The 72,089-nt window shown below is 36.7% G+C and overlaps 3 protein-coding genes and 2 non-coding genes across 5 annotated transcripts; all 5 read right to left on the reverse strand.

Moving 5' to 3' along the window:
• Positions 1 to 7,624: 7,624 nt before the first annotated feature.
• On the reverse strand, positions 7,625 to 9,690 carry LOC121757086 (probable signal peptidase complex subunit 1). The gene is made up of 2 exons (XM_042152571.1): positions 9,593 to 9,690; positions 7,625 to 8,290 (listed from the first exon to the last, which is right to left on the reverse strand). Exons 1-2 carry the CDS (start codon positions 9,659 to 9,661, stop codon positions 8,012 to 8,014), a joined length of 348 nt encoding a protein of 115 aa, XP_042008505.1. The 5' UTR covers positions 9,662 to 9,690; the 3' UTR covers positions 7,625 to 8,011.
• A 12,132-nt stretch (positions 9,691 to 21,822) lies between these two features.
• On the reverse strand, positions 21,823 to 24,015 carry LOC121756820 (60S ribosomal protein L17-2). The gene is made up of 7 exons (XM_042152219.1): positions 23,921 to 24,015; positions 23,809 to 23,845; positions 23,677 to 23,717; positions 22,439 to 22,669; positions 22,259 to 22,361; positions 22,113 to 22,180; positions 21,823 to 22,003 (listed from the first exon to the last, which is right to left on the reverse strand). Exons 1-7 carry the CDS (start codon positions 23,921 to 23,923, stop codon positions 21,962 to 21,964), a joined length of 525 nt encoding a protein of 174 aa, XP_042008153.1. The 5' UTR covers positions 23,924 to 24,015; the 3' UTR covers positions 21,823 to 21,961.
• LOC121759801 lies at positions 22,858 to 22,990 on the reverse strand. Its single transcript, XR_006041745.1, has one exon. It is a non-coding gene; the product is annotated as a small nucleolar RNA snoR74 (small nucleolar RNA).
• On the reverse strand, positions 23,076 to 23,209 carry LOC121759802. Its single transcript, XR_006041746.1, has one exon. It is a non-coding gene; the product is annotated as a small nucleolar RNA snoR74 (small nucleolar RNA).
• Positions 24,016 to 38,918: 14,903 nt separating the features above from the next.
• On the reverse strand, positions 38,919 to 47,189 carry LOC121759581 (endoplasmic reticulum metallopeptidase 1-like). Its single transcript, XM_042155220.1, has 21 exons — positions 46,892 to 47,189; positions 46,079 to 46,164; positions 45,817 to 45,918; positions 45,220 to 45,326; positions 45,048 to 45,148; positions 44,450 to 44,537; positions 44,219 to 44,307; positions 43,687 to 43,826; positions 43,419 to 43,584; positions 43,167 to 43,302; positions 42,953 to 43,049; positions 42,612 to 42,741; positions 42,132 to 42,191; positions 41,882 to 42,000; positions 41,589 to 41,713; positions 41,121 to 41,345; positions 40,347 to 40,507; positions 39,725 to 39,888; positions 39,544 to 39,626; positions 39,375 to 39,460; positions 38,919 to 39,230 (listed from the first exon to the last, which is right to left on the reverse strand). Exons 1-21 carry the CDS (start codon positions 47,105 to 47,107, stop codon positions 39,087 to 39,089), a joined length of 2,625 nt encoding a protein of 874 aa, XP_042011154.1. The 5' UTR covers positions 47,108 to 47,189; the 3' UTR covers positions 38,919 to 39,086.
• Between the last annotated feature and the right edge of the window lie 24,900 nt (positions 47,190 to 72,089).

A 72,089-nucleotide genomic window follows, 5' to 3' on the forward strand; every position in this document is an offset into this window, starting at 1 on the left:
CCTTAGGTTAAAAGTTGATTGTAGAGTTAATTATATACAAGCAATTCTATCCGTGCAACATGCTCGAAATATGCTTTTCAGTATACCAATCCTAACAGTGGTTACATTGGAGTATACATTGTAGAGGCTATCATCTAATGCACTTAAAATAAAATTTTTACATAGATAATCCTCTTTTCTCCAAGCTTCATAGTCCGCCATGACTTCGAGCCTAGTCTCTTGGTGGCTTGGCGCGGGCGGCTCGTTTTCCGTGAGGAAGTTGGCGACTTCCAATGTTGTCAAGTAGAACAACATCTTTTGGTACCACCGCTTGAAGTCAGATCCTCCAAACTTTGGTGGCTTCTCGGCAGGTGGCATCATTCTTGGTGCCAAAGGTGCCGCACTTGGTCCATGGAAGGAACCAATTCTGTTGCCCCCGAAGAAGCCAACAACATGGTTGGGCATAGAGCCCCCACCATTCATGTTGGGCATAGAGTCCGCCATGATCGTACTATCCCTGAAGGGACTAGCACCCGCATGAGACCCGAAGGCCCCAGCATTCGTGTGAGACCTGAAGGCCCCAACACTCGATCCATTAAAGGATCCGAAGGAACCACTAAAAGTGGAACCAACCGATCCACTCGAGGTGGATCCACCAGTGTGTCCAAGGGGGTTAACGAACTCCCAAGGGGTTGTTGATGAAGATGGGTAGCGCCCTGGAGTGGGCATCATCGTCGGAATCGACGAAGTGTTGACCGGTCCAGTGGTCGCCATGTTGGAGGAAATGGCGGCGGCGGAGGTGGCAGCAGCGGTGTTGGATTCAGTCGACATCTCCAGCAAAAGGTGTTTTAAGTTTTGAAAGTTTTAGTTCAGTTTATAGGTCCAAATTCCTTCAAATGCAAGTTATCTCGTCTTGCGATTGTTGGTTTCTGGGATTACAAGAGATAACAACAGGGCGTAATACAACCCAAAAGAAGGAATACAGAATGGAAAACTGAAACTGAATTACAATGAAAGAATCGAAACAAAGAACCGTGAACAGTGTTTAGCCGAGTCGAGGAGGCCTCTTCCCGCAAGACGAGATACGCCTCGGTAGTGCTCTCGGTTTGGCGTGTCATCCCCAAAGGTAAAACGGCTACGTCTCTGGTGAAGCAGCACCGCAATCAACAGAGCGGCAAACTGAATGGAGGATAGGACAGAGCTTTCGACAGATAAAACAATGCAGAGAGAGGGAGAGAGCTTATGCTTGTGAATGGTGTAATGTGTGTCTAATGCAGTGGAATGGCTAGCCTATTTATAGGCCAAGCCACCATGCAGTGTCAACCAAGCCATGAAGGCTCATCATGGCAGATTCGTAACCGTCGGCGGTTACAAGCGTGTGGCAGGAGTGTGCCATTCGCGTGTGGAGCGTGCGGCAGCCAAGTCCAAGTCCAAGTCCACGATCGGGACCGGGACCGGACCCCAGGCCCGCGACCGCGACCACGGGCTCGGGCTCGGGCTCGAGCGGGCGGGCGGGCGGCGGCGCGCGTGTGGGCGCGTGTGGGCTCTTTCACCCATCTTGGTCCACTATAATTATTAAGTAACATAAAGTCACTTAATTTAAACACATTAAAAGATGTGTCACTTCTCCTATGTGGGATAATTAACACTAGTTAATTATTCCTTAAGCTCAAACTCCAAGTTTTAATTAAAAGCTAATTATGTCCAACTTTAATCCACTATTTCTCACTCACCGGAAATCGGATTCGAGAAAGTGAATATACTACATTTATCTACGTAAAATGTAGATCGACGCTATATCATTTAATTTCACAAAATTAAATGTCTCTTCATTTTTATTATTTGGTCAAAATCCATTGACCGGACATATTTAATCCATGATTTTTACATGTATTGCATTATTATATTTTTATTCTCTCCTTACCTATGTAATTATCTATTTTATTTTCTTGATATTAGATTGTTTAATACTGCCTTAATGATTTTGATTTCCCATATTATGCTCTATTATTTTTTAATTGCTTTGATTTTATACTTTTTTAATCATTTTATGTGATATTATTTGTAGTAAAACTCATACTTTAAATACTTTAATTAAATGCTCTGAACTTTTTATAGTATTATACTCTATTATTTTTATAATTTTATATATCTTATTTTTATCATTTTATATATCATAATCATTTGTTGTGCAACTTCGTACCCCCGAACTAAAAATCCTGGATTTGTCACTGCTTAGATATGACCTCAAATTGCACTGATTGTGATTAGTAACAACCTATCTTCCATGGATATTCATTCTAGTCCTAGTAAGATGGAGGAGAGCCCATTGTCCTACATGCCAAGAAGAAGCTTTAGTGGATCAAAATTAATCGTTCTATCTCACGAACAAGAACAGTTTTTTTCCTTTTTTTGCTACACCCAACTAGGAAACTGATCTCTCTGTGATTTAGCTTATTTTCAATCTATTTTCTAGTAATAACTATTTCAATTTTCTAACTGCTCACTTCTACGTGACTGTGCCTCTTCTAATGGATATATGTAGCAGTAGAACCAAAACAAAGTCATTTTTTTGTTTTCGGCAAATATTTTTGGAAAAATAATACTCCCTCCGTCTACAATTTAAAGAATCCTTATGCATTTTAGTTTGTCCACAATTTATAGAACCATTTACTTTATTCCACTTTTAGTATGCAGACCCCACATCCCACCAACTTTTTACACTCACAATCTAATATAAAACTAATACTTTAAATGAGTCTCTTGTATATTATTATCTCTCTTACTTTTACATTCTTTCCATTTTAATTATTTTTTCCAAATTAGGTCCCGAAAACAAGTCAATCACATGAGATAGATGGAATACTTTATTTTGTGATAATACTACAATATTATATATATGATCTTGTTCGTTTGAATATATAAAAGTGAATAAATCAAACATTTTTTCATCCTAAAATATTTGTAGTAATTACTCCATCTGTCTCATAGAAATATGCCATATTTCTTTTTTTGTTCATCCCATAGAAATAGTCCATATTCATTTATGGTAACTTTTTTCTCCTTCTCTTTTACTTCCCCGTCTCATTCAAGATGTCCATATTTTTTAATGGCACGGGCTTTTAGGAGAGAATATTTTAATTAGGAGAGAGGAGAGAAGAATTTATTTTTAAATATGAAAAGTGAACATCTTGAATGAGACTGGGGGAGTACAAGAGAAGGAGAAAAAGGTTGTTAAAGTTCACCAAGAAAAAGGCCAACCCAAATAATCACCTGTGAGATAACATCACAATTCAACCGCATGATGTGCAATACCAACAATGTTACACTAAGATTCAAATTGGATGGAAACAACTGTACCTTGTGGGTGAGACTCATAAGAATAGCCATTGGAGGTCGACGGGCATACTCCAACATCATCAAAAAACCGGCCCTATCGGAACCCGATGATGAAAAATTAAGTGGGAGGAAACAAACCTGCTTGTTTTATTTTTTTAATTTTTTTTACAAAAACGGTGTTGTTTTTGGTTTAATAAAAGTCCGGCGTGTACACATAGATTTACCAGTGTGTCATGTGTCAAATTTTGCTACCAAGGTCGGATCGGATTTGGAAAATCTATCTGTCAATATATAAAGGGACAGTTTTTTGGGAGGCCATGCGGCATCATTTTGGGCGGGAAAACTATTTATTGGGAAAACAAAAAGGAAAATATTATTGGATAAAAATTGGCCCAATGAAATGTAGAAAAAATGACTTCTCCGAGAAGTTTAAGACATTTATATAGACACAACATTAATTGAATTTGCATTTTTGTAGACTGATTTTCTGATTTTTGATTGTAGAATAGCAGGGTGCTTGGAATCCGGCGACAGCTCCGACGAGAGGGTGTCAAGCTGAGGGTGGAAAGGCGGCGGCTGGCAGAGAGGACACGAGGAATCCGGAATGAGAGAGATGGGAGAAAAGTTGAGAAGACGAAAAAAAGAGGAAGGAGAGAGAGAAGTACGGCGGCGGCGGCAGATTCATTCAAAGATTCGACCTTTACCCACTGGAGAATAAGAAAAAGGAGAGGAAGAGAGAAAAGTGCCGGGGTCGGGAAATGAGGGAGCTGACGGGTAAGGCAGCCAGAAGCCGGTGTTCAGCATGACGGTGAGCTCGGCGGCGGCTGAGGCACAACTGGGTGTTGAAGGGGCACAAGCTGGAGGTGCCCGGCGGCGGACAAGAGGACAAGAGGAGGTGCCCGGCGGCGGCGGGAAGCTGGTTTTCAGCGGGTTCCACCGATTAGAGGGGGAGAGAAGGAAATGAGGGAATGGAGGAAGGCGTTGGCGTTGCTCGCCGGCGAGGCGGCGGCGGCGAGGTGGGTGAGAAGAGATGTAGAGGCGTTCCTTTAGAAGAAAATTGCTTCATTGTATGTGTACGCAATATTAGTTTGGGCTTTAGTGTATTAAATTTTAGAATTTGGGCTTATAATAATACCAAATTTATAATTGATTTTTTTTAAATTAGATAGAATTTTTATTGAGTTTTATATATTTCTAATATGTTCCATGTAATTGTATACTCCCTCCGTCCTAAGATAAGTGAGCAAAAACCTTTTCGTCATGAGATTTAAGGAAATGAAGTTTTGTTAGTAAAGTGGAAGTGTATAAAGTAAGAGAGTTAATAAAGTAGAGAGAAAAAGTAAGAGATAGAATACTCAAAAAGGAAATGGCTCAATTATCTTGGGACGTCCCAAAAAGGAATGTGAATCGCTTACCTTGGGACGGAGGGAGTACATTTTCTGAATTAATTATTTTTATTTAAGTATATAATTTAAGTAAATATGTTGAATTTATGTATATTCTTAATTAAATTATTTATATAGATTTAATTTATAGAAGGGAAAGAAGTTGAAAGAGGTATAAAATATTAACGGCATTAATGTGTGCTAGAAGATGAGCTTAGAATTTACTTAATTATGAAATATCTGAATAAAACCAAGTATTAATTTTCATGTTTAAAATTATTTATATTAATAAATAAATTTATATATATATTTCATATTTAAGATAGTATAATTCATAAATACAAATTTACAGAGGAAAAGAAGTTGAAAGAGGTATAAAATATTAATGGCATTAATGGGTGCTAGAATATAGGGCTTCGAATTTAATTAATTATGAAAGATCCTCAATTATAGATTTTTTGAAGAGCCAGAATAGTGCTTCAATGGTGGAAAGAGTACAACTTACAAGAGTAGAAAGAGAGACATTAATGTGAAGGGAATTGGGAAATGTAAGAAGTGAAGTGTTGTGAGGAATTGGAATACGGAGTATGTAGAATTGGGAATAAGAAAAACTAATAAGGAATAGAAAGAATTGAAAAGTTTTCGATATTTATTTTGTGTACATTAATGTTCAATCTGCCAATTTTGTTAGTTTGGTGATTATGCATTTTGTATTAATCCATAACTCATTTTTTATGGTCGGCTTTTTTATATTGATTTTATAATAGGATATATGTGAAGTGAGTTAGTGGACTGTGAGACCTAAAGTGAAATGTAACTCTTATTGTAGGAAGAACCGAAATGACAAAATATAGCTTTTATTATGGAATGGAGGGAGTACTATTTATTTTGATGTAGTTTGATTACAATGGCAAATTTTAAACAAAAATTCAATATAATATACAGTTATTTAAAAATATTTTAAGATTCAATCAAATTAGAAGCTAAAGTACTTATAAATTCAAAATACCAATATCAAATATATAATTTACTACTCCTATTAAATTTTTAAAACAATTGGGTAATTCGGGTATATCCAATCGGGTATCGGGTCCAAAAATTCCACACCCAAATCTGATCCCGAAACCCGAAAAATCGGGTATCCAATTAATCGAGTTTTTTGGTTTGGATATCGTGTATTGGATACCCGATATCGATTTTGACAACCCTAATTCAAATTATACTCCCACCATCCCAAGATAAGAGAAGCACTTATTTTGGGCATGAGATTTAAGAAATTGATATTTAAATAATTATAGTAGAGAGAGAGTAAAGTATGAGAGAGAGAAAAGTAGAGAAGTAAAGAGAGAATAAAGTAGGTGGAGAATAAAGTAAGAGAAACTTTTTGTTAAAAATGAAAATGACACACTTATGGTGGGACATCCTAAAAAGGAATATGACTCGCTTATCTTGGGACGAGGAGAGTGTGATTTTTTCCTCTTTGATCTTTGAGTGAACTACATCAAAAGTCTCTAACGTTTATTTTGTGTCACTGCAGGCCCCTAACAAAAAAAAATATCGCCATACAACCCTAACCTTAAACATAATCACATATCATATATTTGTAGCAATTTTTCGGACCAAAATGCCCAAATGCCTTCAGGGGCATTTTAGTCAATTTTCCCAAAACCTGTACATCTACACTGCAGACCTCCACTGCCTTGCAAACCTACCCTCTGTAATGTCATGTCATATTTGAGACCTTGATGATTAAATTTATTTTATTCTAAACAAAATTTTCGACCTACTAATCTATCAAATCTACTCAATTATTTTTCATATATTTACTTCTAAAATTAAAAATTTATGTATATTAAAAAGTGAAATAAAATCATTAAGCTTAAAAAGGTTAGAACAAAATTATTGAAAATTAGAGATAAATTTGATAATTTTAAACGTTGAGATGAATCTGATGAAACAACTAAAAACAAGATAGATTCGATACAATTTGAAGTCAATAAATTTGGTCAAAACTTTGCTCAAAAAGTGTTTTATGGGGTATTTTATTATTTTGTATAAATGCAAATTCTCACCATTATTTTGTGAATTTACACTCATGCTTCAATTGTTCATAAAATAAGATATAGTATTAATTACTTTCCCCAATCGCAAACTCTGATATTTTGTGAATTTTGCAATGTCATATATACTATCGATTATTCTTAAATACAATAAATGCTACACAATTTTGCAATCATGGATCCAACTTTATTCTTAAATACAATAAATATTGCACAATATGTCCAATCGCCAACCATCACTGAAATGACCGGAATGCCCTTTTAGGGCTTAAGGGCAATATAGTCAGAAAAAACACGATATGTGATTATGTTTAAGGTTAGGGTAGTCTGGCGATATTTTTTTTTATTAGGGGCCTGCAGTGACACAAATGGAAACGTTAGGGACTTTTGAGGTAGTTCACTCTTGATCTTTAGTCACATAGAATCCTTTATTTATTTATCTTATTCTAACTATCATGTACTCTTTGGTCGTTAGTCGCACGTCTCCTTTTTTAAATGTTTATGACGGTATGTATACTTATTGTAATTAACACATATTCTTAACTATAAACTTCATTCTTTTCATCCTTTTTTTATAATTTGCTTCGCTTAGAATTTATCTTCACTATTTCAAAATCTTATGTGTTGTGCATAGCACGGGTGATAACGCTAGTTACACAAAATGCACAAGTTTTGTGATTTAATTGACTATTTTTGAAGGTGTGAAAAAACATTAAGTGGAAAACGTTTGTGATTTTAGCTATTACCCTAACAAGATATTGTTGGATTAATGGAACTACACAAAGCTTCCCAACTAGGGTATACAAGGATGAAGTTATAATTGATGAGGTTCAAGATACTTAATAAAGTGGTCAGAGAATATGAATGTGATGATGATTTGTATAAAAAAAAGTTATCAAAGTATTCCTTGAGACAGCCTCAACAAAACAATATAGCAATATTGAATGCAAGAAATCACATTCATGGATTTTGTGTCGTGGGAGATTTGCTGCATCAAGATGAATTACTACAGATTTCAAAGTATGTATCCAGCATAACTATGCTAGCCTTTTAACACTCTCACCCCACCAAAATGTTCAATTGAGAGCATATGTTCAATAAGTATATTCTAACTGACATGTCCTTGGCACATATGGTTTATAATTGTATGATTCTATAACAACGAAAAATATTCTTTTGCAGCAATAGTGCGCGGAAATGAGTAATACCCTTCACCATGGAACAAACTGAATGTACTAATTGAGAAACCTACTTCTTTGATGTCTTCTTCTTTGGGCCAGAAATAGCAGGATGTGGCTTCGGGTGCTTCTCGGCCTCACTTGGGTCTAACCAATTGAGGGAGTGACGATTGAAGAACGGCCAATTGGGAACGATAAGCAGAGATGTCAACACCACACCGGCTCCATAGATCAGCATCATCATCTGAAATGACCGCAACACATAGCCTGTGATAAATGCCACCACTGCAAAACATACCAACAACAGCTGCATCAGGTGCTCTGCTAGCTTCTGTCCTTGCCAATCCATCTGCACACCGGTCAATGATACACAAGTTAATTACCTTAACATGCCAAGATCCATTAATGCCACAACTATAAGAGTCTATCGCAGGAATCGGCCTGAATAGCACACGAGATGGACAGTGCATGATTTCCAATGAATTAAGAATAGACTGCTGTCTAAAAGGACTGCTGTCTAAAAGGGCACTGAATATTCACTTCCGAACTGATAGTTGAAGTTCTTCATGAATTTGAGATATATGATCGAGTTTCTTGAGTAAATAATCAAATAAAAGTCCAACTTTCAACAAGATATCGAATTCCATATTAAATGCATCGGCAGAAACAAGACGGCCATTTTATCCTTCATAACCAAAACATTGCTAACCAGCCCAAATTCACAGCGGACTAACTAACACAGTCTGTTTTCCATGATATACTGTAATAAGCTACGGTACAAAAGATGCCAATGATGATTAGATATTTCCATTATTAAACATTCAAATTCTGCAGTTTGCAGTGTTCAATGGACATGAGGAGCCATCTGAAAAGAAGACTACAAGTGATAAAGCAGTAACATTTTTGCTGGGCATAGATAAGACAAAATTGCATCAACCAAGCTGCCACACTCAAGCCTCTAGTAATTCATAGATGTTGGTTGGAGAAGCATAACTGCAAATTGTTGTAGGACTAGAACTACTAAGCAAAGTATTAATTCCAAACATAGAGATTCAATGAGTAGATAATGAAAAAACATATTCTGATTTCCCCAGTATCAGCCATTCTCAAAGAGTAGAAAACAAAAACAACATCATTTTCATACCAAGGAAATCATATTCAGAAAATTAAATCAGAACACATCATTCAAATCCTACTATTAACTAAATTAAGCATTCATCTTCCAATTTCACTCCACCACTAGAACAGGAAACATCCGAAAACCATGAGCAACTACAATATATACGGGAGATCAAAGCATTTTTCAGCAAATTCTTTCAACCAACCTTCCTGCCAAAATTTGCAGGCAATCAATAGTCAATTTAAAAAGGAAATAAGGGAAGCAAATGAATACTAAATGTCTCAGAGAAGATCAAAGCATTTTTCAGAAACTACTACTGTCCTGAATTTCTCAGCATTCCATCAATTTAAACACACAGAAACATGATATCACGTTTCAGAAACTGATCTATTACCGCAACTTGAATGGAGTATTTAAGAATCCAAATTCTAAACGATCCAAATAGAAAACCTAGATTTCATCATCGGGATAAGTATGAAGATGGCGACAGAACAAGTAATGCATATGATTCGAATCGAACACAATGCTCACCGGAGAAATGACGGCTGTAGAGTAAAGAAACGATTTTGACTCTTGAATTGCGGTATTGATGGATTTCATATGAGGGCCTTCATTATCGCCCTTTTTACTTTAACCCTTTTTCAACAAAAGTTCACCAATCTATATATATATATATAAAATAAAAGTTGAGTTTTGGGGGCATTTTGGAAAATTAAAAATTTTGGTTTGGGATTATAATGTGCCATTATATATATTTAAATGAATATTAAAACTATATGATTAAAGGATCTCTAAATGTGTGATTAAGGTTAAAAACGTGTGACTAAAGGGTCTCTACATTAATTTTGCAGTTACATTATATGAAAGGTCAAAAAAGTTTTGCAGTACCAATTATTTGTGTAATAAAGGAGTGCTCATTTCAGTTGGAAGAAGCTCGGCTAGAAAGGAGTTCGGTAAGCTCGGCTTACCGAGCTGGAACTAGAGCTGGAACTAGCCGAGAAGAAGAAGAAGGCAGAAGTCGGTAAGCTCATCGGTAAGGAAGCTCGGTATGGAAGCTCGGTATGGAAGCTCGGTAAGGAAGCTCGGCGTTGAGCTGGAATGGGCCGAGAAGGAAGAGTTCGGTTGTAAGCCGAGAAGGAGTTCGGTCTTGAACCGAGGAAGGAGTTCGGTCTTGAACCGAGAAGGTAGAAGCAACCTAGCCGAACTAGCCGTTGGAGCGGCAGTTAGTTAGCTGAGATGTAGCGGTTATTCTTCTTGCTTTCTTGATTCTTCTTGTAGTTAGTTAGTAGCAGTTGCTACTTGATTATAGAGCTTTAAATAGCTCACCGTGTATGTAGTTTAGAGTAGAGTTTAATCAATAAAGAGTTTTCCAGTTTTCTCTCCAAGATTATCATCTTCAATACTCAAAGTGTGAGTGTGTGTGTTTTCTGCATTGTGTGATCTCATACAACAGTGAGTGTGTGTGTGATCTTATTGAGTGTGTGAAAGCCTTGTGTGTGCCAATCGTAACAAGTGGCGCCGTCTGTGGGAAAGGGATATTGAAACTGATTTGCAGAGGATCAAACGGTTTCAGAGATGGCAGCAAGGCTTGATGCAGAAAAGTTCACAGGCAAGAATGATTATGGCCTGTGGAAGATGAAGATGAAGGCGGTTTTAATTCAACAAGGCTTGGCGGCAGTTCTTGCAAAACCAGAGGAGAAAGGAAAGGCTCCAGTGCTTGATGAAAAAGCTCAGGCAAAGATGGAGGAGATGCAGCTCAAGGCACATTCTGCAGTGATTCTGTGCCTTGGAGATAAGGTCTTGAGGGAAGTTCAAGAAGCCAAGACTGCGGTGGAGATCTTGGACAAGTTAGATGAAGTTTACTTGGCCAAATCCTTGGCTAACCGGCTGTATCTCAAGAAGAGGCTGTATGCCTATAGTTTTTCTGGAGATAGGTCCATCATTGAGCAGCTAGAGGAGTTCAACAAGATCATTGATGACCTGGGATCTGTTGATGTCAAGATCTCAGATGAGGATAAGGCCATTCTCACATTGAATGCCTTACCTAGCTCGTATGACCAGCTAAGTGATGCAATTATCTATGGAAGAGATAAACCTATCACCTATGCAGAAGTCTATTCAGCCTTGATGGCCAAAGAACTCCAGAAGACAGCCAACAGAGGCTCTGCAAGCTCCAATGTTCAAGCTGCAGAGGCCTTGAATGTGAAGAAGTTCAAGAAGCAGAACTTCAAGAAGAAGTTTGAGGGCCCTAAACCCTCAAGTTCAGATGCTCAGAAGGAAACCAGAGCTTGCTATTGGTGCAAGAAACCTGGACATTTGAAGAAAGATTGTCATGCATGGAAGAGAAAGATGGCCTCTGAGGGACACAATCAATCTGATTGTGTGGAGAGTGCTGATCCCCCGGCTCAACTCATGAATATCAGTGATAGTGGGGTCAGCCATAGGTGGATAATGGACTCGGGGTGCAGCTTCCATATGTGCCCCAATAGAAGCTGGTTTCATGATCTTCAAGAAGCATCGGGTACGGTTGTTCTTGGTAATAACCACATCTGTCAGATCAAAGGAATAGGGAAGGTAAAGCTAAGCCTACAAGATGGCTCTATAAAGATCCTAACTGGGGTGAGGTATATTCCAGAAGTGAAGAGGAACCTCATTTCATTGGGAATGCTGGAACAGAAAGGGTTCACCATATTGATGAGTCAAGGAAAATTGTTTGTGAAATCTGGAGATGCAGTGATGATGGAGGCTGACAGAGAGCATATTCTCTATTATCTGAAGGCTAAGGCTGTTGATGGAGAAAGCAATGCAGTGTCAGATGATTCCATAATGCTATGGCACAAGAGATTGGGCCACCCAGCCGAAGGAAGCTTGAAAGAACTCATCAAGAAGGGTCTGATCTCTGGAGATTTCAACAAGATGGACCCCTGTGAGCAATGTATACTTGGAAAGGCTAAGAAGGCACCCTATCCTACAGGTATTCACTCTTCTACAGCCCCTTTAGACTACATACATAGTGATCTTTGGGGGCCTTCACCGGTGTGTTCAATTGGTGGAGGAAAGTATTATCTAGCTATCATTGATGACTATACAAGGAAGTTGTGGGTATATATTCTTAAAGAAAAATCTGAAACACTCACAAAGTTCAAGATATGGTGTAAGGAGGTTGAGCTAGAGAAGGGTAGAAGTGTTAAATGCTTAAGGACAGACAATGGCCTAGAGTTCTTGTCTGCTGAGTTTGATCTGTTTTGTAAAGAGAAGGGTATGAAGAGGCACCGGACTGTTCCTGGTAATCCTCAGCAAAATGGTGTTGTGGAGAGGATGAATAGGACAATCCTAGAGAGGGTGAGGTGCCTACTTCTTGGGTCTGGTTTGAGCAGCAGATTCTGGGGTGAGGCTGTGTATACAGCAGCCTATCTCATCAATAAATGCCCATCTACTGCCCTGAAATCTGAAACTCCTGATTACATGTGGTATGGAGCTCACAGTGACTACTCAAAATACAAGGTGTTTGGGTGTGCAGCCTATGCTCATGCTAGGCAAAGTAAGCTTGAAGCTAGGGCTCTGAAATGTATCTTGCTGGGGTATCAGAGAGGTGTTAAGGGGTATAGGCTCTGGTGTATTGAGCCCGGTAAGCAGAAGGTCTTGGTGAGTAGGGATGTGGTGTTCTTGGAGGATCAGATGCCATTCCTGAAAGATAAGCCGGACTCCAATGAAGATGAGGGTGATTTCTTCAAGGTGGAGCCTGTGGGGGTTGGCCTAGGAGCAGGTGGAGTTATTGACTCAGGGAGTGAGTCTGATTCAGATAAAGAAGAGGCTCCAACTCAGGGCAACCAGGCTGGTGAGTCTATATCAGACTCTATCAGGGACTATCAGCTTGCAAGGGACAGAGTTAGAAGAGAAACAAGGCCACCAACAAAGTTCTCTGATGTTGTGTATTATGCTCTGTGTGCAGCTGAAGGTATTGATGGTGCAGATCCACTCACATATAAAGAAGCCATGCAGAGTAAAGATAGAGAAAGATGGATTGAAGCCATGAATGAGGAAATAGAGTCTTTACTCAAGAACAAAACATGGATTTTGGTGGACAAATCCAAGCTGAATACAGATGGAAAGGAGAGGAAGCTGATCAGTTGCAAGTGGTTGTTTAAAAAGAAGGTAGAAACCACTGATAAAGACAGAATCAGGTTCAAGGCAAGGCTGGTGGCTAGAGGCTTTACACAGCAGGAGGGAATCGATTTCAATGAAGTGTTTGCACCTGTTGTGAAGCACACTTCGATTAGGATTCTATTGGCTGTGGTGAATCAGCTTGACTGGGAGCTACAACAGCTTGATGTGAAGACAGCCTTCCTCAATGGAGATCTAGAGGAAACTATCTTCATGGAACAGCCAGAGGGCTATGTGAAGATTGGAGAAGAAGGCAAGGTGTGCCTGTTACAGAAAAGTCTTTATGGACTTAAGCAAAGTCCTAGACAGTGGAATAAGAAGTTTGACGCACAGATGAAGAAGATTGGCTTCTCCAAGTCAGAATATGATGATTGCATCTACATCAAGAAGGCAGGCAGGACTCCCGTTGCCTACCTATTACTCTATGTGGATGATATGCTACTTGCAGGGCCTTCTATGACAGAAATTCAGAAAGTTAAACAAGATCTGAAGTCAAGCTTTGAAATGAAGGATCTAGGAGAGTCAAGGAAGATCCTAGGCATACATATTCAGAGAGATAGAGGCTGCAAGAAGCTGTGGATGCTGCAAACTGACTATATTGAAAAGGTTTTGCAGAGATTCAAAATGGAAAATGCAAAAGCTGCATCAACTCCTCTGTCCCAGAGTTTTAAGCTATCAAAGGAACAAGCCCCTAAAACTAAGCAAGAGGATGATGAGATGAAGGCTATCCCTTATGCTAGTGTGGTTGGAAGTGTTATGTACACTATGATTTGTACAAGACCAGATTTGGCTCATGCTATCTCAGTGACTAGCAGATACATGGCAGACCCGGGGAAGGAGCATTGGAATGCTCTTAAGTGGATATTGAGGTACATGAAGTCAACTAAGGACTGGGGGATTGTGTTCAATGGCTGGGAAGGTGAATCTGAGGAGGTTGTGCAGGGCTATTGTGATGCAGACTATGCTGCAAACCTGGACAACAGAAAGTCCCAAACAGGTTATCTTTTCACCATGTTTGGAACTGTAATCAGCTGGAAGTCAGGGTTGCAAAGTGTTGTTGCTCTCTCAACAACAGAATCAGAGTATATAGCTCTCACTGCAGCCGTACAGGAGAGTTTTTGGATTCAGGGAGTGATTTCTGATTTTGGTTTTGACCAAAAGACAATGGTGATTCATTGTGACAGCAGCTCAGCTATGTGCTTGGCTAAACATCCGGGTTTTCATGAAAGGAGCAAGCACATAGACATAAAGTTGCATTTCATTAGAGATGAGATTGAAAAGGGGAGAGTGAAGGTGATTAAGATTAACACCTTGCACAATCCGGCTGACATGCTAACAAAGTCTCTAGGTAGAGACAAGTTTGATCATTGCAAGAAATTGATCAATGTTTGTGCAAGAACTGAGATGAGCCCTCAGGTGGAGAATTGTAATAAAGGAGTGCTCATTTCAGTTGGAAGAAGCTCGGCTAGAAAGGAGTTCGGTAAGCTCGGCTTACCGAGCTGGAACTAGAGCTGGAACTAGCCGAGAAGAAGAAGAAGGCAGAAGTCGGTAAGCTCATCGGTAAGGAAGCTCGGTATGGAAGCTCGGTATGGAAGCTCGGTAAGGAAGCTCGGCGTTGAGCTGGAATGGGCCGAGAAGGAAGAGTTCGGTTGTAAGCCGAGAAGGAGTTCGGTCTTGAACCGAGGAAGGAGTTCGGTCTTGAACCGAGAAGGTAGAAGCAACCTAGCCGAACTAGCCGTTGGAGCGGCAGTTAGTTAGCTGAGATGTAGCGGTTATTCTTCTTGCTTTCTTGATTCTTCTTGTAGTTAGTTAGTAGCAGTTGCTACTTGATTATAGAGCTTTAAATAGCTCACCGTGTATGTAGTTTAGAGTAGAGTTTAATCAATAAAGAGTTTTCCAGTTTTCTCTCCAAGATTATCATCTTCAATACTCAAAGTGTGAGTGTGTGTGTTTTCTGCATTGTGTGATCTCATACAACAGTGAGTGTGTGTGTGATCTTATTGAGTGTGTGAAAGCCTTGTGTGTGCCAATCGTAACAATTTGTTTAAATTACTCCATAATAAATGGCATTAGGATAACTGCAAATAATCGTCTCTCGATTAATGATTTTTAATTTAATATGTAGATTGTATTCTCTATGTTTATGATTTGATATATTTTTTATATTGAAGATCTTCATATTTGTTTGTAATATCATGTAACCTATATGTAGCAACATGGATTGCCGCAAGAAAACGAAAGAAGAGATTAGAAGAGGAAAAGAGCAATATGTAAGTTCAACTGACATCATATCTTAACATTTTTTTTCTAACAAATCTGCACCACAATTGGAAACCACAACATGTTTGAACAAAATAGTACCTTTCAGGTGGAAGCGCTGCTACTTCAGTTAGTGGCAGTGTTGGAGCAATAGAATTAACGCTGGTCTTCATTTGATGATCGTTTTGAAAAAATAGAATTAACATCGGTCTTGAAGTTTGCAGTGACAAAGGATTTGAAATTTGTAGAACAATATGAAAAGAGTATTTAGTGTATAGGTGGTGATGATGGTGGTGGCTAGAATTAATGTTTGTAAGTACTCCATATATACATTTTCATGTTTGTTGATACTAAAGTCCAAGATATTTCTATATTTTTTGTAAATAGTTTGGCCAATTAGAAAAATTACAATCCCTTTCCTTCAATTTCTTACGCGTTGATACGTTTTTCTATTGCTATTACTTAATTTCATATGGTAAGTATATTAGAGTGCGAATAGTATTGCTAATAATTTGTGAATTATTACTCTCGAGTGTATTGTCATTTGTTATAATTTTTTGACCGAAATCTATTTTTAGTATTGGTTACTAATATTTTAAATATTTCATGTAAATATCTAGAAAATATATTTTTATGTTATTTTATATGAAAGTCTTTCCTGACATTATGGCATTTACCATATCCGAGAGTTACAAAAAATGATTCTCTTTGAAATACTGGTCTATATACGCGAGTTACAAAAAAATGGATACTTATGGAAATGGATGCAACCAAATCGGCCACACAATCTTATTCATTAAATGCACAAAATGATAGCCATGTTGAGGTTGATGAAAGTTTTTTTAGCTGTAAATTACCGTTATAATATTAAATTGTCTTATTGAATTTTAATATTGTATTTGTAATTATTAAATGAAAATAATATACAATGACATTCATGTAAATATAAAATGTTATTGTCTTTGCTCACCTTAATTTTTTAAAATATATATGTAACTATTAGTTGCATTAGCATATCAATACACTTTGTATAGTAAAATTTAAATTCTATTAATGTATTGATAAGTAAATGTAAATGTTTATTATTCATAAAACAAACATAAGTATATTAATTTAGACTAACATCATATTAATAGTAATATGTGCGTATTTGTTTTTGCCAAATTTACGGATTAATTTAGACTTAACCTATATATAAAGGGAGAGTTTTGGGGTATTTATGGAATTATCATTTAAGCTTAAATATATAATTTAAATACTACACTCTAGACATTTAAGAATAAAAACTTTCTCACAAAGGTGCGTAGTGTGCCGCTACAAGCGGCCAAATTTAATTTAAAAAAAAATGTGTTTTGTCTCTTCACTTCCACTTGAATAATTTGAAAAGTCACAAGATATAAAGGATATTTATTATTAATTTAATTTACAATAAATAATACTATACCATTGAGTTACTATCAAATCTTCTATAAATACCAATTCTATTAATCAAAATAATACTATTTCAGTAGAGATTCTTCTGTCCGTCAAATCATGTGGAGTATTATCTTTCTCTCCCAGCTATTTAATCTAATTTCTGTTTTTAATTTTATTCTATTCATTATATTATTACAAACAATTAAAAAATATACGTGGGCAACTATTTTGCAAAATCTTCACTTATTTTTGCAGGTACACTTTTGCCTTGAAAAAGCTTCAAAAGTAACAATTCTACACCAAGATATGAATCCACAAGCTGTTGGTTTGAAAAAATAGATATTATCATATGGGAAGACATAGTTTAGTTGGAGATTTGCGGCTATTCGGTTTTACCTTACTTAACTCGTAGAATTATCACATCACCGATTACTCAATATACATGAAATTATAAACAATTCAAGATATTGACAGACTGGTTTACCTCTCTTGCTTTCAAGAACTACATTACTGCTTTAATACTTGCTTTCAAGAGACAAAAACAGTTTCATAGTCTGGCCAGACAAACAATCTCACTCACTTTCTCAACAACCCAACAATCACATCATGTTTCCACAGTGCGACGAAAGTGTGGCCACACTATTCGCCCACGAGACCGGCCGACTAGCAAGGACGGCTCCCGTTCCCACCAGTGTACACAGCCTGATAAGGTTTGCGGCCCTACTCAGACCCGAATTCGTTTCACACAGCCATATTTATGAGATTATTGCTTCAATGGCCTTCCATTTCATTTTCCAAAATTTATTATACATTTATTCGTTACTCATTTCATACAAATACAATGGCGGAAATTATTGTCATTCATTTTCCAAAATTTGATAACATTTACGTAACACTTAGTTTTAAATTTTTGGGAAATTAAAAGGTTTTAAAATTTGTAATAATAGGTGAAGAAAGTGAAAAAGTTTTGTGGAGTTATCTTCTATTTTTTGGACTATAGATATATGACATTTGGAAATTTATCCACTCACATTTTTTTCATCACGTTTTTCACTCCCTCCATATTTTCCAATACTCTTCATACTGTTTAACATGAAGTTATGATATTCTTTTTATTTTTTTTCTATTATTAAAGTTTGTTTTAAAGTGATTAACAAAGTAATGTTGAACTGGGACGGAGGGAGGATTTTATTTATATTTGACTCATTTGTTGGTCATGATGATTATATTTTAACGTTAAGGGTTTAGGATTTAGGTTTCAAGGTTTGGGTTTTTAGCGTATTATGGTCACTATATTGCAATGTAATGAAGTTCGACTATGATAAAGTATAGTACTAATTTAAATGGATACAAAATACAAAAAAGATTATACACAATTTTGTGACAATATTATATTACACACAATTTTTATACTTCAAAATACAATTTTAAAACCGTTTTGAGGTTTGAAAAGCTGTCGTCCAATTTTAAAACTTGCAATATCACCAATTTGTTTTCGGAATCAAAACTTGATCTTGTATTAATCAATTAACAATTTTAAACCGTATGATAAAAAAAATATTTAGTCGTGCATCGCACGTGGGTTAAAACTAGTTTAATTAATTTTAGAGAATTTCATAATTTGATCATTGACGATTAAACTTTAAATATTCGCTATTTGTTATTAGCAGCTCAAACGCCATTCGACCATTCACAATTTGGACTCTCTTGGAATTATTATGTAGGGGGTGATCGATTGCTAACTCACTCTCTAATTGCTAACTACAACTAAATTAAGACCATATGATTTTAGAAATCTATTGGCTTAAAATTTGCCACGTGTAATTTTCATTTTTATTAATTAAATCGTAAAAGATAAAAAAAACTATCAAATTAGGGTTTTGGATAAAAATGTCAATATAGTGTTTTGAAAATATCAACACAATGCTTTGAGAATGTCAACATATTGCTTTAAGATTGACATTCTATATGTATTATATTGACATATTTTATATACTATATTGACCTTTGTTACGAAAAAATTGAAAACTTTCAAAAAAAAAATTTTAATTTTGACATCGGAACATATGCAAGTGAGATCTCGTTAGAATCCTTATGAAATTGTCTTTAATTTGATATATATTGTGCGAAAAAATAATTTAAATCAAGAAAGTTATACGCGTTTTAAAGTTATGTGATATTTTTTAAAACTTAGTTACAACTATTTTGTTGGAAATTGACCTTAATACCCATTGACGTTTTTTGTTGATCGTATTGACATTTCAAGGCTAATGATCTAGGCCCTAGATTTGAATATCTAATGGCTATTATTTAATTATGGTTAACAATTAAGTATTGAGTTGACACTATACACTCCCCTATTGTGTAGTATGTATTACATTTGTCCCATGTTATTTGCACTTTTCATTTTAGGCCGTAAAATAGTTATGAGTAATTAGGGTAATTAAATTAGTATTTTAAATATAATAAAGGAATATTTAATTAATTTTAATATTTTAATAAAATACTTTAATTCTTACTTAAAAATTGACATAGAGCAAATAGTTAGGGGCGAGCCGAATTAGAAAAGTGTGAGTAGCGTGTGACGGAAGGAGTGTTAAATCTTTTGGTTTAAACGACATCTTTCCAAAATACTAACTTAAATTCAGCAAATGAGATTATTAATATAAAATGGTAAATTTTGTCTGTGATTGATGCTTACTATACTAATATCTGCTTTAGCATTTTGTAATCTTGTTTCGTAAAAGTATAATCAAATTTCTACATGACTGGAATATAGACTGAAAAATATGATTGGCATACCAAAATTTGGAGTGGAACTCAAAATTAAATACCTGAGTTCAGAATAATCACGTTTCAAAAATAATTGAGCTAACATTATTACACTTGAATCCATCATGGGCATAGAAATCATTTTATTACAGCGTATCTATTCCATCATATTACTCCCTATGTTTCCTCATAATATGAAAAATCTAGATAATTTTACCACAGCCATTTCGCATGTTCACTACTCCATACTACCATATACTTTATGATACTATAAATTTGTGCACGTACTTAGGAGAACTGGTTTAGCTTCATGAAATCATTAATCATCCATCACATTAATTTCTCAAATTCTGATAATTTTAGTAAGGGCTGCAAATCTTGAAACCAAGCATTTGTAGTTTTAAGTGTGTTTATCTAGAAAAAGTTGGGTTGTAAATTTTTCTTATATCTTGAAGGGTTCGCGAAGCCGGCCTAATCGTGGCACGTTGAACCCGACTTGAATTTTACAAGATATAAGAAAAACTAGTCATAGATAATTACAACCCAGCTTTTTCTAGATAAACATGCTTAAAACTACAAATGCTTGGTTTAAAGCAAAGGTAGTCATGGCTGTATAAAATGCATGTTTATATAGTATATGTAATGAGTTTATATATGAATAGAAAAAATAACTAATTTGTGTCAATGATAGATTAAATGGAGGTACAAAATATTTTAATATCCTGCATAAATTTTGTGCAAAATTGACAACTTAAACATTGGGGTGAATTTTGTAGTCTAGTTTTCCTAAAATCATACACTAAACTCAAATACTCTCTCCGTCCCAAAAAAAATGTGCATTTGAAACGGTATGGGAATTAAGAAAAAAATTGGTAAAGTGAGAGAGAGGAGGAGAATTGTATAATAAAGTAAGAGAGAGGATGAGAATGGTAGTTAAAGTAGTGTTAGTGGATAGTGGGACCTACATTATTAAATTTATATAACTTTCCAAAAATGGAATGCACATATTTTTGTGAGATGGACGAAAATGGAAAGTGCATATATTTTTCTGGACGGAAGGAGTACATTTTAGTGTAAATGTCATTAAATATGATTTCACTCAAATCATTTATACTAAACTCAAACTTAAAAAATATTAAAAACAAAAATGATTTAAGTTTATTTTAAATGTATTTTTTGCTCAAACCATCTCCAATGACATACTAAAACCTAAAATGGAATAATTAGCTCCAATGGTACTCAAAAACTAATCTCATTTTTGGGTTTTGAGGAAAAATACCTATCTTTAGGTTACACTAAACCAAAACCAAAAACTTTTTCAAATTTTGTGAGTAAAAAAATTCATAATATAGAGAATATTTTTTTAAGTTTGAGTTTAGTGTAAATGGTTTGAGTAAAATCATATTTGATTTGACATTTATACTAAAATGTGTATGAATTTAGTGTTAAATGGTTGGAGATGCTCTGAAAAGTGTGTGATCAAATACTAACTAATTTATAGTAATAACTAATAATTGATATCAATTTTGTATGTTAAAAATATCAACACAAAGACATAAATTTATCAATATTCTTGTGTTGATAAACCTATGTCTTTGTGTTGATATTTAAATTTACATGTTGTATTGATATAATTGTGTCTTTGTATTGATAATTATAATAAACAAAATTGAAAGTTATTAGTTATTACTGTAAATTAGTTATCACACTAACGCAACCCTGCTCTGAAAAACTAAAAATAGGTTTAGTTTTAGAAAAGACTAAATCACCAATGATACACTAAAACATATAATAAGATAGATAATTAACTTCAATAGAACTCCAAATCCAATCATATTTTTTATTTTTGAGTAACAAATACATGTCTTTATCTTTAAAGAGTAGAATTATATTTCATGTATTTTCATTAATAATAAAATGAGTTTAAATTTAATAAAAATGGTTAAAAAATACTCTAATAGAGCTAATTACGTATTCAAATATAATTTAGGTTTTAATGTACCATTAAAGATGGTACCATGCATGAATTTTAGTGATAAAATGACAACACGAAAACATAAGTGGGAAAAAAGAATTAGTGAAACGATTCAAATGAGTAGCTAGGGTAAGGAGTTCAAGAAGAATTCCTACTATTTAGGATCCATAACCCATAACCAAACAAACAAAAATGTCCATTAATCTCCACAATCCAAATCATAGGTTGATTAACAAAACTTAGTTCGAAACAAAGTAGACAAAAAATTAAGTTTCAAAACTATAATATAATAGGATCAGAATAAAGTCTAGATCTCAAGCCTTCCTAGGTTTGCTAGTTGCCAACTGCGACTCAGCCTGTGAAGTAACAAGAAATAACATTATTGGGTCAGGACTTAATCTAATATAGGAACTATACAACATTGTTTAGCTAATTGGTTCTTTGAATTAAAGATAAGATTGTTACCTCCTTTTTCACGGATTCTTCCTTCTCTGACAGAATCAACTCAATATGGCATGGTGAGGACATGTAGGCTGAGAATAATGTCATATTAGGATATCCACAAAGTTACATTTATGAAAGGAAAAGCTGAGAATGATATGCAAACATACGGTTAATCCTTCCATGGGCACGGTATGTGCGACGCCTTTGCTTCTGAGCCTGGTTAACCTGAATGTGAGAAATGAATAGTGCATCCACATCCAAACCTTTCACCTGTTTATAAATAAATCATTAGACATATGAAATAGAATAATGGATAACATCGTGTAACCAAGGAGAAGCATGTGTACCTCAGCATTGCTTTCAGCGTTCTTAAGTAAATCCAAGATAAACTTGGCAGATTTCACAGGCCAACGACCCTGACCATTAGAGTGCCTGTTCTTGGCTTGAGCAGTTCGCCCAACACCACCACAGAAACGAGTGAAGGGAATGGCCTGTTTGTGGGCAAGCACATCTTCCAAGTATCTCTTGGCCTTCACCAGAGGTAGCTTTCTGATGGCATGCGCTGTTTCTCTAGTGTTCTGGAAGCATAAAATTAAGAAACTTAGTTCATGATTAATCTCAAGACAACATGACAGAAAAATACCATTCAATTCTGCACCATAAAACAGGATCACATGGATGGCAATTGGGTATGCAAAATAGAATCCTAAAACACAACATAACTAGCAAGAATACATTACTTGGTCAAATTTATTTCAATTATATTATATGTAGCATTGTTTACTGAACCATCAAATCATAGAAAATATCAAGTGGTTCACCCAATAACATTGCACAACTTATATCCCTGAAATTTACGAGAGGCCTATTCACAAATGGCAACAGGTCACTGCTTTTTACATCAGGTTGAACATATACCAGCTAAAAAGCTCAAACCCCACAACACTATATGAATTACTTAAAATTATCAAATGAAAGAATTATGGATGTAGCATTGTTTACTGAACCATCAAATCATTAGAAAATATCAAGTGGTTCACCCAATAACATTGCACAACTTTTATGCCTGGTGTTTACGAGAGATCAATTCACAAATGGCAATAGATCCCTGCTTTTATCATCAGGTTGTCACTATAAGGTCCTAGAAAAACCCAGTTATTAAGAAACTATTCTAAACAGTGAAAAGACATTATTTGCAAATATCTCGAACTTAACAAAATCTATATGCACAGTGCCATTAAGTAAATACAATCTGACAGGTACTAATTTTTGGTGCCTAAATACAAATTATGAGAAAATTGGTTGTTTACAATCAACTTAAAAAATTGTGTCTAAAATTAAATTTTTTTGGCACCCCATAACAGACATGGATTTAATGCTTCATATTCAACTTAAATAAAAAAAATCTAAATCTGTTATAATCCAGTATTCAATAACATAGAGTTCTGTTTCTTTACAAGGAAAATGATACATACAAGAAAAAATGAGCAACAACAACCAATTAATTGAAATGAAGGTAATTAGATGTTAATCACTAACACAGACTGAGTCGAATAACAAACACGAATAAAATAGACAGATTTACCTTGAAATGAACTCGGAGATCGGATCCCCTAGCTTTGCATGCTGAAACAAAAATACAACCGTAGAAAAATCACAAACAAGTAGAGAGAAGAAACAGAGCTGAATAAATCATCATAAAACAACATAAGCCTACATTTAGTGATGTTATCCGGCTCTCTCGAGTACTTGACCTGTAGTTCAGAAATCGATAAACAATACTAGAACACAACTGGAATTGGATAAATTGAAATGAGGAGAGGAGATACCATTGTTGCTACGGCGGGATCTTGAGCGGAAGATGGAAGTGGAGGAAGAGAGAGAAAAGATTTTATAGTAAAACGGAACCCTAGCTATGAATGGGTAATGGGCTGGGCTAGCGGAGTTTAATTTGTGGCCCTTTTGCTATTGGGCTACCAACTTAAGAGCATCTCCAATAAGACTGGACGTCAAATAGCTCTCACATAGCCTTCACACTGCCACATCATCAGCACTACAATTCTCCTGCCACATCAGCTTGCCACATCAACTGGACATCAAATAGCCCTCACATAGCCTTCACACTACCTATCCACATCACTAATAACAATTATATAATTTAATTTACACTCGTATCAGCATACGGAATTTAATTTACGAGACAAATATGGAAAATTCGAATAATAATATTAAAATTTCAAAAAGTACAATAATTTTAAAAAAATACATTTAAAAAAATTACATTTAAAAAAATTACATAAATTTACATAAAAACTAACGCCTTGCAATCCTCCGCGCCCACAACTCTTCAACTAAATCCTTTTGGAGTCGAATATGAGCCTCCGTCTGACGCATGTCGGCATGTGCTTGGAGGAGGGCTTCTTCATCGTGAGGTACCCCACCTCGTACGTTGGCGGTGGCGATGTCGTGGCTTGGACCGGCCTCATTATCGTCGTTGGCCCAATCAGTCAGTTGTACACCTTCATCTTCGACAATCATGTTGTGCATAATAATACAGGCGTACATTATATCAGCAATGCAGTCGACATTCCACAAACGCGTTGGTCCCTTAACTGCAACCCATCGAGCCTGAAGCACACCAAATGCGCGCTCCACGTCCTTTCGCGCCGACTCCTGCCGCGTCGCAAAGTAGGCCTTCTTCGCATCTGATGCGCACCGGATCGTCTTCACAAAGACGGGCCACCTAGGGTATATCCCATCCGCCAAGTAGTAGCCCATATCATGCTGGTTGCCGTTGGCGACAAAACTAATGGCCGGACCGACGCCCTGGCACTGCTCGTTGAAAAGGGGCGACGAGTTGAGGACGTTTAGGTCGTTGTTCGAACCGGCTATCCCAAAATACGCATGCCAAATCCACAACCGGTAATCAGCTACGGCCTCGAGGATCATCGTGGGATTTTTTCCCTTGTAGCCGGTCGTGTAAAACCCCTTCCAGGCAGCGGGACAGTTCTTCCACTCCCAATGCATACAATCTATGCTGCCTAACATTCCCGGGAACCCATGCTGATCCCCGTGCATCCGCAGCAGATTCCGGCAATCTTCGGGGGTAGGCTTTCGGAGATACTGATCACCGAATACTTCGATCACGCCTTGACAGAAATACTTCATACATTCGATGGCAGTCGTCTCACCGATGTGGAGGTATTCGTCCCACATGTCTGTCGCGGTGCCGTAGGCCAACTGCCTGATTGCCGCAGTGCACTTTTGAATAGGGGTGTGGCCGGGTCTGCCAGCCGCATCGTGCCTGAAGCGGAAATACAGATATCGCTGCTCCAAAGCGTTAACAATACGCATAAACAAGTCCCGCCTCATCCTAAAACGACGCCTGAAATGGTTGGCGTTAAAACGCGGCTCCTCTGCGAAGTAATCTGTGAACAAGCGCTGATGTGCAGCTTCATGATCACGATCAACCACTTGTCGACGGTGGACAACTGGTCGTGGGCGAGGTGCCACCGGCTGCAAATAACTCTGCATCCATCGATCAACCTCACGGCTCGTATAGGCATCTAGCTCTTCGTTCATCATACGCTCGTACTCATCCGCATCCCCACCACTACCACCGGCATTACTCATTTCTTAAATTGATCTTGTAAAGAAAGTAAGGTAGAGAGAGAGTACTCGTTAAAACAAGTGGTGCGAATGAAAATGACGTTCAAAGCGCGTATATATAGTGTTTTCAAAAGAAAAAAAATAAAAAATAAAATCTGACGCCGGTTTGACGCCGATCCGGGACCCATAATGGCGCCGTGAGGATCGGCGTCGGAACCGGCGTCATCGCGCGAATCGGCATGGCCACGCCGATTTTGACGCCGATTTCACCGACGCCGGTTCCAATGGTTCGGCGTCAGAACCGGCGTCGGCGAAAAATCGGCGTCGCGATTTTGACGCCGGCATTGGAGATGCTCTAAGTGTTTACTGGTACCATTTAAAATACAGGAATCTATACTAATTTAAAGTGCCAGTTTGATGAAAGGACATTTTTATCCTTTTTGGCGGGAAATTGTAAAGCTATTTTGTTTGCCCTTTTGGTCATTTTGAGAAATGACAACCATTGGATAGAAAAAAGGCAACCCTATAGAGCAATAGTGGCTTCTCAAATAGTCCAACAAAATGCAAACTTCTTGAAGAAGATTTGAAACACTTTTAAACACCAAACCTTGAAATCAAAGATTAAATCTTTAGAAAATAAAACAAAGAGAAAAATGGAAAAACAAAATCTGCTCACCATACCTATCGGAAAAATGATGTACGGCGGGGGAGGGGTGTCTGCAGTGGCGGCGCCCGACGGTGCGAGGTGCGAAGGAGGCCGAGGCCGCCGCCTGTGCAAGCACAGTGGCGGCAGCGACAGAGCCGAGGGAGAGAAAGAAGGAGTGGGAGAGGAAGGAGGTGATGGAGTGGAAGTTGGGCGGCGGGGGTAGATCGGCGGCAGAGGCGGATCTGCAGCGGCAGCGGCGGTACGGTGAAGGGGGAGAGAAACCGACCGAGAGATAGAGAGAGTGCAGACTGCTGCTGTCCGGATACGGCCGGACTGCCGGGAGGAGGACGGCGCAGCCGCCGCCTATGCATACACAGTGGCGGAGGCGGCAGACCGGGAGAGAGAGAGAGAGAGGGGGGCGGCGGCGCGAGGCTGGAGAGAAGAGAGAAGAGAGAAAGAGGGAGAGAAGGGAGGGAGAGAGAGACGATAGGGGGAAGGGGACGCTGCCGGAGACGGCGGCGACAAGGCAGGGAGGAAGGGAGAGTCTTTTTTTTTTGGTGAACGAGGGAGGAAGAAGAAGACCTAGGGTATTTGAATGTGGGTTTCTTTATTTGGACTCATGATTCAATTATTTGGGCTATGCAAATATAAATTCGAGTCCAACTACTTCTAAATAAATTGGGGCTGCAGTGCATGGTGAATGTGAGGCCCGATTTCGAATTTAATTATTTCTGGGCTTAAATCAAAATGGTTAAGTAAGATAAAATGATTTGTTATGATCCATGTTGCTATATTTTTGTAGAATAATCTATCAATCATAATCTAAAGTGCCAGTTGAATGAAAAGACTTATTTGCCATTTTTGGCAGGAAATTGTGAAGCTATTTTGTTTGCCCTTTTGGTCATTTTGATTTAGTAGGCTTTTAGTACTTCTTATAAAACTATGTAATCAATTTATAGTATCTTTCTTGATTAAATACAGTTTTTAATTTGCATTTTTTATTTATTGGACTTTGTATAATATATATTTTTTAAATACTTTTTTTAATAAATAATTAAGTCTATATATATAGTTAGAATTGAGTTGACTTTGATTTACTTATATTTCTATCTTTTAGACTTTCCAAAATTTTGAAATATGTATACATTAAATTTAAATTTGGCTAAACCAAAATAATTATAAAAAGTGAAGTTAAATTAATGTTATTATTAAACAATGAACAATATTGCATCACAAGAACATTTTTATTAATACGAACACATGCTATGTGTTAGTTTCGTGATGTTAGATCGTATACGTGATGTTTCTTCTACTCAAGAGGGAAAATAAAATTTTGAAGTCTTTTTTACTAAGTAATTTAATTCATAGTATATAGTTAGAATTGAGTTAACTTTGATTACTCATATTTCTCCTTTTAGAATTTTCAAAATATTGGAATATGTAACTATATTATCTCATATTGAAATAAAATTTGGCTAAACCAAATAATAATTAATAAAATACCAAATAATAATGATAAAAAAAGTGAAACTAAATTAATATCAATATCAAACCAAGAACAATATTGCATCACACTTAACATTTTTATTAATACGAACGCATACTATACGTTATTTTCTTTATATTAGATCGTAAATTTGGTGTTACTTCAACTCAAGAGGGACGATAAAATTTTCAAGTATTTTTTAATTTTTCTTAGTTTATTTTTTCATGTTTAGATATATTTTCCTGTATTGAATTTAAATTTGGCAAAAACGAATATATTAATTGTGAAAAACATTTATTTTTGTATTTGTTTGCTCATGTTGGCCTATTTCTTAAAAGTCATTTTTTTAGTCATTGACAATTATGTGTTGCAATTTCAAGAGTAACGAGTCCATGAATGATTAAAGGTTTTAGTCTATACTGAGGGGTAATTACACCATACATACAAAATGTTTCACTAATGTTTAAATTTGTAAAAAAGTTTTAAATTAGCATATATCAGAAATAAAGTTTGATTATTGTTTTTAAATTTCAATATTTTGAGTTATTCAGTTGGATTAGTATGAAATATAAATTATACTTTTATAGTATTCCCTTTGTCCTAACTAAGTTGAGTCAAAACTTTTGGGCACGACGGTTAAGAAATTGTGTTAAAAAGTAGAAGAGAAATAAAGTAAGAAAGATAAAGAGAAAGTAAAGTAGATGATGGAATTAAATAAAAGTGACTGGATGCTTTTTTAGTCAAAAAAAAGGAAACGACTCAACTTAGTTGGAACATCCCAAAAAGAAAACTTAGTTAGGACGGAGGGAGTAGCATATTGTGATTGAGACAAGTTAGTGAAATGTGAAGTTCACTTACTAAAATAAAAGAGTAAAATGAGATCATTATATATGGATGAAGCGAAAAGGAAATAAAATTATAATTCTTCGCTGACAAAGGAAGTATGTATATATTGTGCAGCCCTTACCACAAATTTTTTCTGAGTCGTAGAGGTCTCAAGATTTTAGTTTGTGGAGATGAAGATGATAATAGAAGCGATGCTACTGTTAATGTTGTTTACAAAGAAGTTTTTCAAAACTTATGAACTATTGGTTGGTTTGTTGTTGTTTTGTAATTTTTCTCTTTAATCTCTACTCAAATAACATGTTTTTTTATTTGTGTATCTTATTCTAACTAACTCATACTCTTTGATCATTAGTCATACATCTCATATTTGTCATTTATTTTACTCCACTTATATCATAAATTAAAAGTGTATAAAATTGATTGCCGAATATGAAATATTTCATTTATAGTTGATGAGTAAATTCTTCATTTATTATAAATGTTTTATTTATAATCACATTTATGTTTTTGTAAATCTTTATATTGTTTTTAATTCTTAGTTTCTATATTTCATTAAAATTTATATTCATTATTTAAAAATTATATGCCCCGTGCATAGCACGGGTGTAAATACTAGTTAATTAATGAAACACAGATTTATATGGGGTTACCATCACAATCTGATTATTTTCATTTTGTTTATTTTTATGTGTTTTCAATTAGCATTTATGAATTCTGCTTATTTTAATAATTTTATTTGACTTTAATTAATTTGAAATGTTTTTATATGTTTTTTTCATCTAATTTAAATCCTCCAAACACCGTTTATTCATATTGTGATTGATTTGGTATTTTATAATAAAAATCATATTTAAATTTGTTGATCTTAGTTTATATAACAGTAAAAATAAAAATAGCATACAAAAAAAGAAGAAAATAATTGATTTGCGTTTCAATCATTAATTTATGTGTTTTAGGCACAATAACATTTGTTGTGGTATAGTACTCCCATATATGGCTTGATTACTATTTACTAATGAAAGTAGTGGAGTAGTACTATTTATAGGGGTAATAGCTGCTAATATTACTAACTTGGGATAACTTATATTTTTCCTTGTTAAATTCAAAAAAAAATAATTAAATTGTAAAGTTTTGTGAAATTTTCCTACCGGAATATTTTGGTCGAACAACATTCCTACGTTCCAATTTTTTTATGATTAAATGAACATAATTTAAAGGCCGCGCTCGGGTTCGAGTCCTCCGTGGTGCGGCCTTTGAATTTATGTTCATTTAATCATAATTTTTTTTTAATCTTGTGTGGCATTCCATTACATATATAAAAGGGGAGTTTATAGAAAAATAACAAAAAGGTCATTATAAATATTATAATAAAATTAATTGCAAAGGACTTTGATAAAAATATGCATGCAAAAAACCTTAAAATTAGATTAAATATACAACCATAAATTAAAGTTTTTTGTGATGCAAATAGTTAGTTATCTTTATATCATAACAATTGGGAAAACATTTGACTTTCCTCATTAAGACATAGCAGTATTTTATAGCAATTATATGCACGACCCATTGTATTTCCTTCAAAATTATATTATGAAATTATTATGAAAAGTAAGAATATAAAAATAATCATTCATTAAATATAACCTATAAACAGTGACTAAAATATTTTTTATATCTAATGCAAAAACTACAAACACAACAATATATAATCAAGAACACGTGTACTTCAATAGTGAAACAACGTTAATAAGAAATATGTGTCTCATTTATTTTTTTGGTATATCGATTAATTAATTGAAATGGAAAATGATATAATTGTACAAAATCTAAAACTAAGAAAATGTATAAGAATTTAAAAAAACATAAAACTCAATCAATTTGACATTTAAATAACGCAAATACATACTCCGATATATTTTGACTATACTACTTTTAGATCTCTATTACAACTTTAAAAAGATCATGAAAAATCATGATCCCTAACTCATATATAGTGTACCCGTGCGATGCACGGTACATTGTATTTTCCTTCAAAATGTGTATATAATATTAAATTATTCTGAACAAAAATGTGAAACTGTACGTAAAACACAATAATTTAAAATAATAAATAATAAATAAAACTACATATGTTTATATTAATAGACAAAAAAAAATCTTCACCTACAACAAATACAAACATGATAATCTAATGAATAGAGTGAATAGTGATGGAAAATTTGAGTTGAAAGAGTGTATTTGTTGTTGCCAAACAATATACGATATTAATAGACCAAAACAAAAAAAATCCTTAACCACAAGTTAAAACAATTATTTTGAAAAAACAGAAAATTACATAAAATTGAGACATAGTTTCGCTGTAAATCGAATGAAACATTATATGTGAGTGAGTGGATTTAGCACTTAAATGCAATAAATTTTTATAGTCCAAATAATAGTAACGTGTACATGAAGATATATTTAATTTATTTTAAATATACTATATGTAGAACAACTATAATACAATAACCTATCTAATTTAATACTGAAACACCATAAATATAAAATAATTAATTAATAACTTATAGTAATACTCAAAACATCTAAATCTTGATCACATAATAATTATCCACTAATAGAGATAGAAATTATAAATTATCGAGTTTCATTTCATTGCAATATAGTGATCCTATACACTAAAAACCCAAACCTCGAAACCTAAATCCTAAACCCTTAACTTTAAAATATACTCATCATGACCAACAAATGAGCCAAATATCAATAAAATTCTCCGTCCTTCCCAGTTCAATTTTACTTTGTTGATCATTTATTCTATTTTGAGGGTTTTAGATCTGTATTCGATATCTTACACTGGGTCGGCCTACTTGATAATCCTTACTGATAGTGGAGGTTTTTTACTTGAATCTTGTCTGTAAATATGTTTATATGCTCACATCAAGAAAGTGCTTTACAATAGGACTATGGTGATAGTAAATTTATTTAAAAGATTTCTTCAGTTACATAACTTGTGTAATTATTTATTTTGGAAATTATGAAAGAGAACGGTTGGAATTGAGAAGGTCAAGATGCCGTTTAAATGTAAAAAAATCTGTGTGAATTAATTTTGAGGGTTTTAGATCTGTATTCGATATCTTACACTGGGTCGGCCTACTTGATAATCCTTACTGATAGTGGAGGTTTTTTACTTGAATCTTGTCTGTAAATCTGTTTATATGCTCACATCAAGAAAGTGCTTTACAATAGGACTATGGTGATAGTAAATTTATTTAAAAGATTTCTTCAGTTACATAACTTGTGTAATTATTTATTTTGAAAATTATGAAAGAGAACGGTTGGAATTGAGAAGGTCGAGATGCCGTTTAAATGTAAAAAAATCTGTGTGAATTAATTGTACATTTCATATGCTACTAAATTGGAGATTTTCAGCTTTTGACTTGTCATTTTAATCATTGAGGAAGTGAAAAGTTTTGTAGGGTTCTTATGATAAGTGTCGAATCTACAATATTTTCCCACATCGTACAACAAATAGAAAATAAAAATAAAATGACGGTTCAACACTCACCGCGAATCAACAATCTTAATCTAGATGAGTTGAGAATTAGATTGTGTAGTAACCTTGTCAGGGTCAACGATAACTCCAATAATATCTACAAAAATAGAAGTCGGGATAATGTTAATAATCAAATAATAATAATAATGTTAAGGTTTAGATTACAATGGTATCAAGCTTTTTTCCTATGGCAAGATCACTATATTAGGAATATAATAATCATACAAAAAAATGCATACAATAGATTCATATGAATGCACTACTATTGGTAAAGGGTAATAATAACCATACCAGAAAAAAAAATCTTATTTTTTCATGGAATTCGTGATGCAACGTGAGCAAGTGAGAAAGTAAATTATAAGCTAGCCAATACTTCTACATATTTATAGATAAAAAAGTATACATTGAATTGATGGAATTATAGCATCATTGTATCCTTAAATTTACGTTGAAAATTAATTTATATATACGTATTAACTTTTACGTTACAACAATAGGTGAATGCCATTTTTATTACTTTTAAATGGGCATGCAAGAAGAGCCGTATAGGAATGCCATTTAAATTCAATTTATGTTTTTTATATTGTATGAATGTAACCGTATGAATGGGCATCACTATTGATTTGATTCATGGCACTCAAATTACTAATTTAAATATTGACCGTTTTTAATGCAAGCTATTACTAATTAACCTATTATACTCATGTAGACTCGAATTACTAATTAACGGTCAATTTTTCATGATGGGCAGTTACAATATTAAATAGATGAATTATATAATAACCTTTGCATAAATTCCGGGTAATGCATTAATAATTATCCTAATAAAATTTTAGTCGTTACGTTACTATTACTATCTTAATTTTATAATGATTGTGGAGTCGTGTATTAGTGGAGAATCATTTCAACAATAATATGAGGTTTGCTTCAGGCTTTGTAATAATATTGTTACAATATTTCTTAATGGCATTAACATTTCTCAGCTACCTAAATTGCCCTCAAAAACCATCTCCTATTTACCAACCCTTAACGTTAAAATATACTCATCATGACCAACAAATGAGCCAAATATAAATAAAATCCTCCCTCCGTCCCAATTCAATTTTACTTTGTTAATCACTTTAAAACAAACTTTAATAATAGAAAAAAATAAAAAAGAATATCATAACTTCATGTTAAACAAGAAGAGTAATGGAAAATATGGAGGGAGTGAAAAACGTGATGAAAAAAAATATGTAAGTGGATAAATTACCAAATGTCATATATTTATAGTCCAAAAAATAGAAGATAACTCCTCAAAACTTTTTCACTTTCTTCACCAATTATTAAAAATTTTAAAACCTTTTAATTTCTCAAAAATTAAAAACTAAGCGTTACGTAAATGTTATCAAATTTTGGAAAATGAATGACAATAATTTCCGCCATTGTATTTGTATGAAATGAGTAACGAATAAATGTATAATAAATTTTGGAAAATGAAATGGAAGGCCATTGAAGCAATAATCTCAGAATTTACTTTACAACCTTTCGGTTAATCCGCATACTCATACAACAAAAGGTCGTTATTCCTCATACTTATAAATACCAATCAATGGCAATATTAAATCTCCGTAAATATAATATCATGGGGATGTTGAAACCTCAATCAAAATTCAGTAAAAACCAAAACTTTTCATTTTGTCCACTAATGATTAGAATTAAATAAAACTTTTTAATTTCCTCAATATTAAAACCCCACAAATTGGCAATTTTAAATTTTATATCAATACGTTATTAACTACGGTTAAATTTTACTGGATTGTATTTTATATTTTATTATTAATCAAAGTAATGAAATATGAAAAGACGCTAAAAATGAGAAAGAAAATTAACTGATTGAATTAAATAAATTTGTATTATATTATTAATTTTCTCGCAAACTCCATGCTTCATGTTGCGCAAGCAATAGACGTGGAAAGCAATGGATCATTATTAGCAGGTTTTCAAATTCCATGCTTCAATTTAATTGTTTTATGAAATTCAAGTTTTTTTCACTAGCCAATGAAATTCTAATATGCCTAAGAAAAATTGCATATAAGAAAAATTGTAACTTCATAATGTTGCTCTTGAAAGCAAGTATGAAAGCAGTAATGTAGTTCTTGAAAGCAAGAATGAAAGCAAGAGAGGTAAACCAGTCTGTCAATATCTTGAATTGTTTATAATTTCATACATATTGAGTAATCGGTGATGCGATAATTCTACGAGTTAAGTAAGGTAAAACTGAATAGCCGCAAATCTCCAACTAAACTATGTCTTCCCATATGATAATATCTATTTTTTCAAACCAACAGGTTGTGGATTCATATCTTGGTGCAGAATTGTTACTTTTGAAGCTTTCTCAAGGCAAAAGTATACCTGCAAAAATAAGTGAAGATTTTACAAAATAGTTGCCCACATATATTTTTTAATTGTTGCAATAATATAATGAATAGAATAAAATACAGTAATAAAAAGGAAAGATAAGAAACTAAAATAAGATAAACATCAAAAGTAAAATAACATAATTAAAAACACAAATTAGATTAAATAGCTGGGAGAGAAAGATAATACTCCACATGATTTGACGGACAGAAGCATCTTTACTGAAATAGTTTTTTTTTATTAATAGAATTGGTATTTATAGAAGATTTGATAGTAACTCAATGGTATAGTATTATTTATTGTAAATTAAATTAATAATAAATATCCTTTATATCTTGTGACCTTTCAAATTATTCAAGTGGAAGTGAAGAGACAAAGCACATTGTTTTTAAATTTGACCGCTTGATTTTTTCGCACGCTTTGTTAGATTAGATAATTTAGTATGGAAACATATGCATGATTATAATGTAATGTTAGTAATGGATCATAGTATCGAAACATTTCCAACCATAAATCGAACACAACAATATTCAAGAAAATACATAAAAGAAAATTAAACACCACATAATATTAAATTAATTGAAACCATCATTTTCCAACAATACTACTAAATAGATTGATTTTTCTTAGAGTGTATCATGTACGTAACTTGTTTTATATAAATAAAACCTTTTCATTTTTCTAATTATTACACAAATGCATAAAAACCTTTTCATTTCTCTAGTTACTACATAAATAATGGCGTGAGTTGTGGAAGGAGATCATGGGAACCTTTTCATTTCTCTAATTACTACACAAATAAATAAAAAATGTGAGAAAGTTTTTATTCTTAAATGTCTAGATTGTAGTATTTAAATTATATATTTAAGCTTAAATGATAATTCCATAAATACCCCAAAACTCCCCCTTTATATATGTATAGAAAACAAATTAAGGGCAATATAAATAAGAGAGAAAAAACAAGTCTCCAATCACAAATAGATAAAAAAAAACAAAAAACAAATTAAGGGTGCAATATAAATATTATTAATAGATTAACACAAAGAAAATAGGATCATGTCCAAGTTTATAAAGAGACTGTTAGATTCCGACCAATCTAGTGTGGTAAGCTCAAAAGATTTTAGTGAGGGATATGAGTAGAGTTATTTCATTATTCACAACCAAGTCATTCCCTTCCATTATATAAAGTTACAAACCAAACCATGTTTTAACATGAGAACTGCATAGGATAACTCAACCAACATAGTAGATAATAAGCAATGGAAAGCTACATCAAAATTACATAATACTATGCATTAGAGTTAGAGCTAACCTTCATCATTATGTATAGATTATCAATATTGCTGCATGCCCGGCTTGAACAATTGTAGCCTTAGTTGTAAAGTCACCAAACATCGTCAATGTAATAGATCCTAATACCTGCAAGATAATATAAGAGACTCTTAGCATAATGATTCAAAACCCCAGTATGATGATACGTTGGAGAATTCCTAATACCTAATGGAGGAAAAAGAGTGTTAATTTTCATTTAGTCAGAATCTCATAGAGGTTCTGGAGGTGGAGAAAGCCATTTTTTTTTACATTTGTAGTCATGAGAGGGAAATTGTTTTATGATGTGTGATGATTCAATAAGTGAGAAAATTTATGGAGAAAAAAATTGCTAGCCATAAAAGAAATTAATGGTTCGATTGTGTAGGAAGTAGAAAAGCCTGGGAACGTATGAAGAAATTAATTGGCAAAGGTAACGTTGATCAATGCAATTAGCAATAACAAAAGGTGATCAATGCGCAGCTATTTAATTTTCAAATAATTGACTAATAAAAGTAGTATGAAAATGGAGTGGTGGGATAAAGGACCCTTGGCTGCCCTTATCCGTGAAAGTTTCCATTTTCAAATTTTGGCTATTAATTACTTTATAATATATAATTAAGATATTTTTTTAACTTATCTAAACGTAAAAGTAATTTATTTATATCTTTGAATAAAATTTCAATATCGGGAATATAAGTAGCCTGCTATATGAACAAATATTTAATGTAAGATTTAAAGTGATGATAATTATATTTATAGTACTTATTTGCAAATAGTAGCCATATTTATCATTTATAAAAAGTAACGACAATTCAAATATTCCTAATTAAATGATATGGCTAAATATCAATATGGCGTTTTTTTTAAAAACTGCCGGCTAATCTAATGATAATGTCATTAAAGCTAAATAACAACAATAAAAACCGTACAAATTATAATTTCATTTAAATATTTATAATGGCACATTATTATCCCAAACCAAAATTTTAAATTCCCAAAATGCCCCCAAAACTCAACTTTTATATATGTATAGATATACAACCATAAATTAAAGTTTTTTGTGATGCAAATAGTTAGTTATCTTTAATATAGGGGTCATTTCTTTATTTTCCTTTCACACCATCCTCCACTTATTTGCCATATTAAAGAATTACTATAAATTATATTAACACTAATACAATTAATAATATCAAATGACCGTGTAAAGAAGATCAAAGGCAAAACGATCAATAAAAAATCTTTTGGGATGCAAACCATTAATTAACTTAAATATTGGTGATAAATTTTTGTAACCAATAGTCCCAAGGTATTTGTGGTCATCTCTTCATTTTCCCTCGCACCATCCTCCACTTATTTAAAGGGCATAGAGAAAATGAGAACTGAAAACAAGCTCATATCATTGTAAGTATTCTCTTCTCTTTTTTATTTTTGAAATTAACATGTGACTGTGTTGTTTATCTTTCACCAAATTTCATTGATGTTGATTTTGCATGGGAATTCATATGATCATCTTTTCTTTTTCTATAACTAAATCATGGTTTGTAGCATGGATTAGGTAATTATATATTTTGTTGATTTCGTGTAGAAATATCAACAACAAAAAGGGAAGATCATCGCTCTCGACCATAGAGGTAATTTTCAATGGTTGGTATGTCACTTGTCTTTTCTTATGAACCGCTTGTGGTGGAATGCAATAGTTTTTGAATTGCTTTCATGTGTTTACTATTGAATATATTTAACAATTTCATTATAGTGTTGCTTGATTTCAAAAGATAAAATATTAAATTTGAAAAGAAAAGGATGTGTATAAGTAATATATAGGCTTTAATTCAATTTTAAATTTATTATACAAACAATGTTATGTAGTGTCTTATTTTATTCGTCAAACTGCTAATTTCTTAATATTGTTTTTTTTTAAGACTAGATTATTGTTGCATACATAATTATTTATATTATTTTATGCTATGTATTCATTTTTAAAAATTTAGACTAATATAAAATAAATTAATGATAGGTGCATAGCACACTAGTTAAACTAGTACTTATAACTTTTCAGTTAAAGGTAATGGTTGTTAATATTACTAACTCATGGCATTTTCCGATTTTACCTGTTATTTTCAAACATAGTTAATGCTGAAAGGTATGACTGATAGATAAAATAGCATTTTATCGGCAATTAAAAACGCAATGAAATTAAATTTCCACAAAATTTGTTTTTTTTTTAATTATTGGACCTATAATTATTACATACATTGTCACTAGAAAATACAATGATTTATGGATTAGAGCGCCCGGAATGCGTATCTTTGACAAGGCAAAGACTAAGTTGAAAATTTTGTTGATCATCAACTCCGAATAGGTTCTCTTTGCAAATCTGGATTTGACTTTCGCCCACATTTCAACGTACATAGCGTACGCTTAGATCCTACTCACCAAACCTTAAGTCGAGAGACTCGGAGTCTTTTTTTAACGATGGGCTTACAAAGTTGTTTGAGTTTCTACTCGATGAATCAACTAAAACCTTGTGGATTTGCTTCTTTATATCATCTTGAATTGTACAAGTTGGAGTCTTTTTCATTTGCTATTAATTACGTCACATTTCTTCAAGGCTTTTATTGAATGCTTTTTCTCCAAGGCGGTGGGGATAAGGAGACGAAGGAACTCAAGTGGATGGGGTAGGGGAGTGACAATGGAAATAATAGAGAGAGTGTGAGAGAATACAATCGGAGATTTCAGAAAGATTGCATATTTTAAGGGTAATAGCCTTCAACTTAGTACATTTTCCAATTTTTCTTCCCGTAAACTTCAAAAATAGTCAATTACATCACCAACTTTTTAGTTTTGTGTAATTTTCTCATATCGGGTTTTTCAACGTATCCACACAGATTTATTAGCATGTAAATTCAGAAAAAAATGCATAAAACTTAAAAGTTTGTGATAATATTAGCTGCTTTTACCCCTGAGATAATGCCGGAAAATAGATTTTAACCAGCTCAACCAAAAAAATTGTTTATTCAACCAATCAATTACGACCACTAGAAAAATAGTACTTGTAAGAGAGTACGTAATAGACAGACTACCCAAGTAATTGATGTACACAGAGTAGTTATTTTGAGTGCGGTATGAGAAATTAGCTGAAGAAGAACCGAGTTAGACAGTATAGGAAGACAAGAAACTTGTGAAGGCAGTCACATCCATCCAACTTGGAAAAAGGCCTTTCAATTCTTTGGTTTGCTCGGTTATATGCAGGTCCAACACAGCGACATCGATCCTCAAAGGTTCCGTCGTGTTGGCCTGCAGCATGGGCGGATCCAAATTATAAGTGTCGCAGTTGCATGAAGGTTTTAGAAACTAAGTTAAAATTTGTCTAAACTTGAGTAGCAGCAGCTATAATCCAAGGTTGCACTTTGAAATGAATAATGGCAGTGAGATGATTACCTCCAACCAAAATGTCCAGTTCTCATGGCCTGTGCCGCTCAGTCTGCAAGCATATGATGGTGGCCCATTGCCAATTCTAAGGGGAGCTGTCAAAAGTTCGAAAATATTTTAGCTCACGACTGGGCAAAATGAAGTTGGGTTGGGATTGGACAAAGGAATTCAAATCAACCTGGAACTATATTATCTGCAAATGACCAATTTGACAAGGGTCCTGTAATGTTGAGGACTGCGACCCACACCTCTTTCAAGGAACTGCATGAGGGATTCAACTTAAGAAGATTCCAGGAAGCAAGACATCCAACAAACGGCTCTATCAAATTCATATCAGTGGAGGATTCTAGAAAGTATACCCTAACGAAAACTCCAAGTTGACTCTTCGAGATCCCTTGGTGGAGATGCTAGGGGATATATGAGAAGTCAGAAGTGGAAATTTTGAGTATTCTTTCATGATTTCTGCAGTCGTTTTGGGAAACTTCAGGCTTCTTGAGAACAAAGCATTTATGGGTAAAATTCCCTGTAAAAAAAGATAATTTGGATTTATACACTACTGAGAAACTGGGTATATTGGGACAGTAAAGTATCATGTCACTTTTTTGGCAATTCTATGTCAATAATATGCAATGAAGATAATCAACCATTGCTTATTACTGTTCCCCTAGGGTGGCAGCACTGTGCAAGGCTTAAGGGTGGAAAGCAGTATGAGCCTAATGCTTAATTGATGCTGAATGCGTAACTTGTATGGCCCGACCAAGTATGGATATGGAGAGCAAACGGTAGTGTATGTTTCGATGAGGTGAAATCCATGATAGTAATAACAGAAATTCAACAACCAAAAGATTCATACAGGAAAGGACCTACTCCTGTCATGGAAACTCATAAAGTGTGAATCATTTTCTTATTCCTGTAAATATCTTCATAAAACATCATGACAATTCACTGGGGTCAAAAAGACGTAAACATCGAATATATTACCGTCCATCTCTGAGTATTTGACTCAGGGACTGTGTCAAAACTTAATTCTTTGTCCCCATACAGTTCCTTTACCACGTCAGGAGCATGATGGAAAACAAACATCAGGGAATTGGAGTCAACTACGGCGAAATCAAAACTAACTTCCGATACTTGATCTGCATCTGTCAAAGAGAATAGCAGTCACAAATTTGATGTCATATTGCATAGAAGTAGAGTTGTTGCAGAGAGCAGCCAATAATTAACCACTTGAAAAGGGGAATGGGAATGGGAATGGGAATGGGAATGGGAATGGGAATGTTAGCCTACACGCCCATCATGGCGACATCCCTGAGCACCTAGCATATATTTATTTTGAAAGATGACATCCAATACATTGTACACTAGGCACTCATGGAGGTGCACAAGATTGTGTACACTATCATTCCTCTATAAATAAAATTATGAGTAGCTATTTTCACTTTTGTCTACAGGTTTCCCATTCTTCAGTCAGTGACCAGACATATAGTCCAATAGTACATTAGCATCAACTAAATATGCTCATATTTCAAGAAATTTTACACAATCTTCATGAATTTTATCAGAATTTCTATCTGAATCAGCTGGCTTTCACATGATGGGCAGAGAGCTTATTAGCTATACAGTGTGCACATATATAAATCTTTGAAGCGAGTGATAATAACTTAAGACCAAATCATGCGTCTGATAATAAGTAGATGTCCAAAGTGATAAAAGTATATGAAGTTAATAAAAGAACATGTGTTGATCCAAATGTACCTATTGTCTGAACTGTATGCTGAAAAACAACCCTTTTTGGTGCATCATTGCTATATGGAAAGAATTGTGATGATAAAGCCATCGCAATAACACTTCCATGCAGCAAAACTTGGATGATTCGTGGTTTTGCCAACCATTTCCCCACAACAGGTATACAAGGGCCAAGACACCAACCTGTTACTAATCCAACTACAGCTGCAACTATTGCATCAGGAACAAAATATCCTGCAATTAATTGGTAATATGTGAGAGGATTACAGGTAATTGTTTAAAATCGTACATGGGTTTTTGGAATTTCAAGGTTAATTATGTAAGGATTGCAATCATGAATGCAAAGGATATATCAGTAAAAATTGCAACATAATGCTCCCTCAATAAAACGCAGCCGACTCGAGGATCCAAAAAAGTACAATACATTACAAGACTCTTGATTTTCAAGTCTGCGAAGTACAAAAGCTGTATACCAACCATAAGGAGGTGGATGAGAGCCTGTCATGCCCATTTTTTCGATGACAAATACAGCAAGAAATCCACCAAAGTATACGGAATACATTATGCAAGGTACCAAAGGGATCACATATGATGCTGCTGACCTGACAGACAGATCATCTTGGTGAAATATACTGATATGGTGGCCAAAATAAAGTTATCATGGATAAGAAACTAGACCGTGAAACACTAAATAACAGTACATTAAGTATGTCAATAATACAATGACAAAAAGAATGTAGAATAGAACAAAGAGTTGTTTACACTAGCACCTGAGAGATTGATGACCAAATGTCTTGATTGATAGGCGATAAAAGATCCAAGCTGGAAGCATAGAAACTGATAAAAAGAAAGTGATAAAACCCCCACTCAACCCCGATGCAAGGCTTGCCTGTTTTCACAATTCATGAGCTACGTAAGTCATCAGAAACTAATGCTGTTAGGATAGAATAACAATCTGCACCATCAATCCAACCATATACATAATCCAAAACTGAGTAGGACGAGGAACAGTTTACCCACCAAAGTCAATAGGTTATAGAACCCAAATGCTCCCCAAAACCTTGCTTCATCAGCCAATTCCTGCAAAATATAGGAAAGTTAAATTTCTACAATTCAACATCAAGAATTCAAACAAATTAACATGATTATATACATTATTCAAGTAAGTAAGATTTAGTGGAGAATCTAGTGTAAGGCCCAAGCCAACATTTTCCTTTTCAGTGAAAAGTGTTGAATTGAGAAGATTAGGGACTTCCTTACGCACTTAAATATATACTTGAAAACTACTCAGACAACTTATTAGGTCTTATAGCTCATTCCATTGGTTGCAAAAGAGAAACTTGTAAGGAAGGTTGTATCCTATAGATTTGGATCAGTGTAGGTCATAACCAGGAAGGATACAAGACAGAATCATCTCTAAAGTTTATAGAACAGTATACCAGAAGGAAAAAATTAATCGTCCCCCAAGATGAAAATAAAACTTCAATCAAAAGCACACACCTCCCTTGATAATGCAAGAGTCAAAACATCTTGAGAGAGAGGAATTTCCCTCCAAATAATTGTGGGAGCCAAAAGACCGACAATTGAGCATGGTACAAACATTAGAAATGCCAAAAATGGATTAGCAAACCTACAAAAGGCCAAAAGAACACAAGGAAAAATTAGCATTCCTCACAACAATGAAACTAAACATAACAGCTGATAGAGAAAGAAACAATATCATGTTTTTTCCTCCTAATACTGAAAGAGCAACAATTCAGAATATATAAAAGAAAGATAGGTTAACATATTGTCTTAGCGAGAACCATCAGAGAAAGCAAAATTAAAAAGTAAACACATACCAGTTCATGGAATGTCCAGAAAATAGTAACCGCAGGACAGATAAAGAGATGGGGAGAAGTATGGCGAATGTGATCCCACAGGCATGGCATAATAATCCTGCATAGTTGTAAGTGAATAATCTATAGAATAAAACTTAAAAAGTAATAGAAATTTAACAGGACAGTGAGACTAAAGGACAAGAACATAAATCATAGATTGAAGTCACATTATTACCTTTTAGAAAGTCACAGTAGGAATTAAAAGAAGTGTATAAACTCCCAGTTGGCAAGCGCAATAGCAGGGGCATAAGCAGGAATATAGCAAACGGAATAGTGTGGTATACCAGCGCTTGCCTTCTTGAGTAGAGGACCTGCATAAGATTCATTCATCAAGAACAAAGCCCTTGAATTTGTTTTTCCACTAGATATTCTCATTTGACTAAAAATATACAGGCCAAATAATTCACTGAAATAGATTGTAGCATACCAAGAAGCGTGCAAAGTAATCAAAATAAATAGGTCTTCCACCCTTGGGTTGGCTGGTAGAATCTCTCAAGGACTTTCTTTCTTGGGCAGTTAATAAGTTAGAAGAATTGGCGAAAGCTTTCATTAAACTAAACAGATTGTCCCCACGTGCTTGCATGCTTCCTGGTCTAATCAACAGAAAAAGATATGCAATTTAGGCAGATTAAAAAAAAAGTAATGTTACAAAACCAAAATCGGCAATCTCCACCAAAATACCAATTGATGCATACAATAGTCTATCCACTGTATCATATGAGGTGTGGTAATAATAACCCCCAAGCAAGAAGATAATATCCAAGCCAGGAATGTCACCGTAATCAGTGGCAAACATTCTGTAGTCTGTGTCACCAGGAACAGCACCAAAAACATCCTGCGAGTCCATTTAAAAAGTTATCACAATGATGAGAAAAATTATTTAATTACAGCTGAATAAATAAAACTTAGTCTAAGGAGATGAGCTACAGAGAGCGAAACCGAGAGATGCTAGTGGGCCAATAAAACTAAACTAGTGTGCTACGGCCACCAAGAAAAAATGCATGGCAAATTCAGAATGCCATACATGAGTGCAATCAAGACCAAACATATCACCACATGGTAAAGGAGACAGTTTATATCTCTGCTAGAGTGCTTTCTATCTTCATTACAAATACCATTCACCCTTAAAAATAAAAATTATAAGCAGCAATCATCTATAATCTTTTAGAGAAAATAACTAGGTCATATTTAAGCCTTCTACTGATAAATGAAGAAGGAAAGTAAAACCTGAGCTGCACTATTTGCCATGGGATATATAGCTGACTGAGCATAAACAGAAGAAGGCCAAGATCCCGGTCCAGACTGGCATACTAAATCTGTTCATTGAGAAATATAAACATATCAACAAAGATACTAGCCCATGAAAAGATTTAATGGCATGAAAGGAAAGAATTTGTAGGCATGATACTTCAGAAAATTCTTATTTTGAATCCAGACGAAGAGCAAAAAGAATGATACCAAAGCCTCCTGTCCCAGACGCCTCAATGTCGATAAAGGCTCCAATTGTATCACGCCACCTATGTGTTGTCATGAACCCATGTGAACCCTGAAATGTAAAACCAGCTATGCGTCATGATTATGGTCGAACTCACAATTAGTTCATCACTGGAACAGTATTATTATTTAATACCACTAGTTTGATATCAAGATCCCATAAATGTACATCTGACCCAGAAAGCACAAGCAAATTAGCAATTACTGCATCAAGTTTATGCATGCCTTAATTAATTGGAGATAAGATTGAAAGGGAAACAGTTACTCTTTTTTTTGCATAAGAATGTCATGTTGCCCAAAATAATAAACAAAAGACCAATATATGTTTTTAGTTCACTTCCTTTAAGATATTAATGAATAGATATTAGTATAACAATTCAATGAAAAATGAAGCTCTTAAATATGTGCTCAACCATTATATAACTTCCTCTTAAAATGAATAATGGCTATGTAAGTTACAATAAAATAACTAGTAATTGTACTATAATTCCCAAACCACCAAATTGTCAAAGTTGAAAGTACAAGGAAAAGTATCAGATATTGTTAAAATTTGAACTCTCACCAGCATAAATAATTCTTCAGCACCATTGAATAAGAATATTATTGGTCGAGGAGGTGTCCATCCAGAATCAATACCCAGCCTTGCTAATTCAAGCAGTGATGCTGTGAAAACAAACGAAATTTAAGCCAAAACTGCAAGTATCATCTAAAAATTATTTTATGCTACAACCCACCTACACATGAGCCACAGTCTCCAGCTCCAGGAGAACCAGGCGGAGTATCAAAATGACCGTTCAATAAAACTGACGGGTCACTTTCCTGAGAATCAACTGATGAAATCCTGTAAAGTGATCCAAGTGATGTTCACTTTCCAAGATATTTAACATAATAACTAGTTAATCAAAGAACATATTCCCAAATACATCATATCCTAACAGCACACAAACAGAAATCATTTCTTTATTAGCCTCAGTGAGATTAGAGTTGTAACTTAATCCCATGTTTTTATTCAATTTGATCAAATTTCTTCAAATAAATATATGAGTAAGAGTGTAATTTGGTTTGAATACTTTGTGGATACAAGTACAAACTACAGATATCATCATAGTCAATTTGAATAGTACTTGAGCATTCAATTATCAGTTTACATGTTTATATATAGTGTCTCAAATATCATTAGAATCGCAACACAGCAGCATTTCTGATACTGATGTGAAAGAGCTAACTGAATATTCTCTCCACTTAATCCACAAATTATGATTCTACAGTTCAATATTTAACCGAGATCTATCAAAAAGTCATAGAAAATACAAATAAACTACGAGAAGTACCTCATTACAATATTTGTATGATTTCTATAAGTTAGTGATAAACTATTTCCTAGAAACATCATATTGAAGGACCCATTAACAACTGTTTCTTCTATCTCTATCCTGCAAAACAAAACACAAACTCTTGCAGTTAATAAGGCACCAAATTTTTTTAGGTTTTCCTGCTACATATGCAGAAAGAAAGATGAAACGTGACATATATGTATTAAATATATGGAAATGTTTGTATTGTAAATTTCAATATATATACATATATCTCAACCTAATATTTGAGCCAGCTCGTTCTTTTAACAGTTCTAACTGCTTCTTAATATACTCTGCTGCCTGTTGCAGGCCTGGAGTTCCCACCTACATTAGGCAATCATTATACAATCAAACAGTTCCATATGTAGTATATTGACAAGCAAACTATAGAATAAGTTAAATCACACACGTGAATCTTTAGTTAGCTTGTGTCTCCAGAGAGCCCCCATCCCCCATCCCCCATCCCCAACCCCACCCCACCCAAAAAAGCAAAACATAGCAAGTAAAGCTTTCAGCAGCATTAACTTAGATTAAATATGATAAAAAAATAATAAAGTGCAACAAAAAAAATGAGAAAGTTAACAATCCGCTCGAAGCTCAACAAATCTAATTCGCCGCTCAATCTCCTAAACACATACTTAACCATATCCTAAACCAGTTGAGCCTACAGCAGCATCGAATTCCACTAAACTCAATCAACAACTAATACTGTAAAGTAATGCTCTAGGAACAAAATAATTTACATATTTTCAGAAATACAGATCCAATATAGTATTTGAGAAATAGAGAACGTAAACAATCCACTACTCGAAGCTCGCGGCGGCCAATCTCCTAAACTACTTTACTATATGACTATTTCACAAACCAGTAAATCCAACAGCAGCATCGAATTCGACTAAACTCAATCAACGATTAAAACTGTAACCGAATCACACTAGTGAACTTTCATTCAGTCCGTGTTCCATGAATAAACCGATTTTCAAAATTTTCAAACAAAAAATTAGAAAAACGGAGACCGTTAACAATCCGGTGGAAGCTCAACAAAGCTAACCTGACGGCCGCCGATCTCCTCGGCCAGCACGCGCACGTGCTCAATCGCCCTGGCCTCGGAAAACCGATCGAGCGGTGCGTCGGCGGCGAGAGGCGCGACGAACTTCATGTGAATGGCGGAGTAAGCGAAGTAAGACGACACCCCGTACAGAATCATCAGCGCGAATAGGACTTTGAATCCAGCGACGTCGCCGGCGCTCAGCCTCATAAACGACATCGTTTCGGCGCCGATTGCCGGAGCTGAAGAGGTTGAAGCAGTTGTAGTGAAGAGTTTTTGGGTCAAACCGCTGATATGTTGCTTCCGGAACAATTACTCTTTCGCCAAAAAAAATATTCTTTAATTACTTTTATGTACTTTTCGACCCACTGTGGCCCAACTATTTGCAAATAATTGACTAATCGTAACATTACGTCATCATCACATCTTAAGTTTAAATACTCCAATTTATTGTAAACTAATTATCATTGTTTAAGTTTGATCAATACTAGTTACCGGCTTTTAGTTAATTGACACTCGAACTATATGAAATTATTATGTAAGTTGAATAAATTTTTTGAAACACAAGTTGAGTATGATTATCGCGAACTTCACATTGCTTCGTGTGAGAAATAAGTAGGGATATGGTCTGCTAAATTTAGAGAATTAGGATTATTATGACAAAAATTTTAACAAAATAAGCCCACAATTTGAGTAAGGTTGATCCAAAATTTGATAGGATGGTATTTGACAATTGATTCTACATTTCAACAATAATCTTCACAAAATGAATACCGCAATGCGTACTTAAATGTATTAGATTTTATACATAGTTACATTGTATTGTGCCTACGTTAATAACTTCTACTTATTATTTTGACTTGTTATTAGGTAAGGATTTTTCGTAACCCTATCTCGAGCCTGACATCTTGGTAGTAGTAGTAATTATTGACTAGAAGTGTTTGATTGCATTAAATCGTATTATGATCAAGGTCGGATTGTTAACATTCCCCCAAGGAGTTTAATATAACGTCAACTCTGATCAGTTGAAATGTATTCAATCACAATAAGTAATTGTCTTGAAGTAGAAAACTCTTGGTAAAATAAGTTACTTAAATTTAAAAAACTTGTTTAACTAATTAATGATAATTGGATGACAAAATTACGAGAAAATAATTAATAAAAAGATAAGCCAGAGATCGAGCCCATTTATTCCTAACTTAGTTCGATTATTTTATGATTAATAAAAAAGAGAGACTTTATGAGAAAAATATCATGTGAAAATACACTGCAAATAAAATAATTCCGCAAAAAATCTATGGCTTTAATTTGTTGTTGAGATGTTCATAGATTTTGGATTCGCGGGTTCTTAGATTAAATAGTAGTATTAATATATAATCTAGGATTAAGTTATGAGATTAATTTAGTTGGAAGGGGTTGACTATGAGAGGGATGTCAATCGGGCTAACCCGTTCGGGTTCGGGCAACCCACTCGGGTTGCCAGGATATTTGGGTGCGGGCTATTCGGGTTATAAATTTCCAGGTCATAAATTTTCAACCTTAACCCGTCGGGTTTCGGGCTAACCCACCGGGCTCTTCGGGCCTAAAACTTTCAAAGATAATCTCTTGTATCGTAATTTTCCTCTATAAAATGATTTTAAATTTTAGATATTTTTTCTTCTTAGTTTTAGAATCATATAAATCTTCAAATTTACATAGTTTTTTCTTCACTAATAGTTAGAGAGAAGTTTCATCTCGATCAACTACAACCTAAACAAAGATAAATTAAAATTAAATCAATCAATTTGAATTAAAGCTTGTGTTAGTGCCATTATTTTGGCATTGCTCATAATTAATTCTTTATGAAAATTAAAGATCATATCTTACATAAATCATTATTAAAATAATAAATATATTGAGATTTTGATGGGTTAGTTCTTAATTTTGTCTTGAGTGGCTTGGGTGGTGGTAAGATAGTAGTGGCAGATGATGGGACGATGGAATAATGAATCGAGGTGGAATTTGAAAGTTGATAGTGTGGGATCGAGTGAAAAAGTGTAGAATGAGGATTGAAGAAGACTAATGGTTGTGCCACATTAAATTCAAAAATACAAAAAACTCCTTAAACTTAATTTTTTAATTAAAAGTTGCAACCCATCGGGCCGACTGACAAACACATATTTTGCATGTTTTTTAGGGCTAGATTTGACTCGTTTTATATGTCAATCATGCAAATTATGTTCTTAAAATGCATATGTTATACATGTTGGTATTTTTGACATGTTTGTTGAAAAAGGCAGAAAAAAGGTGCAAAAAGTCCAAGGTGCAGCAACCTCGGTTCAAGCTGAGTTTCCAGGCAGTGTTTAAGTCCTATCAGTGATTAATGCATATCATTCTCTTCGTCTTCGAAAGAGCTTCGCGTAGGTACCTTGCACGTCTCAATCTGAGTTCGGTGGAGAAAGTTATGACTATTCTACGAATATTGTGCAGTGCACTCAAAGCTCACGAAAATTAGGCGAAAATTCAAGAAAGGAAGAAATTACTGCCCAAATCTCTCCTATTAATTGAAGGATTCGAAAATAATATCTTTTATCCTTTTTTTCTAGCCTATAAATACCCCATAACCTAATTCATAATCTTGATCTTAGAGCCTCCAATCTTTATCCCTCTCTACGCCTTCTTCCATATCATATTCCACATATAATTCTTTCATCTTCCATTGGAGCGGAGCTCTACAGATCCAGGCAAGAGAAGACTGAAGATTGAAGATTCAACTTGGGTTCCATCAATTTCTTTCAAGTCTCGTACTTTTATTTGTTGTTTTTACTTGTCTATGAGTAGTAAACATCATTTGTGGAATTTTTGGTGAAGATATTCAATTGTTTTTCCTTGTTAACTCTTGCCGTTATTTGATTTATCCTTGTGTCTTCTATATTCAATTGATTAGCTACCTCTTGAATACATGTTAGAGTTGATTGTAGTACTCGGGAGACGAAATAATTGACTTGGAAAGGGGATAATTCACACTTTAATTCAATAGAACTCGGGAGAGTTGAGGTTTCACTTGAGGTCTTTTGGCCTTAACAATCTTTTGGGAGTTGGATGTTAGTAATTTAAAGGGGACTTTGATTTCAACATCTAATCTACGGATTTCTCACATCGGGGGGGGGGGGGGGGGGGGGGGTTAATATAATAGAGTGACCAACTTAATAACTCTAGGGACCGTAATTCAAGGAAGTCGATTGGATAATAGCTCCTGACTGTGTTTTTAGATCCTAAAATTCTACATTCTTTCGGCTGTTTTGTATTATTTATTTTTATGTTTTTTGTTATTTGTTTATTTATTTCTGTCTAGTTTAATAAATCAAACCAAAACCTTCGCGTCTCTAGATAGTATATGATGCCTAGTATATAATAGTCAGTTGCAATCTTATTCTCCGTGTTCGATATCCCGGTACTGACCTGTAGCTACACTAGATCTACCCTGTATGCTTGCAGGTATTTTTAGTGCTACTAAATAGTGCATCACCGACCCACAACCCGTTTGGGCCAACCCGTTTAGCCCGCCAACCCATTCAGGCTAACCCTTTTAGTCCGTTTTGTATTCGGGTTACAACCCATTCAGCTATGCCTTTTAGTTCGTTTTGTATTCGGGTTACAAAATTACAGCCCTAACCTACTAATTTTACCGGGCTATTCGGGTCAACCCACGGGTTTCGCGTTGGATTAACATCCCTAGCTATGACTAATTATCACATAAGTATACATTTAGGATTGAATTGTGGAATACTACCTCATGACAAAACTCACTACATAATCACAAGATACAATCATGCAAATTGAACATCCCCTATTCATTCATGCATTGTTAATTTCAACAGCTTATTTTATGAAATTGTGCAATGTTTGATGTTTTAGATGTAGGGATTTTATCATTTATCACTTTGTCGGGTTTTCTATACAATTGTAAACTCGTGGAAATTTACCATTGTAAATTAGGTTGTTTTTTCTTCATTTTGTACTTGGTATATTCCCTTGTATGTTTGGGAATTTTCTACTGTACTTGTACAAATATAATGAGAATAAAAAAGACGAAGACGTACAATATAGTATAATCAGAGCCTAAATTATTGTGAGTTAGGGAGTTCAAAAAAAATATTCGCACAATTATAATGTCATTGATATATAATCAATACAATAAAAAAAAACTGATTCATAGAAAACTGATTCATCTGCATGTAATAGTAACACTCATTATATTATAAATAAGGGTAATTGAGTAACTCATATAGTATAACAACAATAAATTGAGATGGTAATATATGTATCTCTGTTAAGGATATTCTCCTTAACGCGATGGCGGAAGATAGATTAGAAGTCCCGGGAGGCGAAATCCCGTCGACAACTAGGGTTTGCAGAAAAACGATAAAGAAAACAAGAAAGACGATAAACGATTATTTCATTGATTGCGATAGAAGAATACAATATCTCCTATTTATAAGACTACTCTGACTTAGGGAATAAGAAATAAAGATACTAAGAATATATGGAAAGATATGACAAATCACTAATTAACTAAATAATAGGGTAGAGGGAATATTCAATGAGATATCTCGTATCAACTCCCCCGCGGTTAAAATCCACCTTGTCCTCAAGGTGGGAACCACGACACAATGAGGAGAGTCCAAAACAACAGCTTTGGCGAGACCTCCCCTCCTGGATCAAACGTGCACGGTCGGTGCCGATAATGGAAACAACTTTGCTTGCTAGACTGGCACCCTGATTCAATTATGCCGGTGAACATAATATTTATATGGGATCTTGAGCTCTTAATATTTGTTGCTCCAATAATTCTATTAGATAGGCTCTTAACGTGAATACAGATATCCGCATAGCTGACAACATTCTCCTCAAACAACGTCTCTGTATCATATTTTATCTCCAATTCACTATGTGTTGGAACAATAATTCCATCACCAATCTTGTCATCATATGCCTCAACGAGCACTTGAGGCATCCTATTTTCGTTCACAAGGATCTCTTTACAGGGCTCGTCGTCTAGAACATCAAGAGTAACACCATCATTGCGAGTAGCATTGTTAGAAACATCGTTAATGACTTCGGGAATATCCTCACTCAATACCATTGTGGGAGTATTATCAATGTTCTTCGCTGCTATATTTTCATCATCATTGTTCTCGTTGTAATCATTTACGGCAGCAAGTTGGGCAGGAGAGGGCGATCGAACCAAGAGGTTGGTTATATCGTTAAGATATCGCGGCTGCCCCGAATCAATAAGCTCCCTGGACTGTTGAGGCAGGTGCGTTGAACCGGATCGTGGTTGGGCAATGGCAGGCAGCGACGTCGTGCAGGGGCTCAGTGATCGGTTGAACTGCGGTGGCTGGTACGTTGGCTGCACTTCCGGCGGATGGTAATTCGGCTGCCATTGTTGATAACCAGCGTGGAAGGTCTGCGTGCAGCTGTAGCTGGGTGGGTCCCAGCCTGTTGGACGTCGCATCTGGACCGGCTGCATGTGGGGCTGGTGTTGTTGCCACCGCCAATCCTGTATCGCCGGTTGTTGCGGTTGCCGCCATTGCAAAGCATCGGGTGGATCAGGTTCGGGTTTCAACGGAGGGAGTGTTGCTGCTACCCTGCGCTCATGCTCAACCAATCGGGACTCGAGTCGGGCGAACCTAGCGATAATATGCTCCAACTTTGCAGCTATTGAATTCAATTGCAAGTCTTCGGATACTTGCGATACCTCCGACCATGAACGGAGATTGACTTCGGCCATGAGTTCGAGAATGAAAGCACCAATTTGTTAAGGATATTCTCCTTAACGCGATGGCGGAAGATAGATTAGAAGTCCCGGGAGGCGAAATCCCGTCGACAACTAGGGTTTAAACGAAGTACTAAAATAAAAAAAGAAAGAAGCGTAAATTCATATATTCATTCATTGATGGAAGAGAATCACAATAGCCCTATTTATAATACTAATACTAACTTAATGAGCAAGAAAATAGATATCATAAAGATACGGTAAATCAAAATAACTAATTAATAAAGATATGAGGATCTTCAAATGGATATGCACGTATCAACTCCCCCACGGTTAAAATCCACCTTGTCCTCAAGGTGGAAACCACGACAAATCGAAGAATGTGGCCAACAAAAGCTCTGGCGAGGTATCCCCTCCTGGATCAAATGTATAGTGGTAGGAAACATATAGATCATGCTGCAACCGGTCACCAACGCCATTTTTTTGGAACTTGTGGTTCTCTTTTAAACCACATTTTGCCATTATCACCACCATTATTTTCAGAAGTGGTCTCTTCTGCAATATCAACTTCTCTTCTTCTTCTTGAGCAACCCATCCAGAAACCCGGCGGTCTTCCTTGGATCCAGAAAAGAGTTTTTCCTCCTCGTCCATGAGATGCATTACAAAAACATCACAAGACTTCTTTGGTGTTTTGTCAGTTTTGGCGCATGTTTCAACCACCGCCTCTGCATCATCCTGAGGCTCACCAATAACCTTTGTAACAAGATATTCTTCTTCTTCTTCTTCTTCTTCTTCTTCTTCATTCAATACAAAGTAGGCTGGTGGCGGAATTGCAGTATCAGCGGCCATCGACACTATGGTTGAGTGGCAAAGACTCGTCGGATGGAGCAGAGGCTGCAGCACAGCAACTGGCTGTCCGTGGCAGTTTTGGCTTTCTGTTGTCGCTTTCGGGGAAATTGTCGAGGCTATAAATGTCGGGGTTGAGCTCGGGACGTTTTGTTGTGGCATATCAAACCAAAAAGAAGATTCACGGAGCTGTGGTTGCTGCGGAACAGCAGCGGGCAACGACACTGCTGAGTGGTGGTTAATCGGTGGAGAAAACACCGTGCAATCAAGCTGCCAAGGTTGTGCGGCGATGTACAGCGCGGCTGCGTCTGGTGGATCAGGTTCGGGCCGGAGTGGAGGGAGCGTGCCTGCTGCCCTAAGCTCATGCTCAATCAATCGGGTCTCGAGTCGGGCGAACCTAGTGAGAATATTCTCCAGCATTGCGGCTGTTGAATTCCCCGGGGCGTGCGTCGCTATTGTGGTGCACGGCCTGAACAAGGACTCCATTCTCCCCATTCCGAGATAGACTTCGTCCATGAACGAAGATTGGAGGATGAGAACGAGATGAAAGCATCAGTTCGTTAAGGATATTCTCCTTAACGCGATGGCGGAAGATAGATTAGAAGTCCCGGGAGGCGAAATCCCGTCTACAACTAGGGTTTGCAGAAAAACGATAAAGAAAACAAGAAAGACGATAAACGATTATTTCATTGATTGCGATAGAAGAATACAATATCTCCTATTTATAAGACTACTCTGACTTAGGGAATAAGAAATAAAGATACTAAGAATATATGGAAAGATATGACAAATCACTAATTAACTAAATAATAGGGTAGAGGGAATATTCAATGAGATATCTCGTATCAATCTCCAAAGAATGGATTCACTTTGGAGTTATATGATTGAAAATGACTAAAAAATGTATGTTGTTATAATGTTTTGTTTATTTATCAGTTTGTTTCTGTGGTGGAGGAGCATTGTGGATGTGAGGAGATGGAGCATGATGGCTGCGGTGATGGTGTGGAGGAGGAGCATGACGGCAACCGGGATGGTGGTGGTGTGGAGGAAGAGCATGGTGGTGGTGTGGAGCAAGATCATGGTGGCCGTCGTGATAGTGTGGTGGAGGAGCATGATGGCTGATGGGATGGTGACGGTGTGGAGGAGGCGAGTGGTGGATGTGATGAGGAGCCTGAGCATGATGGCCGATGGGATGGCGGTGGCGGCTGCCATGAGGAGAGAGAGCGTGGCGGTGGTGGTTGGGGCGGCCGTGAGGAGACGGAGCAAAGTGGAGGTGGTGGTTTACGAGTTTCCACAACATCTCATCCTCATCATTTTTATTCAAATCATATTTGAAAGATGATGCGTCTTCTTCATCTAAACTACGAGCTAGAGATGGAGTTACAAGCAAAATTAAAAATCCGAAAAGAAATAAGACATAATAAACACGAGACATTTTGCTATTATGTTTTGTGATGAGTGGGAAATGAATAAGGTCGTCCTCGTTTTATAGTGATTGTGAAAGTTTTTTGGTCAATAATATGGATGGCATATGTAGTAAATTATATTGAATTAATTAATCCAAATTTAATAAATTAAGTGAATTACATATTAAATTTCTACGATCCATGACTTGTAAACAAGTGAATTGATATAGTAGCTTATCCAAATTTAATAGTATTAAATTTCTAAAATCTATGACTGATAATTACGTGAATTGATATAATCAAGCTTTTATAGTTTTAATATTTCTGTACCAATAACAGCTTTCTCAAATTAATTATTTGAGTCCCTACATTAATGTATCTTTTTCCTATCAATTATTTTGGATTTTAATGGACTTTTTCCTTTGAATTAATAGACGTACTTATAAGTTCTTCAATTTAATCCAATTTTGAGGGCCTAAATATAAATTCAGTTTGAAAGAATTTTACATGATTGAGTTAAAGTAAAATCTAATACTATTAGTAGTACAGAAAGAGAGTATAAAATATTTCATGGAATTCGAATACAAATATTGTGGGTACCTATGCAACAACATCGCTATTTGAGTATTGACCACAATTACTTGAAATTACTTTTGTTTTATTTAGTTGTGATTTTGAAACGTAATGTATTTGTTAGGATTTACTTTGCCACTATTATTTTTTTTAATTAAATTTGAAATTTATTATATTTTCCATAGACTTTAAAATGTAAATATAATCTACTCCTATTCCACACCAAATTCGCTTTATCGGACTATAATCATGCAATAGTTGGATTTAAGCGTAGAAGAAGAAGCAAAAATATGTCTCTTATGTTTAGATTAAAGTACAAATGTTGTTCATATGTTTACCGTTTTATAATTTTGGTCCCGAATCCATCACTAAAATACACGATTGAATTGAGACTCGAGTTCATATGAGGCAAACTCGACTTTAATTAAGACATTGTTAAAATTGAAATTCAGTATATTCTAACGACGCATGACCAGACTCTGTCACTAAATCGGCCCGGATGGCTTGAAATTATTCTTAATTCTTCTATATGTCATTGTAAATTCATGAAGCCTAGTGAACATACTCTTCACAACAATCCACGGGACATAGTACATACACAAATTTTTGTACGACGAAATTTTGTTTATAGTGAATTATTGAGAGATTATATACAGCGGCGGATCCAGGACTTTCATACTTAACAATAGTTTTATATTTTTAGTGTCAACGATGCCAAAAACACTTTAGATATGATAATTCGAACTGCAATAAAAAGATGAAAGTCATGGATCTACCCGAGTGATGACATATTTCTATGAGACAGAGGGAGTAGATTTTTTGAATAAAAAGCATAAATTGAAAATTAAATACCGTTAAAATAATTAAGGACGAGATTTTTTAAACAAAAAACATAATTTTAAAATTAAATTTACTAATATTATATGATAGTTATGGGCTATTTTTATTCTTGGATTATAAAGAACATTAGTATATGATATTACAATAATAATATTTATACAGGTGAAAAAATAAATAAAAATTACACAAAATTACTAGTATGAGAAAATTAGCTAGAAAATCTATGAAAATACAAATGAACTCTTAGTAAATGTTAAATCTACTAAAACACGCTTACCACAGTAGTCGAACTCAAACCTCCAAAATGGAGGGGGAACCGTCAACCAAGTGAGCTAAACAATGACTTGTTAAATCTCAAATGGTTGGGGTTTCAAGGAACCCATATCTACCCAATAATTATATAGATGTTGATGGATAGAGGTATCATTCATTATTTAATTTTTTTTGTCCTTTAACTTAGTGTGATTATGACGTTTATATTTTAAAGTTCCCAAATTTTGGGAAAGGTTGTTTAATTAGTCTAAGCTATTAATCAGTCACGGGCATATGTACAACTTTGTCCAAAGTTTAGGGCTTCTTTTAAACCAAAAGTATGTCGAGGACATTTTTCAAAATAAAACACACCAAATTCCTTGAAAAGTCGCCTTATTTCGAATATTCCTGATTTTCCATGAAAGATGAAACAACATAAAACATGGATACACAATTTCTCAAGTTTGCCAACATTATTAGATTAAAATTATTATTTGTCCTTTTCTTTATTAAAAAAAATGGAAGTCGATCTTACACGTAATTAATTTGACCTAACAATCAAGAATAAAGAAGGGTCACTATATTTTTGTCTTTGAAGTATGAACGCAAGATTGATTAGTCAATGAACGCAAGATTGATTAGTCAATGAACGCAAGATTAACCGTTAATCCCTCAAATTTCAATTTCAATGGTCCCTTTTTTTTTCCTACCACTTACTCCCTCCGTCCCAAGGAAGATGACCCCTTCCTTGGGCGGCACGAGATTTTATGCATCTTTATTTTGTGTGTTAAGTGGGGAGAGAAAAGTAAGAGAGAAGGAATAAAGTAGAGATAAATGTGTTTTCAATTTTAGTAATGAGTCATCTTGATTGGGACAAACAAAAAAGAAAAATGAGTCATCTTCAATGGGACAGAGAGAGTATTATGGAATAATAAATGTGTCGACAAAAAATAGGAAATTACAAGGAGATTTCAACCTAGGGCTAGAGAAAAATACTGAAATATTGGCCTAATCGTACTGAAAAATACAGAAAATACCAAATTTTTGGTATACCGTAATTTTCGGTACGTATGATACCTTACCGAAATTTTTCTGTAAGGTAACGGCATGAATTTTCATGTACCGTGGTATATCGAAATTCGGTATATACCATTAAATATAAATATAATTATATAGTATATATTTTACATTATATTATAAAATCTATTGTAAAATATAAATATATTTATATAATAAAATATATTTAATATTCTATAAACACAAATATTCTATTTTCATTGATGTTGAAAGTTAGGTATACCGAAAATGAGGTATGGTATCATTACGGAAATTCCTCATACCAAAGTTCGGTTTATCGAAAATTTTGGTAAGGTAAATGTATGATTTTTTTGCATACCGAATTTTCAGTAAGGTATACGGTATGGCGGTTTCAGTAAGATATACCGTACCTACCCACCCCTCCATATTTGGCAAGCACGTTGTCCAACCCACCCCTAGATATGGGGATGTTACTCGATGTTTTACTCCATATTTGGAAATTCGCCGTACCGAAAATAAGGTATATTGAAGTTTGGTACACCGAAAAATTTAGGTAAGGTAAATGTATGATTTTTTCGCATACCGAATTTTCGGTAAGGTATGCGGTATGGTGGTTTCGGTAAGGTATACTGTACCTACCCACCGTTAGATACGAGGATGTTACTTGATGTTTTACTCCATATTTGGCAAGCACGTAGTCCAACCATCTATTGTTGATCTATTGTTGAGATGAGAACCTCCATCGCTACTGATTGCACGTTGAAACACGCTTGTCGTTAGTGTGAGTGTGTGTATAATAAACTTCTAGATCGAGCTGCCAAGTCCAATAAATCCACTAAACACTAGGTCTAGGAACTCAAGGCGACGCGGAAGACTCTGTCGATGGACACACAAACTCACGCGTTCAAAGATCCCTCAACCCGTTATACTATACACTAGTATAGAGAAGTAAGGGGTCGATCCCAATAAGATGGACACGTAAGAAAGCATCTAGAGATTTTTGGTTAGAAAACGGCTGCTGCCACGCAAACTTGGGTTGAGATATAACTACTTCTAGACCTAAGCACGAAATTAAACACTAGACCTAGTAAACTGTAAACAACATGCAGACATCGAACATCCTTAGATCTACGTAATTTTAAACTTACTTCCTAGACCAAGCAAACAATTACCAACTATAGCTAAATAGAACGCAAATAGAAGTGGGGACAAACTTCCAGAAATATCAAGTACGGAAGAAAAGCTGCAACTAACAAACTAAGAACCTAACTAACAATGACATGCATAACTTCAACTGAATCAAACACGAAGATGAAGAAAACAGAGCACATACCGGGATTCGAACAAAATGTAAAAATTCGGAAGTCGGAAACTTGCAAACAACCGGAAATAAAACAGATCTACGTATACTAGGCGGAATGAAATGAAAACATGAAAGCTAGGCATAAATCTCAATCACTCTTCAGATCCAACGTCGGAAACTCAATCCACTCCGGATCCAAGCAAACCGAACCCAACAGCAACCAAAATCAACTCCATAGTTCCCGATTCACCCATATCTACTTCGATCAACACCAGATTCCAACGATTCCACCTAAACTCAGCAACCAACACGAAACTCAAACATCCAACTCAGTAATCACAACAAACTCAAAATAATGAACATCCATAACCAAAACTCAACAGCAGTTCAAATACAGAAAATAGAAATTGCATAAACTACAGAAATTTAACCGAAAACAGAGCTGAGCTTCGAACGACGAAGCTCAGTGAAATCCTCAGCAGTCACTAAAATAAAAATGGGAAATTGTTTCTTCGCCCTCTGCAAGGACGGTATTACACCACAAATGTCGAGAATTAGAAAGCAACAGTGACGGCAAACGTAACCCCCTTCGAAACTCCGAAAATCCCCTAAGTATGCAGAAGTGTGTGAGCTAAGAACTAGAGGCCTAAGTGCCAAAAGTCCCCGAGCATTGCATGTTCTCTTGCTTATATAGATGCGGTAGGATCTTCTAGAAACCTTCACAGAAATCTCCAATCTGCCCTTCAGTTTCACGATCCCTCTGTCTAGTCATTTTCCCCTAAATTTGCTCACTTATTCGCCCTATTTGCATGGTCCTTGTAATTCATCTTCTTTGTTCCTCGACCTGGCGAATTGTTCTGCACACCTAGCTTAAAACATGTGTTAGACCCTATAGTTGTATTAATTCAACCCCTAGACCTATGCATGAAATTAGCCTTATCAAACTGCTCACACTTAAACCATGCTTGTCCTCAAGCATGAAAGACTAGAAAAAAGATATAAGGCGAATTTCAATGCACAGTTCCCTTGAACGACTCTACAAACAAGACACGAACAAAACACAAACTACTAGACCTAGACATACTACAGACTCACAAAGAGAAAACAAACTTTTAAAGAAAACACAGAGAAAACACAAAGGCATGAACTAGCTTCAACTTTTAAGCAGCCGTCCCCACAAGTTTAAGGTCTATCTGATTCGTCTACAATCTCCAAATCCTCCCTTTTCCTTCTTCTACCTAATTGGTCTGTCAGTTCGTCAAGATAGCCTATTGATTTCCCACTTGTTAGATTCACTCGATCACTCATTCCTCACCAGGGATGTTAGGATCAAATCACTCTTAAGTCAATGTTACACCACTGATGCGTCGGGTTATGAGAGTTTCTCCTTTCTATAATTCTCCTTTCTCTTTAAATTCCTGGGTCAGATTACTATTGCTTCCTGCCCTTAGGTAATTTTTTTTTCTTTTCTATTCCCCCCTTTTTATATTTTCCCCTGGACTTCGTCCAGCTTATACCTTAGAATTCTGTTTATTTAATTCCTCCTCTGGACTTCATCCATCTTATACCTCATTTTTCTGGACTTCGTCCAGCTTATACCTCCAGAACCCAATTTTTATTTTTCTCCTTATGACTCTTCTCCCTAAGCATCAAGTGGTGGCCCTTTTATACAAGTTAGCTCACAATGTATAGGCTTATAACTCACATTTATGGTGGGGCTTCACAACTAGGTCATCTAAGGCATCCTCTATCGTCCTTACTTCATTCAAACCGAATTCAGCTTATTAAGGAAAAATGCCTCAAAGTTGATATGCATCCTATCTTCAATTGCTCTCACTAAGGGGATCTTGCCTTATTATATTCAGTGGCTCATGCGTCACACATAAAGAATCTAAACCTGAACTAAAGACACCTAATCACATAAGAACACAACTATACGACTCCCTCCCCCTCCCACTTCACTCAAGCTTGTCCCCAAGCAATTCCAGTGAAGGGGGGAAACAGGGAAGAACAAACAAAACACAAAAAAACATAAAAAACATCAGGAACAACAAACGTGAAAAAAACAAACACACTTCTCACACTTAGACCGAACACCGGGCTAAGTGGGAGAAAGTACAACAGAAGAACAACCAAAACATGCCAGAAAAGAAACACAAACTTCTCACACTTAGACCAAAAATTGGGCTAAGTGGAAGAAGACATAATCACAGGCAAATATATACAAAATATGGCATGCTGGGAAAAAGAACGTATATAAACGAAAAGAAAGAAGAAAGGAAAAAAAGAAAAGTAAAAGTTACTTGTTAATGGGGGATTCAATTCAGAGTCTGGCCCTCGCGGGAGCCAGACTGGGGTGGTACGTAGGGTCGGGTCACCTTTGCTTTCTTCCTTGCCGGCGAATCCGGCTTCTCTGTCACGTCCTCACTTAGTTGCTTGGTAAATGTCCTCTTCACAATCAGGGTCTTTGATGCCGACGGGGCTAGCAGGGGTTTAGACGCGGGCGGAGGATGCTGGGGAGGTGCACTTCCTTGCCCTGGCTGGGTCGACACCTTGCTGGGTCCAGTAGGCAGTTTCGCCTGGGGCTCGGAGAAGTTCTCCTTCATCCATTTTGACATCATCATCATTAACTCGACAGCCTCCTTCATCTGACCGTTGTGAGCCGACAACTTCCCCACCAATTCAGTCACACGACCCCGTAGGGCCACCATCTCTTCTCTGACCATCCTGATTTCTGACCTCATCCATCCCACCTCCTTTCTCATCTCCTCAACTTCAATCTTGGCTGAAGACTCGACAACTTCCGGTTCTCGCTTGACCTGGGGTTCCACTCGGCCGACTTCGTAGAAACACACCTACTTCCCGTGCATGTACAACAACCCCTTGTTAAAAAAGTAGTCAACGTTGAAGATTTTGGGAGGGTCACACATAACCACCTCAGGGGCCGATTTGGCGATCTTCATTATCGTGTTTCGCTGAAGATAAGCCCCTAAAAGGTGACACGTGTACATGTGTCGTGAAGGGTTGACGGTCATTTGATGGCATGCCTGGGCTAACCAGTAGCCTAAATGCACTCTTACTCCCTTAGCCATGCACCAAGTAAAGTATAAATCCGCCTTTGTCAAGACCGAGTTGGCAGTCCCCATGAGATTGTAGCTGATGAAGGTCTGAGCAAATCGAAGTATGCGATTCTCTATATGGAACCCCTTTGAAATACTTGTCTTAAACTGTCCCACCTTCGGGTGGGTGATGAACTCCCAAGCTGATTGCGGTTTGAACCCAGGCGTAAATTTCGGCGCTCCAACCACCCGATCATTCCATAGCCCCTCATCATCCTCTATACGCGTAAACAGTCCCATTCGGAGGGACCATTCGCGGATACTCATTTCATTTTCTTCGGTGAACAGACGGAAGGTGATGGAATCGGCGTCCAATTCAGTGGTTGATTTCAAACGGAATGTATAAAAGAACTCCCGTGCCAGCGCCGCCGGGACCTCCACAGATCTGTGCTTCAACAACCAATCAAAACCGATGGCGTCAATGAACTGCCGGAATTCTTCATCAGAACCTATCTCTTTTAACTCCTAGGGATCATATCGTTTGCCAGACTTGGCGAGCTTACCCAGGCCACTCCGTTCTTTGTAGGTCGCCGCCTGTTTGGGGTCATCCAAATTCCACATCGCGTCAAGCAAACCCTTCGTAATCCATACCTCCGCAGGTTCGAAATTTAGTTCTTCCTCCTGCTCATCTTCAGATTCACTAGACGAAGGAGGGCCGGTAGGTTCCTTGGTGAAGCGAACTTTAGTTGGGGCTGGGAGCGAAGCTGCCTCAGACTTGCTTCATGTGGTAGGCTTAGCCTTCTTGACCCGAGAAACAACGGCTTGCTTTCCCTTCCTCTTCCGCTCGGCCGCCAGACGGCGTTCCTCCTCGGCACTCTCCTCTTTGCCAGGTCTAGGAGAGTTTCCCTTCTCAGCTGCTGTGGTTGTTGGACCCAACACTTCCCTTGCGGTTTGCTGGTCGGAGTTATCAATTTCGTCCAACAAGCTCCGGCGAGCTTGTCTCCTGGATTCCCGTCTGTCCAACGGCGAATCCGTCCCCTCCGGGACATCTGTCAGATCCACAATGAGATTAACCTCGTCCTCAACGGGTTCGTGTACTTCTTCAGTAATGGGGGCATCTGCCTCCCCAGAAAACCCAGGGGTTGCCCCCTCAATATAAATAGGGGTTTCCCCCTTAGCAACCTCATTCTCAGAAATTAGGGCATCGCCGCCCGCCATCCTTTCCGGGGTTCTCCCCCCAACAAATTCTTCAGAAATACCAGGTGTCGCCCCCTCCAACTCACCAACAGGGGTTTCCCCCTCAACCTTATCAGTCGGGGTTTCCCCCTCCAAAACTTCACCAGAAATAACAGGGGTCTCCCCCTCAACCTTATCAGTCGGGGTTTCCCCCTCCAAAACTTCACCAGAAATAACAGGGGTCTCCCCCTGAACCTTATCAGTTGGGGTTTCCCCCTCAGACAACCCAGCAACAGAAACAAGTGTTTCCTCCTCAAGATCACCAACAGCAGAAACAACAGGGGTTTCCCCCTCAACAACCGTCATCTGTTCCATCTCCGCAACTAGATCTGCCCCTTGTTCCTGCTCTTCTCCCACCGCGACTTCTTTTTCCTGTTCGCCAGTAAACGGGTCAACTTCTGCATGTACGGTAGATGGTCGGAAAATCGTATCCTCTGGAACTTGCGGCGGTGGTGGTGCGGTGGTCGTGGTGGATGTCGATGCGGCGGGTGTGGCCTTCCCCATCATTGTCGTGAGCAGGGCGAAAGCTTTCATTGCCTCCTCCGGACCGCCAAATTTCTGCATCAATTCTGCCATGAAAGTCGCCGCGTTGGAATCAGCAGATCCGGCGGTGCTTCCTGCATTTGATGTGTTCTCCATTGCCTGAATCTGAAAATTCCTCAAAAACTTTGACAGAATTTACAGGTTAGGGTTAGTGAATGTTAGGTATCGCGAGAGATAAGAATTGGGGATTTTTTTGTTTTGTGAGAGAGAGAATTTGTTTTTAGAAGAAATAAGCGTATGGGACGAAAGAAGTAAAAATGGGTAAGGGCGCGTACGGTTTTGCAGACGGTTGCAGGCGTGATGTAAGCAACCGTTCACCTTCCAATAAAGTAACACTTGAATATCAAAACTGTACCACTTCCCTCCCAACCTAAGTTTCTCTGCCCCATGTAAATGCTACTCTCCGCGATACCACACTTAGGCAAAAACAAACGAAAATGAAACGCCAGAGTCCCAGGTCAAGGATTCAAAACGTGACAAAACAATTTCCCTAAGGAGTCTGGTGATTCGAAAATATTTTTGGAAGATTAATTTTTTTCTCTTTGTTTGGTATTTTTTTCTTTTATAAAAACGGCTGAATATTTACATTTTCAATTGAGCACTCTCTAGATTCCCTGGTTCAGTGAAAAGATAAGAAAATAAACATTCCAATTTACCCGACCCAGGAATTCATCGAGAGTATTCCCCCAGACCAATTAAGCGATAATAGGGAGTGCGCGTAGTGGCACTTCCTCCACTACACACAACTCAGAATTATCCCTAAATATCTTCACCCGATGACCATTAACAAGAAAAGGAGTAGAGTTTAAGGCACTTCCCTGGATCTCCACAGCTCCGTTTGCTCGAAGACTCACGATAGTGTAAGGCCCAATCCATTTGGACTTCAGTTTCCCGGGCATCAGCTTGAGCCTGGATTGAAACAGGAGAACTTTCTGCCCCACTTGTAGTTCCTTGACCCGAAGATTTTTGTCATGCCAAAGCTTAGTATTCTCCTTATACCACATCGCAGATTCATAAGACTCAAGCCTTAGTTCCTCCAGCTCCTGAAGCTGCAGTTTCCTCTCTTCCTCTCAAGACTAAGGGTTCATGTTAATCTCCTTGACCGCCCAGTATGCTCTATGCTCCACTCCTACGGCCAGATGACACATCTTGCCAAAAACCAATCTGTAGGGTGACATTCCGATAGGCGTTTTGTATGCTGTCCGGTATGCCCACAATGCATCTCCTAGCCTCTTACTCCAGTCCTTCCTTGACGGATTCACCGCCTTCTCCAATATCGCCTTTATCTCCCTGTTGGAGATCTCGGCCTGTTCATTAGACTGAGGATGATACAGGGTAGAAAGCCTATGGTGGACCCCGTATTTCCTCATCAGAGCCTCTATTGTCCTGTTACGGAAGTGCGTCCCTTGGTCAGAAATAATTGCACGTGGCACTCCGTATCTATTGAAGATGTTGGCTCTAAGGAACTTGGCCACTTCTTTAGCCTCACAAGACGTGGTGGCCTTTGCTTCTATCCACTTCGAAACATAATCTACAGCCACAAGTATATAAGTATTCCCATATGAAGATGGAAATGGACCCATAAAATCCATTCCCCAAACGTCGAAAATCTCGCAAACAATTACTGGGAATTGCGGCATTTCATCTCTCTTCGAAATTCCTCCCGTCTGCTGGTATCTTTCACAGTTTTGGTAAAATTCGAAGGCATCCTTGTGTAACGTAGGCCAATAAAAGCCACTATCTAACACCTTCCTTGCTGTTTTTCTCGGTCCAAAGTGACCTCCACACGCTAGGGCATAACAATGATTAAGCACATCTTTCTGCTCCCATTCTGGAATACACCTCCTAATTACTTGGTTGACTCCCATTCTCCATAAATATGGGTCGTCCCAAAAATAATACTTGTCTTCGCTTTTCAGTTTCATCTTCTGGGCCTGGGTGATTGATTGAGAGGTTGGTACCTCTCCAGTGACCAAGTAGTTTGCTAGGTCTGCGAACCAAGGTTCAGCGTTTAGATGACATTTTCCTTTCTCAGAATCTCCTGGACCTGTTGTTGCCATCACCATTTCCCAACAGATGGGTCTAGGAAATGTTCCTATACAGTACAAATGCTCCTCTGGTAATGCATCAGGTATAGCTTCATCTGTCTCTCCTTGGAAAATCCTGCTTAAGTGACCAGCTACTTTGTTTTCTGTCCCCTTTTTGTATCTAACTTCCCAATCAAATTCCTGCAATAGCAACACCCAACGGATTAATCTTGGCTTGGATTCTTTCTTCGCCAGCAAGTACTTGATAGCTGCGTGGTCAGTGAAGACTATCACCCTCGACCCCAGCAAGTACGGGCGAAACTTCTCAAACGAGTATACTACCTCCAGCATTTCCTTCTCTGTGGTGTCATAATTCTTCTGGGCCTGATTGAGTATTTTTCATGCATAAAAAATCACATAGTTTTTCCCATCAATTCTTTGACCCAGCACTGCCCCCACTGCGTAATCGCTCGCGTCGCACATTATTTCAAATGGTAAACTCCAGTCAGGCGCCCTGATAATAGGGGCAGAGACTAGTTTATCCTTCAGTAGCTGAAAAGCTTCCTTGCACCCCTCGTCGAAAACGAAGTCAACTTCATTATGTAACAAATGGGTGAGTGGTTGAGAAATCCTCGCAAAATCCTTAATGAATCTTCTGTAGAAACCTGCATGACCTAGGAATCCTCTAACTTCTTTCTGATTCGTCGGGTAAGGTAATTTTGAGATCACATCAACCTTCGCTTGGTCTACATGTATACCCCTCTCTGAAACTACATGCCCTAGGACAATTCCTTCAGGGACCATAAAGTGGCATTTTTCAAAATTTAGAACCAAATGCTTTTCCTGGCACCTCCTCAACACTACATCCAAACTTGCTCGACAGGAGTCAAAAGAATTCCCATACACAGTGAAATCATCCATGAAAATCTCGATGCAATCCTCCAATAAATCCAAGAAGATACTCATCATGCACCGTTGAAAAGTGCCCGGTGCATTACACAGCCCAAATGACATCCTTCTATAAGCATACGTTCCGAAGGGACACGTAAATGTAGTCTTCTCTTGGTCCTCGGGATCCACGTAGATTTGAAAGTATTCACTGTACCCGTCAAGGAAACAGAAATATTGCTTGCCTGCCAAACGCTCCAGCATCTGATCAATAAAAGGTAAGGGAAAATAATCTTTCCTTGTCGCTTCATTCAACTTTCTATAATCGATGCACATCCTCCACCCAGTAACTAGTCGAGTGGGCACCAGCTCGTTCTTGTCAGTCTTGACAACCTGTATTCCTGACTTTTTAGGTACCATATGGACTGGACTAACCCATTCGCTATCGGGTATGGAGTAAATGATTCCCAGCGAAAGCAGCTTCAAAACTTCCTTCAAAACTTCCTCTCTCATGTTCGGATTTAGCTTGCGTTGTGGATCTCTTCATGTCTTCGCACCTTCCTCAAGCCTAATGTGGTGCATGCAAAGATTAGGACTGATTCCCACTAGGTCGGAGATAGTCCATCCTATAGCCTTCTTGTTTCTTCTGATCAAATTCAGCAATTCCTCCTCATGTTCTTTGGTCAAGTTGCTGTTGATGATAACGGGAAAAGTCTCTTCTAGATAAGCTTACTTGAGGCATGGTGGGAGCACTTTCAGTTCTTTCTTCAGGGTACTTGCCTCATGGGGCAAGGGATTTTTCTCTGTTCCATCAGATATCATTTCTTTCCCTGACCTAGAAGAAGCCTCCATGCTCGCCACATGGGGTGTCTTCCTTGACTTAGCTACTCCTGGATTTTTACAGAATTCCAAGATTGCTTTAGCCAGCTCTTCATCTGATAATTTACTTGTGTTCATTGCTTCACACCATCCAGCCACTTCTCTGTCAATAGAGTAACTCATCTCCGAATTTTCAATCTGTTCCTGCATCAATTCTGTCTCAAGATATTCCTGGACTAGGGGGTTAATAACATCGATAGCATGCAAATTTTCTACATCAAGAGGTTTCTTCATTGCTTCATCGATGCTAAAGGTATATTTTTCCCCATTGTAGTTGAGGCATATAGTTCCATCAAAAACATCAATTATGGTCTTGCACTCTAACTATCACATTCTCAAGCACTCCTTCAGGGAAAATACACGACCTATCCGCTAGCTGGATTACCACTTTCGTATCTACCATACTTACTCCTACCAGTTTCTTGTAAATGGAAAGCGGTAACACATTTATTGATGCCCCTAAATCACACATTGCATGCTCAATTTGTACATCACCAATGGAAATGGGTAAGGTGAACATACCTGTGTTAGTACATTTTGAAGGCATCCTTCGTTTTTGAATCACTGCGGATACGTTCTCGCCTATTAGGATCTTCCCACTGGGTCTTGTCTTCCCAGCTATAAATTCCTTAATGAACTTGCTAAATACTGGTAACTTCAAGGCTTGTAAGAACGACAAATTAATCTCCAGCTTCCCAAAGATGTGCATGAAGTCTACCGGTTCTTCCTTATTTTTCCTAGCTTCCCCTCGATGTGGGAATGGTTTCATTTGTTTCTCTGCACCCGTAGAACCTCCAGCTGAAAACTAATCCGTTCCTTTTCTCGCTACCTCATTCTCTACTTCCGGCTCTGGGTCTAGGAAAAATGGCTCAGCCATACTTGGTAAAGGTTTCTCCAAATCACCTTCCTGAAGGTCATCTATATTCCTAGAACCCCCCTGCTTCCAAATTCTCGGACTCAGGAGTTAGATCCTTCCTTACATTGTCCTTCACGGAAGAAGTTTCTTCCTCCTTCCTCATCGATGGACCTTCATATCTTCGCCCAGATCGTAAAGTGATCTGACTGATGTTAGCTCTGTCTGGCGGCCTTACTGAGGCAGGGATCTTCCCTTCATTTCTTCACATCTCGCTCAAGGATGTAGCGATCTGGGACATTTGCTTTGCCAACATATCCATTGCTGCATTCTGTTCTAATTGAGCATCCTGGAGCTTATGCACCACGTCATTGTTGGACTGCAAGTTGTTCTGCATATGCTGTTGAGAACTGACTAAATCATGTACCATATCATCTAGATTCCTTGGTGGTTTAGGATTAGACTGTCCTGCACTTGGTCCTGGACCCAGATGTGGACCACTTCCTTGATTCTGGCGGAAGTTTCCTTGACCTCCTGAATTGTTGTTATACTGATTTCTCGGCCCTTGATTCCCCTGGTAGGTAGGTTGGGGATTTTGATAATTCCCGGTGTAATTCCTTTGATGTGGCGGCACATAAGAGTTCCCCTGATTCTGATTCCTGTTCCCCCAATTAGAGTGATCTCTCTGGTTCCGGTTGTTCCAGCCGTTTTGACCCCTCCTGATTTCTCCCAGACCAATTAGTCTGTCTTTCTGGTTGATGCGTCAACTGAGTGTTCTGTTGTGGAGGTGGCTGGTTTGGATCGTTGTCAGACCATCTAAAATTGGGATGGTTTCTCCACGGTGCATCCCTCTGTCTTCCGGGGTTCCAACTCCCATCTGGGTTCCAACTTCCCATCGCATTAGCCTGGGCCTGGTAATCTCCTTCGTGAGGATCATAATACTGCTGTGTTGGAATTTCTCCTGGACCTGGAGATTTATCCTTCACTTGTGCAGCTGGCGGAGTGGTTTTCTCTATTGCATTCAACAATGCTTTCTCGAGCCTATCTATTCTTGCCTCGACTCTCTCGTCATCCTGCTCCCTCAGGGCATTTGCTGATCCTCTCCTCATAACATTCCTCGGGCTGTAGTATGCTTTTTTAGCCTCTATCAACTTTTCCAGAATCTCTCTTGCCTCGCTACCTCTCTTCTTCTTAAAATTTCCCCCGCTCGAGGAGTTCATCAAATCCTTCGACTCGGGGTTTGCTCCTTCATAGAACAAATAATAAATCTCTGCCTCGATCATTCTGTGATTCGGGCAGGCGTCCAGCAAACCCTTGAATCGTGACCAATATTGGCTCAACGACTCGTCGTAATCCTGCTTGCACTCCACTATCTCCTTCTTCAGAGCATTTGTCTTGTTGGAGGGGAAGAAATAATCTAGGAACTCCAATTTAAAGTCCCTCCATGTGCGGATAGAATCTGGGGGTAACCTCAATAACCACGTGTTGGCTTCCCCCTTCAAGGTAAAAGGAACCGCGCGCAGGCGATAGTCCTCCTCCGTTGCATCATTTGGCCTCTTCTGAATGCTACACAATTTGCTGAATTCATTTAAGAACTCGTACGGGCACTCATTCCTACACCCAGAGAATGTTGGCAGAATGCCGAGCACATTAATCTTGATCTCAATGGCCATCTGGCGCGGATTCATCACTATAGCTTGGGCTGGCTCACCAACGAGATGGGCCGTGAGCGAACCAATCTCCGGATCTGGATCGACCACGTGTGCCATGTCTCCTATTTCTGCCTCTTCTGTATCTGTCTCTGAAGATGATTTGGGATCCTCCCTTCCTGACGAACTCCAACTCTCGTCGCTTTCTGAACCAAACGGAAATGGATCTCCCGTTGATAAATCCGATCTGGTGGTGACCGTAGATGTTGTGTTCTTGACTTGCCAAATAAACTGCTCGTTCCTCCACTCAGATGAGTCACCACAGTGTCCAAACCGCGAGTCTTTGCTCATAAACTGAAAATAAAGGAAAAGAAAGAAAAATTAAGAACTATGTACACCAAAATTCTCTAAACACAATCACAAATTACGCCTTCCATCCCCGACAACGGCGCCATTTGAAACACGCTTGTCGTTAGTGTGAGTGTGTGTATAATAAACTTCTAGATCGAGCTGCCAAGTCCAATGAATCCACTAAACACTAGGTCTAGGAACTCAAGGCGACGCGGAAGACTCTGTCGATGGACACACAAACTCTCGCGTTCAAAGATCCCTCAGCCCGTTATACTATAGACTAGTATAGAGAAGCAAGGGGTCGATCCCACGAAGATGGACACGTAAGAAAGCATCTAGAGATTTTTGGTTAGAAAACGGCTGCTGCCACGCAAACTTGGGTTAATATATAACTACTTCTAGACCTAAGCACGAAATTAAACACTAGACCTAGTAAACTGTAAACAACATGTAGACATCGAACATCCTTAGATCTACGTAATTTTAAACTTACTTCCTAGACCAAGCAAACAATTACCAACTATAGCTAAACAAAACGCAAATAGAAGTGGGGACCAACTTCCAGAAATATCAAGTACGGAAGAAAAGCTGCAACTAACAAACTAAGAACCTAACTAACAATGACATGCATAACTTCAACTGAATCAAACACGAAGATGAAGAAAACAGAGCACATACTGGGATTCGAACAAAATGTAAAATTTCAGACGTCGGAAACTTGCAAACAACCGGAAATAAAACAGATCTACGTATATTAGGCGGAATGAAATGAAAACACGAAAGCTAAGCATAAATCTCAATCACTCTTCAGTTCCAACGTCGGAAACTCAATCCACTCCGGATCCAAGCAAACCGAACGCAACAGCAACCAAAATCAACTCCATAGTTCCCGATTCACCCAGATCTTCTTCGATCAACACCAGATTCCAACGATTCCACCTAAACTCAGCAACCAACACGAAACTCAAACATCCAACTTAGTAATCACAACAAACTCAAAATAATGAACATCCATAACCAAAACTCAATAGCAGCTCAAATACGGAAAATAGAAATTGCATAAACTACGGAAATTTAATCAAAAATAGAGCCGAGCTTCGAACGACAAAGCTCGGTGAAATCCTCAGTAGTCACTAAAATAAAAATGGGAAATTGTTTCTTCGCCCTCTGCAAGGACGGTATTACACCACAAATGTCGAGAATTAGAAAGCAACAGTGACGACAAACGTAACCCCCTTCGAAACTCCGAAAATCCCCTAAGTATGCAGAAGTGTGTGAGCTAAGAACTAGAGGCCTAAGTGCCAAAAGTCCCTGAGCATTGCATGCTCTCTTGCTTATATAGATGCGGTAGGATCTTCTAGAAACCTTCGCAGAAATCTCCAATCTGCCCTTCAGTTTCACGATCCCTCCGTCTAGTCATTTTCCTCCGAATTTGCTCACTTATTCGCCGTATTTGCATGGTCCTTGTAATTCATCTTTTTTGTTCCTCGACCTGGCGAATTCTTCTGCACACCTGGCTTAAAACATGTGTTAGACCCTATAATTGTATTAATTCAACTCCTAGACCTATGCATGAAATTAGCCTTATCACACGTGGTGTGCCAAACCTACTGAAAATATTCCTCCTCGCAAACATTGTCGCCAGTTAGGGTTGTTAGTTCTAATAGGAATTGCTTCCACCCATCGAGAAACATATTCAA

The sequence above is a fragment of the Salvia splendens genome, chromosome 12, assembly GCF_004379255.2.
Source record: "Salvia splendens isolate huo1 chromosome 12, SspV2, whole genome shotgun sequence".
Classification (NCBI taxonomy): Eukaryota; Viridiplantae; Streptophyta; class Magnoliopsida; order Lamiales; family Lamiaceae; genus Salvia; species Salvia splendens.

Excerpts from the sequence above, each read along its gene's own strand:
- LOC121757086 (XM_042152571.1), bottom strand. The coding sequence starts at position 9,661 with ATGAAATCCATCAATACCGCAATTCAAGAGTCAAAATCGTTTCTTTAC. Across the intron at positions 8,291-9,592 it reads CTACAGCCGTCATTTCTCCG|ATGGATTGGCAAGGACAGAA; the intron begins GTGAGCATTGTG and ends ACCGGTGTGCAG.
- LOC121756820 (XM_042152219.1), bottom strand. Across the intron at positions 23,718-23,808 it reads GCCGGATAACATCACTAAAT|CATGCAAAGCTAGGGGATCC; the intron begins GTAGGCTTATGT and ends TTTTTGTTTCAG. Across the intron at positions 22,181-22,258 it reads TGCCCATGGAAGGATTAACC|CCTACATGTCCTCACCATGC; the intron begins GTATGTTTGCAT and ends CATTATTCTCAG.
- LOC121759581 (XM_042155220.1), bottom strand. The coding sequence starts at position 47,107 with ATGTCGTTTATGAGGCTGAGCGCCGGCGACGTCGCTGGATTCAAAGTC. Across the intron at positions 43,303-43,418 it reads ATTACTTTGCACGCTTCTTG|GTCCTCTACTCAAGAAGGCA; the intron begins GTATGCTACAAT and ends AATCTTATGCAG. Across the intron at positions 43,050-43,166 it reads CTACTGTGACTTTCTAAAAG|GATTATTATGCCATGCCTGT; the intron begins GTAATAATGTGA and ends ACAACTATGCAG.